Raw genomic sequence first — 67149 nt, 5'->3', positions numbered from 1 at the left:
TCAAATTGATCGGAAAACCCCACTTGAGCACATCTATGGGGTTATATTTTGGAAACCTTGCATATATAGTATTAAATATTACATGTATTTTATGAGAGTGATATATAAGCCCAAGTTAATACTTATTTACAGTAATTTAAACTTCTGTAGAAACATGTCCATAAATATATTGTTATTAATACTATAAAAACACTTGAAAGATATTGCCATATGATATAAATGTGTTCAATAAGTAATTATTTATGTATAATATTATTATGTTGAGAGTGATTATGAGGGACGTTTCTTAAATGAATTATTTTTCAATACTTTTTTAAGGTAATAACAAGGGTACAAAGGGATGTCTATGAATAAGAAGATTTATGTTATGTAAAAATGAATGAGTGACTAGTTTGTATATTTTTATGATAAAGGGATCTAGTTCTAATGAAAATAAAAGTGTAAAAACCATGTTTCCTAAAGAAATACTATTTTTAAAATCTCTTGAAAAACACGCTCGTATAAACTTGCTCATAGGTTTTTGCTCGTAAAATTGACGCATCCAAGAGATGGTAGACCAATAGATGCAACTCGGATGCCACATCATCCTATCTTACCTTTGGGTCCATTCCAAAAATGAGCCGCTAGCACATCTAATTTTATTTATCACAAAATCATAATAGGATCATAACCAGGTTTGGTTGTCCAATAGAGATAGTTTCTAATCAAGAGGTTCATTTCATGAATAAAGTTATGAAGAAATTAACACAAACACATATGATTGTGCATAAGAAGTCAGCTACCTACTATCTATAGGCTAATGGTGGTTAGGCTAATAATTTAAATAAAACATTCAAGAAAATTATGAGAAGAACAATCTCTAAAAATTGGACTGATTGGTATTAGAAATTACATTCAACATTATGGGCGCATTGTACAGCCTATAAGGTAACTACTGGCATGACAACATTTCACCTTGTATATGGATGTGAAGCTATAGTACTAATGGAGTTTATTGTACCTAGTATCCAAATAGAAGTTGAGCATAGATTGTCTCTAAAGGAATCACTTAATCATAGAATTCAGTAGTTGTTGAAGCTGGAAGAAGATAGGATGGTGACTTCCTATATTTCAGAAGTAATTCAAAAGAGAAGACAAGCCTAGATAAATAGAAACATTAATTTTAAAGTATTTTGAAAAGGAGATCTAGTGTTGATGTTTGATTCTAATTTAGGTCCTTGTCCAGGAAAACTTAAGTTGAGATATGATTGTCCTTATAAAATTATGGAGGTGTTGGGAGAGGAAACATTAAGATTGGAGGATATGTATTGCAAAGCAGTTTTGAAACCATTGAATGGTTATAGATTGATGCCATATCATGCGCCCACATTATCCATAAATATGCTAGAATAGTAATGGTATATGCAGTGGCTACTTACCAAATCGGAAGGGAGTTTTTCGATTTTCTGACATTCAACATATCCACAAAGTTTGAGTGCAGAATACTAGAGAATGTTCCAATCATCCAAAATTCTGAGGTTCAAAGTTTGTAGGTCCATACTGTAAGGTATATCTCACACATGCGAGGGGTACGGCACTTTATGTGGTGAATGCAATTGTTTATGCCGAGGTTGGGAGTGTTCTATTCCAGTTGATTCCATCATTTTCCCTGACGTACTCACTACCTCTGACAACATGTGCATATAATGGATTAGTTCAATGGGCAGTGTGCATGTTTGACATCACTTTTTTCTAGCTATTTCCACTTCTAGCTCATTGAAGTATTTCTACATGCTTTTATTTGCACTTTTCTATGGTGGAGAATGTCCTTGGCTGTGTAGTCTCAACTGTGACTCGTGCATTGTGGGGATCTTGAACGAATGCCGATGGAGCCTCCACTCCAAGCTACTCCTTGTGAGAGCAATGCAAAGCACAAGCCGTACGCATGTGTCACTCAAGCGGCTCCCAGATTGTTGCAATGTGTTTCCCCAAGAGAAAGAGGGAAGGGGGAGAAGGGAGATGAGAGGGAGAAGGGGAGAAGAGAGGGGAGAGGGAAGGGAAAAGGAGGAAAGGAGGAGAGAGTGAAGGGGGATGGAGTGGCAAACACAAAGGCACTACAAGGGAAACAAGAGAACACCCAAAGACACTCTTGAAGAGAAGAGGGAGCCCATATTCCAAACTTGTGCATACAACAATGAAGACCAAATTCAACCATTTGGCCTTTTATACAAGTTACCTTTTGAAGGGAGGCCAACCCTTTTCCTTTTCACATGCTCCCTCTCTTTACATTCACAAGGCTCTTGGCCCCATTGGGTGCCAAGGCATCTTCTCTATCCTTTCCTACCCTCTTTCTATTGCAGCTCCTGTTGTTACGCTTCTTTGTATGTCAAAAATAGCACTTGTGTTAACCATATAAGAGTGCTTGGGATAAACCTGGCATTAGGAGGCGCTCCTTCCCAGGTCCCAAATAGTGCTTGTGTTAACCTCGCCCATCCGATTCCTAAGCTATTTGAGGCTCAAAACCCAAATGTGAGGCTCAAAACCTGGAGTGGCGAGGTCGATCTTGAGCCATTTGTGGCTCAAAACCCATAAAGCCTATAACTTTACTCCCTCCATGGGTGTAGCCATTAAAGTAAATCATGAAGCCTAATCACCTTTAATCACTAATTTAAAGACTTCCCATCTATGATGTCATGGAATTGCATAGAGCTTGGGATGGTTTTTGAGACGTGGAGGTGCACGCACTCTTTCAACAAGATTACATCAAAGAGCTTGGGTGGTGCCAATCCGGTTGGGGATCCAACTTGCTTACCCAATCTTCACTAACTTGACACTAACGAGGGTTGGTAGGGAAGTTGTCCAAGGTCCATCCACCTCGAGTTTTCATATCAGGATATTTGCTCCAAAAATCCTTGATGGGTTACTGGGAAGTGGTATCACACCAAAATCATACCCATCATTGGAATTTGGCATGGGAGTATGAATTGGATTCTCCGGATCCTGATATTCAAAATCAAATATTGGGTCATTTTTTGCTGATGGTAGCACAAGTAGTGTTAGAGGTGATGATGGGATAGGGAGAGAATCTGGGGACATGGGGGAGAAATATGGAAGAGTGTTAGTTGTGGAAGGAGAAGCAAAGGGAGGGGGGGAAGAACTAGGAAAATGGTTTGCGCAGCTTGGTAATCCTTGAGGGTCCACCGATTGTTTTGAACTTTCCTATAGTCAACATGCAGAACCCTAGATTTTGCTCTACTTAAATTCAGTGGCAACATTGGGCAATTTGAGACGTGATGTGGGTAGCGAGAGTGGTTTCAAAGGATAGCTTGATGATGCCGTGAAGAATCTCTTCTCCATCCCTCTGACCTTCAGACCCTTGCTCTGCCACCCCATACTGCTCAACTTCCAAGCATGGTGTCTAGTCATCCATTAAGTCCACTAATTACCCTTAGGATGATGACATGATGCAACTAGCCAAGCCTGATGAACTCAGCCCTTGGGTCTGCACTCCTGCAGGCCTCCAAGCCGATATCAACTGGATCCAGACCTATGAACAGGCCTCCATGGTCCAAATGCAAGGGCATCTTGTGGCATACCACTCCACCACCTACCATCCCCTCAACATAATTATTATGTACAATCGGGTGCTACAAGCTCTCCAAGACTCAGTCGAGTCCTTGGTCAACAATTTTGAGACAATTTACATAGCATATCCCAAAGAAGTCGCCAAGGAGGAGTGGAAAGAAGCCATACCAATTTTTAACTCTACCACCCCACCCATAGAAATCCCACAGTCACCTCCTGTTGATCATGCCCAACCCCCCCAGCAAGCCACCCAGCCTACCTCACCCCCACTCCCTTGCACAAACCTCCCCGAGTATTCCTCCAATGTCTCCAACACTAGCTCTGTACAGCACAGGACCTCTAGTCCATCTCTTCCAATGCCCCGATTGACCTCTTGGACGAAGCCCTCAACATGCTCCTCAAGTCAAAAAATTTTGTACATACACCTGTCAACATATCACCCATAGGGATTGTTGAAGAGGACCTATGCCTATGAAAAACAACGATGTACCTCTAGCACCCCCCTTCTCCCCATCGAAAGATGTTCAACCTTCCAAGAACTACTGGACAGTGCACTAATGCATCACTAGAAGAAGCATCTTGAAGGCTCTCGCCTCCACCTCTATGAAATCATGGAGGTTTGCCCCCCCCTTACACAGTTTATTACCTAGTCCTTCAACAACTGGCAGTGGACCCATCCAAAGCACACAAGTGGTGGCTACCACCTCTCCCCCGATGCTCCAGTCCCCCTCACCGACATTGATGCCAGCCTTCAGCCTCACTGGAGCATTCCTTTTTTGAAGAAGGAGAAGTTTTGGCGTTACTATTGCAGTGCCTATGTCGATTGGTGGATACATTCCCTGTACATGCCCATGGAACACTGCTGGACCTTGGCCCAATTCTGCGAGCTCCAACAGAAGGACCCCAATATCTTCTACAACTTTGCGAAGTACAATTTTCCAAAGAAAATGACACTAGAGGGATTTTGCTTCTGCCTCCAATCATTCAGCAACACCTACAACTCTATCCCCAATCCCACAGTTGTTGTAGCAGTCCACTTCAACCGCCTCATCCTATTACTCTTCCATGATCTCCCCATCCATAGTCGGTTGATTGATGACAAGCTCCATAATCTCAACAAATAGATTGTCTTCAACCCCGACCTCAGCCCCTCTCAATTCTAGGATCTCTGCCTCTACCTTTGAGTCCGCAATCTCCATGGTCATCACATCTGCATGTATAAGGACATGCATGCCGTCCACTTTGGGAAGTTCCGCTCATACTTCACTCGGATAACCCCCGCTAATTAGACTGCTCCAAACAGTCCTCTCACCCATCTCCTCCAGTGCGACTAAGGGCTCAACAATAGGAAGGGGGGCATGTTAACAACCACAGCCCCAGAATGCACACTATAGTCTCGCAAAATGCATGTCAAGGGGTGGCAACCCCTTGTGGCTTCCCTGCCTTTATTTCAATGCAATTTGCATGCAAATTTCACATTTTGTCTAAGTTTACAGCTGCTCAATTGCCAGTTTTTGGTCGCTAAAGCAATAATTAATAAAGTAGCAACGAGACTGATAAAGCAACGACAACTATTAAAGTAGCAACTGATAAAGTAGCGACTCAAGGAACCACTACTTTATTATAGCAGAGCGACTTGAGGACCTATTGCTTTTATTATAGCAATGACTGGATGACCTGCTACTGCTTTATTATAGTAACGATTTGAAGACCTGTTGCTTTATTATAGCAGTGACTAGAGCATTCATTGCTTTATTATAGTAGTGACTGGATGACCTATTGCTTTATTATAGCAATGATGACTGGATGACTCGCTGCTTTATTACAACAACGACTTGATGACCTGCTACTTTATTTAGCGGGTGACTAGAGCACCCATCGCTTTATTATAGCAGCTATGATAGGATGACCCAATGCTTTGTTATAGCAAAGTTTTATCGCGATTGGTTTTTTGGCATTTCCTCGATTTTTGGAGTTTCTTTTCAATATTTTTTGTGTGCAGGGGTACTATAGTACCCGACCTACCTACTCAATGCAAAAAACAACAAGAAAATACAACTTTTGAAGGACAAAGGAGTGTCTTGCAAAAAGTGACAGTTTTACCTTTTCAAACCACTTCAAAAACCACTCTTAGCATCATTTCTTAGTGTTTTTGTTGGGATTAGTTGTCATACACACCTCAATTACCTGATCTACCTTTTTACAGACTTTAAACACTAAAAGACACAAAAATCACTCCAAATTACTTTCAACACCTCTCTTTCACTCACAACTTCCTATACACCAAAACCAATAGCTTTTCTCTATAATACTCAGCATTGGGCAATGGGTGGGTAACGAGAGAAGAAAATGCAATGCAAAAGCACACCTAGAACTCCCTAGAAATGGTGTCAAAAATGTGGTCTCCAACAGTGACTCACGTGTCATGGGGATCATGCAAGGACACTGATGGATTAGTCCTCCAAGCTACTCTGGGTTGAGAGTAATTCATGCAAATGCCATCCCCACTAGTGTCACTCTAGCGACTCATGGCTTGTTGCAATCATGAATCCATAAGGAGAAGAAGAGGGAGAGGAGAGGGGAGTGAAAAATGGAGAGGAGGAGGAGGAGAAGAAGAAGAAGGGAAGAGGAGAGGAGAAGACAACATGGCATTCATGAAAGGCACTATGAGGGAACAAGGGACAACTTCAAAGAGGAGAAGGAGAGATAAGTTGTATTCCAATGTGTGCAACCAACAAATGAAGACCAAAGTCAACCATTTGGCCTTTTATATATGTCACATTTTGAAAGGAGGGACAACCCTGATCTCTTTATACCACTCTCTTTCCTCATTCTTTACAATCAATTTGGGCCTATTTGGCTCCAAGGCACAATCCTAGCTCTACAGACTTGCCACTATCCATCAACTGGCATCACTAAATGATGTGGTTAACACCAATCTTTGCTAGTGGTTTTGCAAGCTCCCAAGTCTAAGATTAGAAGCAATTCACCAAATCCAACTAGTCTATAGTCATAGGATATTTAAGTCTTGAGTCCAAGCTAGAATGGGCTTTCTCCCCTTGCTTTGTCACTTGTTTAAGTGGAGTAGGCTAGACAAGGTTGAGTCTTGATACTCTTAGTCAATGTCATGCCTCATGCTAAGGTGAGAGAGAGTGAGTGAGACTAAGTCACACACTAGTTGTTGCATGAGCACATTGCAGCTATGACTGTTTGTATTAGATCATACCTATGTTAACACAAGTATTAGGTTTGGTATCTTGGATTGCATTGATGTCTTGCAATGCTCATATTTTGTTGTGCATGCTCATCTATCCATCTCCACACAGTTTTGTCCACATAGCACAAATACCCATAGTAGAGAGGATGTCTAAATCTTACATCCAAGTACCAAGGAGGTCTTACATACCAAGCATACCTTGAAGTGCAAGAGAGGTAATATTCTACCCAAGTTCTACTTCTGACCAAGAACCTAGAACCTCGAACCTACACTAACTGCCAAGTGCACTAGGTACACTAGTCAACCGAGGGTGAGGAGAAAATATTATCAACATTTGGTGATCCTATTGTGGGATTGACATGCTGAAAGAACAAGTGGAGAACTAAGTGGATTGATCATAGCAATCCATAGAATTTATTGCACAAGACTTGAGGGTAGCAATTCATGTTAACATGCAATGAACTACAAGGTTGGCTAAATTAACATGTTACTATACAAGATACATCCACGTGTTTGAGGATGATTTGTGGTGTTTGAAGACCTATCTAATGGTTAGTGTTTTTATATACAAGTATTCCTAGGCAAAACATAGTATTCTTCAGCATTTGACCGATGTTTAAAACTTGCTCAGACAGGCACCACCAACAATATATGACCAAGAGAGAAGAAAACATGTGTCAAGGGAAAAGGTGTTAGCAAAATTTGGCTATGGAAACTAAAATGGAATCAAAACCAAGAATAGACAATCAATCGTGCTGAGTGGAAGTAGCAGAGGCCGCCCAGTAGTGAGAGCTCAAGGATGGAAAAGGCTTGGCCATGCACACAACAAGGTGGCATATAACTACTACACAGACACCAGGAGTGAGCCAACCCTCATCCGAGACAAACCAAGGGGCTTGTGATGGGAGAGTCCTTGAGGTAGTGGCATATCAAGATTTCAAGAATTTGTCCACAAAAAGCCAAGATTTTAACTCATTTGAGAAGTTCATTTGTGATTCAAGCCGTGAGCATGGCTATGAACTTGTGGAGCATGCATCAAGTCCTAAGTCAACCTGAGCCTTAAAACTAAAACTAAGATGAACGATACTAGACCATGCAATGGAGGTGGACTAGGAACCAAGCTATGGATGGATGCCAACTAGGCTAGGTGTACCAACAAGACTAGCACTGATGGGTAGATGAGTCCAATTGGAAGACATATAGATATATTGGAACTAAGAAAGCACTTGTGAGTGTTTGTTGACACAATGGTTGAGTACTAGCTCACATGGACCAAGTGGATAGTGGACACCCAGCTGCAATACATCACTGCAATACGTCATTGAGCTGATATAACTCAAATACTGAGTCCTAGTGGTATAACCACGTCCAAAATGTCCCATACTTGGTCTTAGAGTTGGAGCAAGACAACCACAACCAAAAAGTCCCACACCTATTGGCCCTAGGGTTGGGGGGGGGCAACCAAGACCATGACCTCTCAACCTAGTGGATCTTAACAAAGTTGACTGGCACTAGTGAAACCAAAAAATTTTGAGCCAATTCCCATCAAATTGAAGGCTACACAACCTATGAAAGTGACAATCACAGCCAAAAAGTCCCACACCTATTGGTTCTAGGTGTCACGACACGATTTTGTAGCCTAGAATGTATTTAGTCTAGCATGATCAAATGTAATAATTAGAAGGTAGGCTAGGTAGGTTTAAATGGCTAAATGCCATATGGATAATGTATTGGATATGTTAATTGATATGGAATAAATGGTGCACTCATGCATGTAGGTCCTAGGATAGGAATGGGTAGGAATGCATGGGTGTGCATTAATAAATGATAGGCAAAGTGTCATGGGCTAAGGGTAGAATAATGGGGTATGCCCAAGGGATGGATCCCAAGAGGCATGAGAGGTTGTGACCTCTCATATGTATGGAATGTTTGCATGAGGCATTATGCATTCATATATGTGGTTTGTGGATTGCATGAGCATTCTAGTAGTTGTTAATAGCAAAAGTACACTCATGTGGGCACTCCTTCCACCCCATTTGGAAGGCCAATGCTTCTCAATTTTTGCATCATTCTCCACACATGTGCATCCTCCAACCGGTATGTGATAAGTGGTATTAGAGCAATGATCCTCTGACTGTGTGGACTTGCCATGAGGAAGCTATAGTAGACATTGTCATCATCATGATGTCATCGAATCTTGAAGAACTTACCCAGGGGGCTTCTTGATCATCTTATTCTCTGCAGTTAATTTTGGATTCCTGTGAAAAATAAAATGAGAGAAGAAACTAAGCAGGAAATGAGCCGTAGAAATTGGTGGGGAATCGTCTTTTCATGAATCATGAATTCAAAGTCAGGCTGCCTCACTTTGCACAAAATTAATGGAAAGTGTGTGCCAACAAAGCGAGCCGCCATTCAAATTACTAGTCCCTATCCCAACCACCGCATTGAATCTGAGTCTCTGACTCATGTGTAATAAGGCCTAAGTAAGACCTTGTATAGGCCTTTTGGAAGGCCTCAAGTAAGGCCTTGGCACAGGCCGTGTGTTGCGTGGTGCACGATGCCCCAAATCACGTGTGAGCCATGCTGTAAATCGTGGCCACCTGTCATTGCCATGTGGCTTAGCCTCTGTCGCTGCCTGCCAGCCTACCTCTCTCTTGAAGCCGCCACGTGTCGATGTGGCCAGCCACCTCTGCCACTTTCGCCTCCTCATCCGCCATCGACTTCCACCTCTGCCCATCGCATCTGACCCCTCTACCCCTCTGTTGCCTCCTATAACCACCACCCACTAGTTGCCTCTGCAGTCCCGCATGCCACCATGTGTCGCCCCACCGCCAGCACTGCATCCTCTATAGCCAACTAGTTCTGCAACCCCCCCCCTTGCCGCCGTCAGCATTAACTCCCCCCCCCTTCATCATTACATGTATTTTGAAGACCCCCCCCCCTCTCCCCTTTCTCTAAGTACCCTTGCATTTTTCTCCCCCCTTGCATTTTCAAAAAAAAAAGAAGATTTCCCCTTACTTTCTCTAAGTCCCCCTTTCTTTCCCCCTTAGTTCTCTCTAATTCTCCTTTGTCCCCTTCTTCCCCTTAACTTGCCTTTTTTTTTTTTAAAATCTAATGAGAGAGAAACAAAAGGGAGGACATTAATTAGGGCGTAACAAGAAAGAAGTGTGGTCGCTTCATATTTAGTAAGAAGAAGAAAAAGAATAGTTACATTATTCGAGATACAAAATAAAGGAAATATCAAAGAAAATAAAAAGAATTGGGATTTGAAAAATAATAATAATAAGAGAAATAGAAAGAAAAAGACCATTTAAAAAGGGCAATGAAGTGGTGATAAAGGAGGAGGCAACATTGGACAATGAGGTAGTGGTGACGATATAGGAAGGGCAAAGAAGTAATTTGTAGGATGTACAACTTAGGAAAGATTATGAGAACATAAAATCAAGGGGTAAAATAAATGAAGCATGGTTGCTTCACAATTAGCAAGGAGGGGACTACTACAAAACACTATTAAAAGTTGGAGGAAACTCGAATGAAGGCTACAAAAGTGACTCGTCATCTAGAAAAGAATGGAATACACAATTGCATGATGATGACAAGGGTCAAAGGATTGATCTATTTAAACTTAAGATGAGCATTTAGGATAATGAATTAATAATGCATTTGCATGTAGGATAATGAAGTAATAAATGCATCTGCATGTAAGATCATACAGTAGAAATTTTAAAAAAACTCAAGAATTGAGCACATGCACAACTATTACCTTGGAAATGTACACAATGGTATCGTACAAATACGTTGGGCAAGCTGAGCTTTGGAAGGCATCTATGGTGCTAAGAGTCTTGAAGTTAAAGTACTAGAGATGGTTAAGTCATTCTCTTAAGTTGGGTTGATGAGCCAAGGTAGTACTTGGGCTCTTCCCAAGCAAGAGGGTGCTATACATGGTAAGCGCTTAGTAAGGTCTAGTGACCTTAGGTTTGGTGACCTTAGAGAGATCTCAAGTAATTGGTAAGTCATGGACGCATGACTATGGGTGGATCCATAATTAGACCTGGTGGTCTAGAATGAGTACTCAAGTAAGATCTGGTGATCTTGATCTTGTAAGTTAGGCCTATCTTGTAAGTTTTGGGTCTAATCAACCTAAAACTAATGGTTCCAAGCTGGTCACTTAGAACTTGGACCAATGCATGCATATGAGAGAGATAAATTAGGAAATGGTATCTTATTGGAAAGGAAAAGTAGAACGGAAAGGGATTCCTACTAACCCTAATGGGGATAAAGTTAAATGATATCTTATTGGAAAGGAAAAGTAGAACGGAAAGGGATTCCTACTAACCCTAGGGTTGGAGGGGGGCAACCAAGGCCATGACCTCTCAACCTAGTGGATCTTAACAAAGTTGACGTGGCATTAGTGAGACCAAAGATTTTTGAGCCAGTGCCCATCAAATCGAAGGCTACACAACCTATGAAAGTGAAGATTTAGAACTTCAAGTGTGCAAAGGATGAAGATCCTTATAGTCATTTGTAGAATTTCCTACAAGTTTATCATATCAATGGCACCATGACCAAGGAGGATTATATGAACTTCTTCCCTTGTACTTTGGCAAAGATAGCTTAATAGCGGTTCAACCAATTTCCAATTGTTTACTATGTGGATTGGCAATAGCAGATATTTGATGCTTTTCTTAGAAGTTTCAGATAGGAAATTAATGAGGAGGATGTCTGTACCAAGATCAATGAATTGAAGAAATAAAACAATGAATATTTTATCTTATGAATGTGGGCACTCATCAATCATCTGAGCAACCACTAGATGACAAGTCTCTTTGCATTTAATGATGCAAAATTGTGGAGATCCTAGGTTGCACCGAGGTGGACTTGCATTCCTCTAAAATAGTCAACCCAATAAAGACTTATGAAGGTTTATATCATGCGGTAGCCATAGAGAAGATGGACCTACCAGTTCTAAATCCAAGAAGAAGGATGATGAAAGTAATGAAGAGGATGCCTTGCTTAAGAAAGATAAGCTAGAGTCCAAGCTTAAGAATTCCTTGAAGGAATTGGGTATCCTAGGAAAACTTGGTCCAAATGAGAAGTGGTGCAACAAGTGTTCTTAGCAAGGACACACAAAAGATGAACCAAGTATTGTAACACTCATACCAAGTTTGGGCATGATAATTCTGAGTGTTGGTACAACAAAAAGCACACCGTGGATGTAAATAGGTGACACAAGGTACCAAGCCCAAGGATGGGCACCCACCGAGGCCCGTGAGCAAGGCAAAGGCAAAGGTAAGAATGACAAAAGGATAAACCATGGACCACCATAGATTTGATGCTACTTCTATGGAGAACACGGTTCATACTAATGCTCATTGCAAATTATGGTTGGAGCACATCATTTTGCTCAAAAGTAGCACAGAAAGGAGGGGAATCTAACCCAAGTGCCAAACTGTTTCGGTATAAGTAGCAAACTCAGTTAAGGCCAATGTAGTTACTCAGTCCCAAGGCCCAGTGGAGGGTATCAAGAACGGTCCACCATAAACCAAAGGTTTTGACTAGAAGGATAAAAGACAAGTGGTAGCCAAGCTTGCCAAGAAGCTAAAAGGAAAGGCACTAGTAGTGGAATTGTCACCAGATCCACACTTGGTTCTACAACTGACTGAGCCAAGTAAAGCTTCATCAAGCAAGCCTTAGACCAACCCAAGTACCATCAATTACTCAAGTTTAGAGATGATCCAAGCATGGAAAACCTTCCCTAACAAGAAGATCAGCCTTACAATGGCTTCACATTGATTAGAGTTCTCTTGTCGAGCACAGAGGCTGAGTACAGGGGTGCAGCAATGGCTGCATGTGAGGTAGCTTGGTTGCATAAGCTACTTTATGATATGCATCAGTCTACAGATGGGCTAGTTCTCATTTATTGTGACAACATGAGCAGTATACACTTGGCAAATAACCCAGTCTATCATGCTAGAACAAAGCACATTGAGGTGCATTATCACTATGTGCAGGAGAAGGTTCTAGTAGGTTTTATTGATCTAGTTTATGTCAGCACAAAGGATCAGGTAGCTGACATATTCACGAAGCCATTGGGTGCAGAGAAGTTGCGCAAGTTCAGAGACCTACTTGGTGTGTAGGAATTGGGATTAAGCTCAAGGGGGAGTGTTGAAATATCGAGCTCCACTCGTGATATGCCAAGGTGACCATTGTGCATTTATGTCACTGACTTGTTAGTTGCAAATGCGGTTGGTACACCACCCATGAATAATAGCTAGATGACAGCTATATTTATGTACTCTAGTTAGTGGCTCAGTTAGTATGCCACCTTAGTTAGCTAAGTTTGGTTTGAGACCCACATATAGGGTTCACCTATGTGGGGGTTAAAGGTCACTGTGCCTTTACGCCAGTTATGTACAATACTCAAACACATATATAAATGAATGAAAAAGAAGATTAGGGTGGTTCTGCACCCACCAAAACTTGTGTGGCTCTTTGTCTCCCTCTCTCTCTCTCTCTCCTTCTTCCGTTCTTGCTTCCGTTGAGAGCACTCTCAACTAGTATCAGAGCTCGGGTGATTTAGCTGAGCATGCGTGAATGCTTGAAGCTCAGCAGCTCTGTGGGAGGAAGGAGAAGCTCTGTGGGAAGCTTTGTGAGTGACTTTACTTGCATCCGAGTGTGCAGAGACCTTGGAGAAACCTTTGGAAAAGTCACTTTGGCTTTGCAAAGTGGTTTTGAGAGCCTGTTAAGTGGTTTCAAAGAAAAAGTCGTTTTTTGAGCTTTTCCCTGTTCCGTTCGATGACAGAGACTCCATATTGACTTGTAGAGGCAACTATTGCTTGCTTTTGGTGTCCACTTCACTTCAGGAGCTTGGAAACACCTTCATTCTTGAATCTGGGATCATTTCATTGGATTTCTGACTCACTGTGTCAGTTCCTGCGTTTTTTGCCCGAGTGTTGGAACTCAAGTTTGGAGCAACCATTTGCAGATCTGTCAGTTCCGGTGGACTCAGGAGGTCCTAAAACTTCTATGTTGCTCATCATTTGCACTCCGGTGGAGTTTACAGATAGCTCTGTTTCAAAAAACGTTTTTCAGTCCGTGTGTTGGACCCAGTGATTGAGACCACGGTTTCCAAAACTGTCTGTCCCATTGCGTTCCAGACGCTCAAAAACCCCTACCTATCAGTTCTTGTGTGATTCGGTGAAGTATTTTCAGAGTTATGAATCTCTGTGTATTCGATTTCGTCTCTCTGTTATGCATTTTTCATTCTAAGGTTTTGAAAACTTAGATTTATGCCACATGGCAGTGGATAAGTGTTGACTCCCATTTCTCACTCATCGGTTGGGTTTTTGGAGTTTTGGCAGAAGAGAGATATTTGCAAATTTTCTTACTGAGTCCGATTATGCAATGGCGCCCATGTTTTGAAGCATCTCAGGTTCTATTTTCAGTAGCGCTCATTACCGTGGGACTATGATTTCTTGAGCATACCTTATGCAGATCACTCTAGTTGCAGTTTGAGCAGTGTGCGCTCATTCGTGGTATGCATTGGGTTGCAATGGATGATTTATAGGCCATTTGGATGCATTGCGGTCCTTGTTGGATGCGCTGATAGGCCCAAATTGCCTTGTGGGATGCTATTTTTTTATGGACGCTTTGCACATGGATGCTATTTTATGCTGAGGGACAGCTTTGACACATTGTTGGTGATGCACTGATAGTGCTATGCTCTCTTGGATGAGATATAATTGATGCATATGCTAGTGGACGGTGTTTATGCTTGAGTCATTTGGAACTTATTGGCATTTTCTTTTGGGCCAGATTTGCTCATATGGATGCATAGTATATGCACATGAGTCAGATGCATCTTTTGATGCTTTGAGCTTTGAGTTTTTTGTGATATTTCAGTCTATTGTGGCATACACATTGGGTGCACCTGGTATTTGGTGTGATTCTCTCTTGCAAGGACTAGCATTTGGGATTTTGTTTCATTTGCATCATGGCATCCTCTTCCATGCCTGAAAAGGAGATTTTCAGCATTAAAAAGTTTGATGGGACAAACTTTTCTTTGTGGAAAGAACAAATAAGGGATGTGCTTATTCAAAAGAAGCAGATTAAACCCTTGGCAGGGATTGAAGCTAAGCCTGCAAATATGTCTGAGGATGATTGGAATGAGTTGGATGCATTAGCAAAGTCTACTATTAGACTTCATCTTGCAGAGTCAGTTTATTTCACAGTAGTAAATGAGCAGACTACGGAAGGTTTGTGGAAGAAACTGTGTGCCACTTATGAGAAGGAAACTGCCTCTAATAAAGTTGACCTCATGAAGAGGTTGTTTGAGCTACAGATGAAGGAAGGGGTCTCCATTGCTTCTCACTTGAATGAATTCAATATTATTTTCAGCCAACTTCAGGCTCAAAAAATGAATTTTGATGCGGAGACTAAGGCAATATTTCTCTTATGTTCATTGCCATCCTCATGGGATACCTTCCGTACAGCTGTCAGTAACTCTACACCTGGTGGAGTACTGAAATTTGATGATGTTGTGGGTAGCTTGTTGGCCGAGGAGATTAGACGGAAGTCTATGGATGGCAACAAGCAGGATGCAGCCTTAAATGTGGAAAGGGGCAGATCACAGTTCAGGGGGAAGTCCCAAGAAAGAGGAAAGTCTCTTAGCAAATCCAAGGCATGGAACATTGAGTGTTACCATTGTGGCAAGAAGGGCCATATGAAAAAGGATTGCTACAAGCTGAAAAGAGGGCAAAAGGATAAGAAAAAAAATGCAAATTGGGGTGCAAATCAAAAGGAAGAGAGTCCAAGGGAGGACAAAGGAAAAGTGAAGATCGAGGAGATCAATGCAGTCACACATGATAGTGACAATGATGTTCTCTTCATGTCTAGTTTATCTACAGAGTTGCTTACCACTTCAGATGATGCATATTTCCAGGATTGGATTTTGGATTCTGGTGCTTCATTCCATGTTACTCCCCATAGGGAATGGTTCTCTACTTATGATAGTGGAAAGACAGGTTGTGTGCATCTTGGAAATGACTATGCATGTGACATAGTGGGAGCAGGTGACATAAAGTTTTCTTTTGCATTCATTGATGATGCAACTAGGAAAGTGTGGGCTTATGCTATAGCTCGGAAGAGTGATGTGTTCCAGGTATTTCAGAAATGGCTGGCCTTGGTTGAGAATCAGTTAGGTAGAACGCTTAAATGCCTACGGACTGACAATGGTGGAGAGTATCTCTCTCATGACTTTCAGCATTTCTGTGATACACGTGGGATTAAGAGGGAGCTCACATCCCCTCGTACTCCAGAGCAAAATCCAGTTGCAAAAAAGATGAACCGTACCATTCAAGAAAGGTTGCAATGCATGCTTTCCAATGCGAGTCTTTCTGGTGGTTTTTGGGCTGAGGCAATGAAGACTGCAGTGCATGTGATCAATAGATCACCTAGTAAGAGTTTGGATGGTGGTATTCCTGAAGAGGCATGGAGTGGCAAGAAGCCCTCTTACTCTCATTTGCGTATATTTGGGTGTGAGGCATATGCACATGTGCCAAAAGAACTTCGAAAGAAGCTAGATCCTAAGTCTAGGAAATGCATCTTTCTCGATTATGGTGAAAGTGGAGAGATGGGCTATCGTCTCTGGGATCCAGAAGCAAAGAAGATCATACGCAGCCGTGATGTGGTCTTCAATGAGAAGAAGATGCATAAGGCACCCATGAGGGATGTGGAAATGAGGAGAATCACTTTCTAGGATGTGAATCCACCTGCATATGTTGATAGACAGCAAGCTGTCCATGCACCAAATATGCAAGAAATGGTACAACCAAGTACTCCCATAGGTATACAATCAAGGGTAGATGATGGAGCATCTATTGGTGGAAATGATGAGCCAAATGTGGCTGATATGCAAGTGGGACAGCAAGCTGAAATGCCCTTGAGAAGATCATCTAGATTGTCTAGACCGCCTGATAGGTTTGTTCCAGGGGTAGACTATGTGATGCTTACTGATTGCGGGGAGCCTTCTTGCTATAGAGAGGCTATGATGCGTGAGGATCAACGCAAGTGGGAGTATGCTATGCAATCAGAGATGAGTTCAATTATGAAGAATAAGACTTGGGACTTGGTTTCTTTGCCACATGGAAAGAAAGCATTGCCATGTAAATGGGCCTACAAAATGAAGGTCATAGGTGATGATGTGCCTAGGTACAAGGCCCGTTTGGTTGCTAAAGGGTTCAAGCAAGAGAAGGGTGTGGACTTTGATGAGATATTCTCTCCAGTTGTGAAGATGACCACACTTAGATGCATGCTTGGACTAGTGGCAGCAGAGGATATGGAGCTTATGCAGATGGATGTCAAGACAGCTTTCTTGCATGGGGATTTGCATGAGGAAATTTACATGGTGCAGCCGGAAGGCTTTGAAGAAAAGGGAAAAGAGCATTTAGTTTGCAAGCTGAAGAAGAGTCTCTATGGTCTTAAGCAAGCACCTAGAGAATGGTATCAGAAGTTTGATGCTTTCATTCGGTCCCAGGGTTTTAGAAGGAGTGAAATTGATCACTGCCTCTACACTAAAAGGGCTAAGGATAATAGCCTGATAATCCTGGCACTATATGTGGATGATATGCTATTGACTAGCAAGAATACTTATGAGCTAGATGCATTAAAGGCCAAGTTGCATGAGGCCTTTGATATGAAGGATTTGGGACTTGCAGGTCATATTCTTGGTATGCGCATCACGCGTGATCGGAGTAGGAAACTCCTTTGGCTTTTACAAAAAGAGTATGTTACAAAAGTATTGCAGCGTCTCAATATGGAGGGGGGGAAGGCAGTGAGTAATCCATTGCCTCCATATGTGAAACTGAGTCATACAGATAGTCCCAAATCAGAAGAGGAGAGGGCCATGATGGCTAAGGTTCCTTATGCATCAGCGGTTGGGAGTCTTATGTATGCTATGATAGCTACTAAACCAGACATTGCATTTGCAGTGGGAGTTGTTAGCAGGTATATGGCTAATCCAGGAAAGAGGCATTGGGAGGCAGTTAAGTGCATCATGAGGTACATGAAGGGTACCAAGGAGATGTGCATTTGCTTTGGTAAAGGAGACATGCGTGTACTTGGGTACACAGATTCAGACTATGCAGGGCATGTGGATAGTAGGAGATCCACTTCTGGTTATGTGTTCACCTTTGCAGTTGGTGCAGTGTCGTGGATGTCTCGTGCACAAAAGTGCATTGCTTTGTCTACCACAGAGGCTGAGTATGTTGCAGCCACAGAGGGTTGCAAGGAGGCTATATGGCTTGATCGGCTAGTGGGAGATTTGGGGATTCATACAAGTGTACCGACATTGCATAGTGATTCCATGAGTGCTATTCAGCTAGCACGGAATCCGGTCTTTCATGCAAAGACCAAACACATTGAGGTCAGGTACTATTTCATCAGGGAGGTACTTGAGGACAAGCGCATAGAGCTTGTCAAGGTTTATACAGATGATAACCCTGCAGATATGCTGACGAAGAGTCTACCTAGTCAGCGGTTTGAGTATTGTCGTGTATTGATGGGCATTGGATAGTATGCTCACTGGTTGTTCTCCCTTAAAGGCACATTGTCCTTTAAGTGGGAGGTTGTGGGGGTTAAAGGTCACTGTGCCTTTACCCCAGTTATGTACAATACTCAAACACATATATAAATGAATGAAAAAGAAGATTAGGGTGGTTCTGCACCCACCAAAACTTGTGTGGCTCTCTGTCTCCCTCTCTCTCTCTCTCTCCTTCTTCCGTTCTTGCTTCTGTTGAGAGCACTCTCAACCTATTATTTTATACTTAGAGTTCTTTTGGCTTTCACAACTAAGAAGAGGAAAACTATTTTCAGCCTCCACCTTTGTGTATATTCCCCCATTGTGTATGTGAGAAAGCTGCAAGTGAGACTCCTTCCTTCTCTCCCACTCTCTTCACACCTGAGATGTGGGATCTAAGGGTTGTCGTAATTAAGAGTGAGATTGTCACATTTCCTTTGGCGTGCCTAGTAAAATTTTCACTTGTTAGAATACTATTCAAGTTCTTAATATAGATGGTAGGGTCATTGCTTAGGGCCGGGAAGACAACCCTACTATTGTCATGGAGTCCATCTCACATGAATGCACTATTTGATTATAGGCAAGAAGATGGGCAAGGATTGGAGTGGCTACATGTTGGGATGGATGTTTATATTCGGTGGTACCACCTTTGTGAAACTATGCAACCATTGATGCACTTCGTTGTTCACATAATTTTTTCTCATCATGTGATGGAGGCCAAGAGGATTGCAAGCCAAGTGTAACCCACCCTCCACCAATTGGGGTGTGCCTCAATAGTGAAGCTCACATGGGAACATGCTTTTGAACTCATTGTGTAGCCACATGGCATGAGTCTTTATCCTAGTATCATCTTAAGGTTAGGTCAAAAGCATGTTCTAAAGGGGTAATGATTATGGTGGGAAATTGGAAACATGGGAAAAAGTAATATTTCCGACCATTTCTAGACTTTCCTATGATGTGGACATCTTTGCATGTCCTGAGGAGGAGGCTCTCACTCTTTTCCCACAAATACTTGGAGGAAAGGTGGGAAATTACAAGCTGTCACCAAATTCCAAAAAAACAAGGTGAATGATATATCTATCATTCATTAGGCCTACTTATGCCTAAATGAAATGCCTGGAGAGCGCACGAGGGTGAAAAGGAAAGAGTGTGTAAAGGGCCTTATGTCATGGAGGGAAAAAAGAGGGGAAATAGCGATTTTTATATATAATTTATTTATTTATTTGTCTATTTCCATAAATAAATAAATATATGCAAACAAAAAAAGTAAAATTTTAATATTTAATTATAAATAAATATATAAATATATAATATATAAGAAGGATGAGAGAGAGAGAGAGAGAGAGAGAGAGAGTCTATATATATATATATATATCAATATTAAATTTTTACTATTTTCTTCTTCTCCCTTTCTCTCACACACTCTCTCTGACCTCTCGTTTCTCTCTCTAATATAATATATATAATTTAATTGTGTATATATAAGTAGGGAGGAGAAGAGAGAGAGAGAGAAACGAGAGGTCAGAGAGAGTGTGTGAGAGAGAGGGAGAGTGTGTGAGAGAGAGGGGGAAGAAGAAAATAGTAAAAATTTAATATTGAATGTTGAAACCTTAAAACCTACTCTTCTTTTACAAAATCCTCTTGAACTCCCTCAGGCTTCTCAGTCTCCTTCCCTTTTAATGTTTCTTATCCTCCTTTTCTTTTGAACACTTCTTTCCTCCTTATGAGTGGATGACAAACATCCAAGAATATCAATTCTAGAAAACTTCCCTCTATCAATGCTTCCTCCACCCTCAACCTTACTGGGTATGTACTTACAATATCCAAGAATATCAATTCTAGAAAGCTTCCCTCTATCAATGCTTCCTCCACCCTCTATCAAACTTTCATTAATGAAGTATAGGAAAAGACATCTCCCAAGGTGTTCCCATAGAACCTAAATTTTCCTTCTCAGTTTCTTCCTTTACCTCACAACAATATGCTCCCTACTTCAACTTGCTACAAAAACTTTCTAATTGAATAGATGTTCTACAAACTCGCTTTGTAACAATATGCTTCTTACTTAAACTTGCTACAAACCTACAAAACCTGTTCCTAACAATAGAATCATAATTGAATAGATTTTGTACAAATTTGCAAGGGAGGCCCCTTGGGGAGAATCTTTGAATGCCACTACATATGGTGCTAACACGAAGGCCATGTAATCCACAATGGATTCAAAAAACATCCCTATACAGTGTGGAGATTTCCATGAACCTTCTTGCAAATGTCCCTAAACAACACTTCTTATCTCTCCACAAAGGACTTTTGAGAGAGAAAGAAAAAATACAATCATCAACTCAACTTCACCCATGCCCTAGCCAAAGGGATGTTGACAAAGTCAAATTGTCTTGCCTTTCTCCCAGTCGCACTGCAATATAATTTGAGCTATATATCATGCATAAATGTGGAGATTGTAATGGCCATTTCACCAAAATTTTGAAGTAGTGTGTGATAGGCATGGCAACTCTATTCATCCCTCAACTCATCTCAGTGATGGAGATTTAGAGGCATTTCAAGCTGTGGCACTAGAGATTTTCTTTTCTGAAGGCAATCTTGGGCAAGGAGCAAGGGAAGGCTCAATCGATGGCAATGGTGGAGGTTGTTCCTGAATGGCAAGGGCTGATGAAGTCTTGAACATCAGGTTTCATGAGAGACCAAGTAGTGTGGTACTGAGCACCTGGTAGTGACAATAAACTAGGGGAAGAATTTGAAGTAGATGATGGGAAATATTGATGCATTTTGCAAGCTGATGTGGTGAGAAGCATTCTTGGCAAGGAAACCATGATGATATCTAAACCTTTTTGCTTCTTTTTCCTTTGCTCAATCAAAAATTCTCCTCACACTTTGCAATTCATGCGCGATTTGTAACGAGATGTTGCTAATGGCAACCAATAAAGCACCCTTTTTTGTTGGGTGAAAGGTGGGCTACCTAGTCTACTCTCAATCTTCGGGCAAATTTACAAAAAATAGTATGAGGCTTTATGCTATTCATGTTTGGGCATACTTTAGCTTTTACAATTTGTGTTATGGGAGCTTGAACAATTGGCCGCCTATGTTGTCAAAGGTGGGAATATATGGCTCCACATTCTACACATGAGCATCAAAAGGGGGCAATCAAGATAAGTAGAGGAGAAGTCTGGCAAGGCTAGATGAGGCAATTTGGTTGAGGAGGAGCCTAGGTGTTATGGTCTATGAGATGCTGGGATGATGAGTGGTCCAAAGGAGAGGCAATGCCATAGCTCAGTGCAGGGCAAAATCTTTGTTACAAAGGTTAGATTTTTCATTTTGGAGGTAAAAATAGGGGTACATAATCAATTGAGGTTGTTTGAAATGGCTCGGTTTTTCCATGTGTCACTTGATTGGAGATGTGAAGAACGTATTGAAGTAGATCAATACACACACACACACACACAAGATATAAGGTATATATTATATATATAATATAACTTTTTATGTAATTTTCATTTCTTTTTGTAGGCCAGAGAGAGAGAGAGAGAGAGAGAGAGAAGCGATATATATATATATATATATATATATATATGTATGTATGTATGTATGTATGTATGTATGTATGTATGTGTGGAAGTGAGGAGGTTAATCTTAAGAGAGAGAGTTTTGTATGTTTGTGTGCGTGTTGGTATGTATTTATATGTTTTTCATAAATTTTATTAAAAACGTTTGACATTTATAAATGAAGCCTTAAATTTTAGTAAACGCAATCTATGATTGCAACCTTGAGACCCAGCGGAGTGGGTCTCTAGCCCATCGTAAACAGGTCAGGTTACTCGTAATTTGAAATCTGCACACACACACACACAGAGGGTGTTTAGCAAATAGCAGCTTGCATTTATAGTATATGCACTCTACTAATCTACTAAATTAAGAGAAAGACCAATAGGGAAGAAAAATTTACCTTTGAGCAATCAAGAATTTGGAGGTCTCAAGATGAGGATTGCAATTCAATTGTCTATGCTGGACTTTACCTTTGAGCAATCTAGAATGTCAAGGTCTCAAGATGAGGATTGTAATTCAATCGTTTGCATAGCAAAAAACAATTAGTTAGAACTCATGTAGCTTCTCTAGATCTTTCACTCTACAAGCCTAGCTAGGGATGATTTGACCTCACAACTTCTAAACATGAAAGAGTGCACACCCTAGTTTAATGCATGCAAGCTATTCAACAATTCAAGCTCTACCACATTTAGTTGACTTTTTTTTTTTAAAAACCCATACAATAAAATAAGTCAAACCAATAATAGTTTTAGTATACATGAAAATACTAAATACGCAATTACTTTGTCACAACTCAAAACTAGAATACCATTTTTGCATGCAAAGAGTCCAACAATTCAAGCCAAATAATTCAAACTTGGGACATGACGTTACCTTGTCACCTCCATAGCAATGACATTGTGATTGTTGGAGTTGGGTCAAGATTTTAAGTGCTTTCTCTTTGAGCTTGTCAAGTTGAGCCACAAGAGGTTCCGCTAGCTTCTATTGTCCCTCTCCTAATTGCTTCTACCACCCCCTAGACTTACTCCTATGTTTCCTCTAGAGCTTTCTTTCACCTTGCAGTCCCTTCTAATGCATTGTTCATGGCTACATTCTCCTCTTGAGCCACATTTTGTAGGCTCTTTATTTTATCCTCCCGCTCATAAATGGCTTGCGATGTATTCTGGATGCCTTTTAGTTCTTATCTCTTCTAACCTTTGTTGGAGCTTCTATGACTACTAAAAAGCATGGTTTAGATGTATCCTGGATGCCTTTTAGTTTCTATCTCTTCTTGGTTGAGATGTACCATAGATGGCTTTGGTCTCTATCTCTTCTAACCTTTGTTGGAGCTGCTTGTATGAATACTAGAAAGCGTGGTTGAGAATTTCACCTAATTGCACATCTATGTTGTAGAGTTTCTCTGCCATCCCAATGCGCTAAGACCTTGTTAAGACCTTTAGCTCGTTGATAGCATGCTCGTCTCTAGCTTGAAGGCTTCAATTTGCAATGTAACAAAGACATCTTAATGTTAAGACGTGGGCTGATCTTGTCGATTTTCTAGTTCAAAGTGACATTGGGAATCAGGCAATATTATTCCAGGACGGATCTCAACTAAAGTTGATGGCACATTGATACTACATCAATGGAAAACTCAAGGTATGGTTGTCGAACTTCTACGTCCAGGAGGATCTCATCAACATATTCTTAGGATAGTTCATGCATGTTGCGCATCCACCTCATTATTCCTCAAAAGAAATTACATTTTGATCGGTTGCAGCTTTGGACTGTGGCGTGCAATTCAAAAGCTCTTCACAATCAACAACCTAACAATTCTACAAATGTCAAAGGAATTTCAAATGTAGTTTCCAATTGGCACGTGCCTCCCTATTGGGGGGGTTGATGACATTTTAAAGGCACCACACCAACCACAAATTAACAAGTAGAGAGCGTAAACAGTAACAATAATTTTATTTTTCCACCCATGGCATGGCAGGCCAAAAACCCTGGCAAATACAAAATCACTCATCATATTCATGATATGATCTGATCGTAAGACGATGCAGCTACAGTGGACAAATCCATTGATGTGATGAGAAATTAGAGCTTGGAAGGGAGCTGGGCGGCAAGGTGTTGCAACGAAAAGCTGGAAACAAACGTAAGTTGGGCAGAGGTGATGAGAATGTGGCACAGAGGCAGAGGTAGGGCAAACGTGGTGATTGCTATGGAGGATTGAAATGTGGGAGCTCATTCATGTGCTGATGATGATGAGAACCGTGCAGAAAGTGTAGGGCAGTAGTAGAAAGCTGGAAGAAGATTGATGATTGATGAATTGGGAAGTATGACAGGGAGAGATGGTCAAAGGTGGCAGCTATGGCGGATGGAAGGCTCGAGGGCGATGGATTCACGAAAACAGCAACAGCTTCAAGATCTGTGGACACCCATTTTATCTGCAACCGGATGATTTGCTTCTGGGTCCCCAATCGCATCGCCTTCCCGCCAGCTTGATTCCTCCATAGCTCATGGCGTAGTCTTTGCCACCACTGATTCTCGTCAGCCCTTGCCTCCATCCCTCACTTCGACCCTTCCCTCCTCCTCGTCGCCATGAGCTTCAGCGATCGTAGCCGAAGCTCCAGCCCCCTTCCTTGGAAGGAGATGTTCCAATCCGCTTCCAGCCCTTCTCGCCCCTCCGTCCCGCCCAGATTGAATGCCTCTCGCTCTTCCCCAGCTTTCAGCTTTGCTTCTAACACGGACCATGATCGCCCTTCGGCGCCCAGGAAACCTCCTCGCGCTGCTGGAGAAGAAGCACCGCAAAATGTTAAGTCGCGCGCTGCACTCTCGCATTTGTTTTCTGACGGGGGTAAGTCATTGGATCCCTCTTCTTCGACCATGACTTCGGAAAAGGTTGTACCAGCCGCGCGGGAGAATTATATAAAGGTCGTAGATTCTGACAATGTCACCGAGCAAGCGTCCACCCATTCAAGTCGTAATGAGCTCGCTGAAGAGTCGAGTAACTATAACCAACAAAATTTTCAGCTCGCAGTGTACATAGCCATGGCGCATGCGGTCCTTATCTTTTTGGTCATGGTATTATACGGGATCTGGAAGCTCCTAGAATGCTTTTGGAAACCCATTCAGTGGGCAGTGCTCTGCTCGATGCCCTTGAGGGCGATCCATGGGGAGCTTGTGACGTTCTGGGAGCGATCCCTCAACCAGGGTCTGATCGGGACGGTGTTGGCAATTCCCTTTGCGATCTGTAGAGCATTGATAGGAACTGCATTGGATGCTCGGCTGGCTTTTCTGCATGCCATTGGAAAAGCAGGATCGAAACAGGGCAGGAACGTTCAGTTCTCCACGCTGTTGGAGTGGCTGGCCTCCTTTGCAGTCATCGCGCTTGCGAATGAACACCTGGGTCTCTCTTTCTTAGCTTTTGTACCTTTTGTGGTAATGATCTTGTACGCTGTTGGCACCAGTCTGGGTCTTGTGCCAGTGATCGAGGATCTGGAAATGCAAAATCACCGTTCCATACTGTCTGCTGAGCCTAGCCAACGATGGAAGCATGCCAGAAGCTGGCTTGGATGGGTTTTCTCACCACTGACAGAGACGTACAGAGTCTTAGGGAAACGACTGTCCAGTGTTTTTCTCAACAATTTACACCATTTGGTTGCTATTTTTCTTATGTTCATGATGATTGTTGGGTCTTTGTCTGGGCTGATCCTATTCTCTTACAAGATAGGTCTGGAAGGTAAGGGTGCCGTTGTTTCTCTAAAATCCCATGTCCAGAGGAGCAATTATGTTGAGAGGGTGGGGTTGAAACAGTGGATCGAGGACAACAAGGTACCTGAGCTGATTGATACCTATGCAAGCAAGGCATATGAGACTGTATCTAGCCAAATTGATGTTTATGCAGCAAAGTACCAGATGACTGAGTTGGCAGATGTAGGCAAACAGTACCTGATTGGATTTGCACAAGGACAGAGGAATAGAAATATGGCAAATAACTCTGAAATCTCCGCACCTACACATCCAGTCTTAGAGAAAGTGCATAACCTTACACAGAGATTTCGGGAGTACGATATAAGAGGCGTGTATACAGAGCTCCAAGAGGGTATGTATCTTGTACTTGAGCATTTCAACATTCCTAAGGAAGAATTGTTTGATAAGGCAAAGCAGGCAGGAGAAAGGTTCCTAGATGTGGGAAAGCACGTATTTGGGAATGGCTCAAAATTTCTTTCTGGAATCATGCAACTGCTCATGTCATCTGCCAGATCTGTTCTTTCTGGGGCTCCTGAATTCTTTAATTTTTGTGCCAATGCTTTTGTGTTCTTCTCTGTACTTCATTATCTAATTGCCTCCAAGTCTGGGGGTGTAATGGAGCAGGTGTTAGGCATGCTTCCCTTGTCTGAGTCTACAAGGACCAGGTGTGCAATTGTGTTGGATCATGCTGTAAGTAGTGTGTTGCTGGCCACTGTCAAGGCAGCCTTTTTCCAGGCCATTTTTACGTGGCTACTGTTCTATGTTTTAAAAATTCACTTTCTGTATATGTCAACCTTGCTAGCGTTCTTCAGTGCCCTTCTGCCGATCATCCCAATGTGGTGGTCATCTCTTCCAGCTGGGGTTCAGTTGGCAATTGAAGGCCGTTACATTGAAGCAGTCCTCCTTGTGGCTGCACACATAGGACTCATGGACTACGGAGTTTCTGCCATTCAGAGCGGTATTCCTGGTCACAATGCCTACATGACAGGGCTGAGCATTGCGGGAGGCATGGCTCTCTTCTCATCCGCCATTGAGGTCATCCCTTACTCTTTTTGCGCTTTAAAGCATAAAATGTTGTGTGGTAAAGCTATGGTGAGTTTAGTTGATTGGAGTTGCACTAACTATCAAATGCATTTACAAGCTTTTTATTTAGAGATGATTCTGTTGAATGTTGTCCCTTTGATTTCTGAAATCCTTCCTTCTCAATATAAGATTCAGGAGAACTAGGGCTGCTATCTTTCACACATACGTGAAGCTAACTAGACTATGCAGCAGAAGACTTGTTGAAACTAAGTAAATGAAGACAGAGGAGAATAAAGAGCCACACACAAAACGACATGAAGGTGGTTGATGTGGATTAGTGTGTGCCCCGATTGAGCCCACAATTCCGGAATCCAGAGTCCATGTGTCCCTTGTTTCTAACCAGGGCTCTGTTTCTAGAACTGACTGGTGCACTGTTCTTCCAACGGTGAGAGCTATATGAGGGTGTGGACAGTTTAAAATTCTGCTTAGAGTGAATATTGCAGTCTGTTTAGACGTTGTACCCTAGTGCAGAATGGAGAATCAACGAAGAATCTTGAACCAAAGAAGTCACTGATGCAGATCCAACTTCATAAAACAAGTGTGCATAAGAATAAATTGACCGACACTCGGGTCAGGTGGAAAGACAGCATTAGAAAACCCAAAATGTTATGCCAAGATAGGCCAAAAACTCTACACAAGTTTCTCAGAGTGCCAGTCACATGCAGACAAGTTGCTGCCCTGGAAGCTCAGTGGTGAGCTCAAGATTTACTGCTGATTCTCTACCCTCCACTCACACTGGCTGCGCAATGCTTATGAGCTTTAGTGGCCTTCACAAGTTCTTGGACAAAGGTCTAGTGTCATAGTGCCCTCTATATGCAGGGGAGGGGGCCCTCAGTCTGCTTCTTTTTGCTGGCCGACAACTGTGCACCATCCTTGAACTCTTGGAACAAGCAGGTAAACCAGTACAGTTGTAGAACTGTCCCCTCTGAAGCTGAGAACAAACCAGACCTTGCACAGTACAAATATCATGGGTCTGCAACCAGCTCGCTTGATATACTCTGGAACTGCTCCAAGCGATCTCCAAAAGCTTAGAATGAGTTCCACTTAGGTTCAATTTTCTGAGCCTACCAAGGCACCAAGCAACCACTTCACATCACATCGCTCTAGAGTCTTGGACACAGTCTCTTCAACCAGGCCACCAAGCATGTCCAACATCACGGCCCTTGGCCCTCCTTGAGAAGCCTTCAGTGCCAGCTTCACCTTTACCATTAACTCAGTAGAGCTTTCCATGCCAACAAGGTGTACCGGCCACCAAAAGGCTCCGACTGCATTTGCCAAGAAAACTACTCCTATTCCTTAGCAAACATCAAATTCCAAGTGTGCTATTGTATTCAACATTCAAACATAGAGAGATTACATACTCTTGGTCATCAGTTTGTTGCTTATTGTCAAACAAAAATGTAAACTACTCCCCTTAGCATACTCGTGAGTCTTGGAGCCAATGCTCCAGTCAGGGTGAGTTGCTGACTCATATTCCATCTTAGAGTGGCTATTCCAGCCTCATCCCCCATGATGAACATGCCCTTGTCCTCAGCATGTTCTAAGCAACCTGTGCTAGCTTTATCTTAACAAAGGGTTTTGCTCAATATCAGACATGAACACTACTACCTCCTGATTTGCATATCTAATCTTAGGGTTACTTGGGGTAACAACCAAGCACAACTCTTTGACCACAACATTTCTAGGTTTATCTTCTTTGGGCCATTTCTCCTCCTTTTTCTTTTGATCAGCCTTTTTCGTCTGGTAATCTATCATTTAGATAGCCAAGCATGTCAAGAGTTCCCCCCCCCCTTGCTCTTCTCCTTAGAAGAGTCATGGTCCTAAGAAGCCTCATTAACTTTCTTCTTAGGCTTGCCTTTCTCTTGCTTGCCCACATGTTTACCTTTACCATTGGTGGTAGCAATAAATGCCTTCTCCTCACCAATATCTGAAGGACAGATTGATGTAATGGGGTGTACCAAGGGGTACAAGGTTTGTGTGAGGTTGATTGTTGGTTAGTTGTGACCAGGTTAGGTGGTAGAAGGTTCTATTAGGTGTAATTGAGAGATTCATGGGCTTGATTGAGAGATCAGTGGAGTGATTTGTGGATCTGGAGGTGCTCTCCTTTGGGGCACATGCATTGTATCAGTTGCCCTTATAAGGGCCTCTCTACTCTTGAATAAACTACTCTATTTACTTCCTTGTTGTTCCATCATATGGTATTAGAGCTTGGTTCACCCTCCTTGAGCCCTCTCTGAGTGCCATGTTATCATCTTCCCCAAATGAAGGTTTTCTTCATTCTCTTCCCACAGAATTTGCTTAGGCTTGTTCTCCTCATTCTCTGAGACACTTTCCACGCCCTTTGAGCCGAAGCATCCTCATGTTGGGGCTAATCCTTGGCTAGGAGGAATTAGGGAATAGTTGCTTCCTCTACCTGTGCCGACACGTATTCCAGTCGCTGAAGTTTCGTGCAATTCTCCCCGTAGGAACCACCAGTCATAACATGTCTCTAGTTGTTGATGGGCAACGCTATAAGGAGTATTCTAATGAAGGGTGAGCAACAATGCTCTAGTACATGAGAAATGGCAGAAAAGCCAGTCGAAAATGGTGCTATTCTCTCTGACGTTCTGACGTGGCATTGCGCAATTCTTCTCTAGGGGGTCCTTTCTGGTAAAAGAGCTTCCATTACATTGCAAAAGCCCCTTGAATGCTTGATTCTATAGCTCGAATTTCAGCCTCCAATCTCAAAGGTTCACGGTTTGTACAATGGTATGGAGATTGCAAATGGCCCTCACCGTTCCCCACTCACTTTCCCGTGCCCTCAACCCGTCCCACGTTTTGCTTTCCCGTGCGTGGTGCGCTTCAACGTGCACCACAAGATCACAACCCACAAGATGGCATGATGACGTTACTGGCAAGACGGAGGCTGAAATTCGAGCTATAGAATCAAGCATTCAAGGGGCTTTTGCAATGTAATGGAAGCTCTTTTACCAGAAAGGACCCCCTAGAGGAGAATCGCGCAATGCCGCGTCAGAACGTTAGAGAGAATAGCGCCATTTTCGACTGGCTTTTCTGCCATTTCTCATGTACTGGAGCATTGTTGCTCACCCTTCATTAGAATACTCCTTATAGCGTCGCCCATCAACAGCTAGAGACATTTTATGACTGGTGGTTCCTACGGGGAGAATTGCACGAAACTTCAAATTCTGGTAGTTTTGTGGATTTGAGGGTTGACCAAGTCAACTAAGATTTGGGGCTTCTTATTTTGACTGCAAGAATTTTTTAGTACAGATAATGTTGGAGTGCTAAAGTTCAGTCATTGGACTTGTGGGAGTCTCATTCACCTAGAAATATTCTACTTGGTGTATTGACAATCTTTCCTTCATAGCTTTGTATTCATGGAAGGTTGTTATTGAAAATGCCGCCTTCTTGTGGTTCTAGCAATACTCCATGTGTTAGGAAGATAAGAAGGAGAAAGCTCCAAAATACACCAATAGGAAGGTCACTAGGCTTCAAGACAAGAAACAAGTACCTCACTATTATTAGTATGCAAAGGACCTTGGCTTTTCAGATTTTATTGCTTGCAATATGCATCTATATGGTGATGGTTCATTTTGAAGAATTGTAAAGGGATTAGACACTGCCAGTATTGGTAAGACCTTCCCTATGGCCTCCAAAACAAAGATAGATAAGTTTTGAGGGGGAGGGGTTTCACACATGGCAGACCAAACTTAAATTATTCTCATGAAGAAAGGGATCTGGAATATTGCTAATGGGAAAGAGAAGAAACCAACTGTTGGAATGGTCACCTCCCCATCTGTGAGCTAGGGCCCTAAATGAGGAGTGCATCGGGGGGGTGAACCATAGGTGGAGTGGCCTGCCACATGGACAGCATCTTGGCTGTCATGTGGGCAGGAGACTCATGTTGGAGAATGGGCTGCCACATGGACAGCATCTTGGCTGTCATGTGGAATGGCCTGCCACATGGCAGCACCTCACAAGGAAAGGGCTAAAGGGGCTGGCACATGGGCAGCACATGGGCTGCCATGTGGGCAGCACAACAGCCTGGCAGCGGCGCAGCAAAGCGTGTGTGTACGGGCTGGAGCAGGCCCCTAAAAGAGGCGCACAGGTGGCGGGACAGAAGCCGTATGTGGCGCAGCAAAAGGTGCCTGCAAAGAGCAGCGCATGGGGCTGGCAAAGGCGCACAGGTGACAGAAGGAGCAGGGCCAATAGGCGCCTGCATGGGAGACCTGGAGCAGCAGCACATGGGCCTGCAATAGGCGCAGAAAGGGACAAAGCCAGCAGCCCAAAAGGGCCTGGCAAAGGTCCTTATATAGGGCTGGTTGGACCAGCCAACCAAGTCGGCCAGCAAGCAGACTGGTCGGCCAGGATGGGGCTGGCTGGTTGGTTTTATGACAGCCCCCTGGGGGCGTATAAAAGGAGGGCCTCCAGGCCCTCATTGATCATCTTCTGGAGCAGCTTTTCATAAGCAGTTTGGAGCAGTGGAGCAGCTGTCTTGGGGCCTACATTCAGGAGGACCAAGAGGACCTGTGGGCTGCAGACAAAGCTTGACAGGGGCTGCCCACCTAAGTTTAAGAAGTTTCTGATTTGCTCAATTATAAGCACGAGAACCTCTGTGCTGGACCAATTCCTACAAAGAGAATCAATCTCCACATTTAAATCCTACAAAGCTTGACCAATTCGTACCTATGCTATGCACATAAGTTTAAGAAGTTTCTGATTCCACACCCCACACCACACCGGTGAGCTCTTGGGCAATTCTATCAGTCTTCCGTTGTGCGTACCCTCTGTTGGGTGATTTCTAACACCAATTACTAGGGAAGGAGAGGCTTATGGGTACCTAGGTATGAAAAGGCACTAGCTATCATTGCACTTGGATTGAGTGATTCCTATATTCACCACATCGATGATTGTGACACTGCACATGTTGCATGGAGTCATCTTGAGATTGTTTTTGGAGCACAGTGGAAGTGTTTCAAGTATAGTTTACTCATCAAGTTCTTTGAATTGAAGTTGGATAGAGGAGAATCAATCTCTTCATATTTAAACTCCATGAAAAGCATACTAACTCAGCTAGCTAGCATCGAGTTTAATCTTGATAATGATATTGTAATTGCCATCTTGCTTAAAAGTCTACCTGAGGAATATGGCACTATTGTAACTACCCTCACCAATCTACCAAAGGTTAGTTTGGTGGAAATAAAGGCATCTCTCTTGGAAGAGGAAATGAAGATTAAATAGAGGAATGACCATAAAGAAAATGGGGCATATTTGATCAAAAGCAACTTCAAGGGATCCACCAGCAAGAGCAAGATGAAGTGCAATTTTTGTGGAAAGCTTGGACATTTAGAGAAATAGTGCTATGCAAAGAAATTTTCAGCAAACCTTGTAGAATAAGCAGAGAAAGAAGAAGAAGAAGAACTAGAACCAGAGGATGTTAAAGCTTTCACTGCTTTCACCACCCAAGTCAATCTTGACAAGGGTGATGACCCATATATTTGCTAAGTTGTTTTGTGTGTGTGGTCAATGTTGGGGTAAGTATGATCAAGGGCTTGCTCTATGGTGCATGTGTGCATCTAGGGGAGTCACATGTGTGTTTGTGTGTGTTGTAAAGGCACATCAAGTGCTATGATGTGTCTAGTGTGTGACCTAAGTGATGATGTAAGACAAAGGCAATCCCACTGATGTAGGGATTGATTCCCACTGATGTAGGGGCTGATTGCCACTATGTAGGGAAGGTATTACCTTCTCCCCTTTTCTATAAGAGAGAGTCCTCTCTCTCACAATCATAATAGAGATCTACCATCTTTCTTTCATTGTGCTCTCACACCTCTTGCAAGATGCATCTATTCTATCCTACGGGATCCTACAGATGGTATCAGAGCTTTAGGTTCTAGATCTAGCCTAGCCTAGCATTAGATGCTATCTCTAGCATAAACTACAAGTTTCTTCATCTTCTCCATTTTCCTCCTCCTTCCCAAAATCTTTGAGAGCTCTGTTCTCGGCCTACAAATGACCATTGCTCAAACCCTCGGAGCTGCAAACTCCTCTTGTATGGGCGAACTTCCAGCTGCAAGCTTTTGGTGAAATTTCGACTGTACGTGAAACGCCAACACTCACACTCTCTGACGAAATTTCGCGCAATGCCGCCTCTGTGCTTATCCTTCTGTCAATTCCTCTGAGCTCGAGCTGCACGACACTGAAGGGAACCTGCTGTTGAAATCTGAGCTCATTTTGACTAGGAATGGAGGCGCAACAAACGAAAAACCAGTCGGTCTTCTCAAGCTTGGCTATGGGGACCTGACGCAACATTGCACCTCTCCTTGCTGGTAGCCCTTCTTTGGTATAAGGCCCTTCTTCCTGCATAAAAATCCCCTTGAATAGAGCTATGAGCTGTGAGAATTGCACCCTCCAAGTTCAGGTCTCTGTTCTGGACAGTTTTGACAATGTTGTGAGTTTGATGCTACATTAGATGCTACTTTAGTATTTCTGATGTTTTAAAGTATTGAATAGCTTCAGTACAACTATGGCTACAGCTTTGCTTTAAGTTGCTACACCTGGATTTGCTTGGAATGCTTTCATTTGGCCACCTCTATGAAGCATGCAAGTGAAAACATTATTTCCATTATGTTTTGTAGTATGGAATTTGGTTACAAGCCTTTGCTACTCTAAATGCTTGTATTTTGAAGCTCTTCAACTCTTTCTAGCCTTGTAAGAGAGTAGACACTGCCCATTTTGGGTTAGACCCTCTCATGGCTACCATCTTGAATATGGATAAGTTCAATGGTAAAGGCTTTCACACATGGCAGATGAAGATTAAGTTTGCATTGATGAGGGAAAACCTCTGGGGGCTTGTCAAACCCGCTTCAACTACTTCTTCAACAGCCTCTAATGCTAGAGAATCCTCAGCTCCGACACATTCGGCAAGAGATCCTGCTAGAGAGGAGAAAGCCTATGGCATCATTGCTCTTGGCTTAGGAGCTGACTATATTCATCACATTTCTGATTTAGAGTCTCCTTCTGAAACTTGGCAGAAGCTTGACATTATTTTTTGTGCTAGCTCTCACATCTCAAAATTGTCACTTAAGATTGCTTTCTTTGAATTGAAGATGGCCAGTGGCACTCCTTTGGCTGCCCATGTCAATTATATGCGGAGTCTCATGACTCAACTTGCTTCTATCAACTCTCCAATCACTACAGATGATGCAATGGCAGTATTGCTCAAAAGTACGCCTGAAGATTATGATTATGTTGTTACCACTCTGAAAAATCTTCCTAATCCTACTCTTGAAGGTCTTATTACTGCTCTTCAAGAAGAAGAAAGGCACATGGAACTCTGGAGAGGCAATGACACAGCCTACCAGAGAGGCAATGACAGAGCCTATGTCATAAAAATTCAGAAGGGCAAGTTTTCACCTTGCAAACATTGTGGGAAGACTAATCACCTCTCAAAAGATTGCTTCAAGATCAATCCATGCAAACATTGTGGCAAAAACAATCACCATGAAAAGTATTGTAAAGCCAAAAAGGAAGAAACTACAAAGTCAGAAACTGCCAATCTACTTTCATTTGATGAGTCTCCACATGATGAAGACTATGCTTTTTAGGCACTTTGTCTTTTTGTTTATCATCACTTGGTCAAATTTTGAGGTTCTTTGCCTGGAGTAGTACTCCAAAAAGAATATGTAAATCACCTCTGGTCACCATATGATGTAGACCATGTGATATGTGTTTTGACTATCCCATTTCTGTAAATCTCATACCCTTGGGAACCCTTGCTAGCATGAGATCCTAGCCATAGATTAATCCTTGACCACCATGAGCTGGCATGAGAAACTATGAGACTAGATGTATCCTTGACACTGCAAGAGGCAATGCCTTGAGGGGGTTTTGTTGGGGTAAGTATGATCAAGGGCTTGCTCTATGGTGCATGTGTGCATCTAGGGGAGTCACATGTGTGTTTGTGTGTGTTGTAAAGGCACATCAAGTGCTATGATGTGTCTAGTGTGTGACCTAAGTGATGATGTAAGACAAAGGCAATCCCACTGATGTAGGGATTGATTCCCACTGATGTAAGGGATGATTGCCACTATGTAGGGAAAGTATTACCTTCTCCTCTTTTCTATAAGAGAGTCCTCTCTCTCACAATCATAATAGAGATCTACCATCTTTCTTTCATTGTGCTCTCACACCTCTTGCAAGATGCATCTGTTCTATCCTACGAGATCCTACAGTCAATAAGGGTTCTCTGCCGTGGGATGTCCCCCTTAAATGATTGTTAGTATGATGTTGGAGGTTTTACCTTGTTAGACCCATGGGGATTTCCATGCATAGTCATTAACCAATCTCTCAGTTGTAAACCAAGAGCCATTGCCAGAGTGAGTCACAGGTTAGGGTCATGAGTGTTGTTACTAGGTCTGAACAAACCATGAAGCTTCCCATGTACAGTACTGGGGCGAGGTCATCAATTTGTGGGGGGATATGAAGGACAAATTGATGTAATGGGGTGTACCAAGGGATACAAGGTTTGTGTGAGATTGTGTGTTGGTTAGTGTGACCAGGTTAGGTGGTAGAAGGTTCTATTAGGTGTAATTGAGAGATTCATGGGCCTCTCTACTCTTGAATAAAAAACTCTATTCACTTCCTTACTGTTCCATCAACATCCTCATATAGTCATAAGGGTCATGACCAATCCATTGTAGCTCCTAGGCAATTTATTAAACATCAGGTTGGTCAATTGATTGCTGTCCACTTTTTGGGGCTATAAATGCCCCAACCCCTCCAATCATTGGTGCTTGGTTGGGCTCAATTCTGCCCTAGCCAAAGATTCCAACTCCAAAATATAAAATTTTAAACATGACACCCTTATTAAAAATTGTAGCATCATATTCAGTGCTGACGCTATGGGAAAATACGAATGAATAAACTGTTACATAACATCTACTGAAAGAATACAGAGAACACGATAAGATGATCACACAATACTGCGTAACTGTGTATATCTCGGAGCAAGAGCTCATATATCATGTAAAGAACAGAGACAGAATGCTAGTGATAGCATGCGTACAAGAACCGACTATCGGTTAGAGACCGTTGAAGACCCGAACCACTTGAAGGCCTGAACCTCTAACCATTGCGGACTAACCTACCCGCGCAGACCCCTCGCAGTCACTGCTGCTAACCCGCATGGTTATGCAATAACACATGGCACTTACGGTGGACTATGCGAATCCAAAATAGATACCCATCCCCTATGACAGACATCAATATGTACGGGGGTGTGGATTTGTATGGGTGTAAGCATATTTTTATTCTATGGTCTACACCCACTATTAGGCGCTGATGATGTCAGTGGAGATGTCATAGTAGCTAGTCCCTGCTATGCGTGATGGGGTTTATGGTTTTCAATCTTATGATTGACTATCGTGAGATTGAAACTGCACTATGTTGTGTTTTTAGAGGATGAGTTTGGGAATGTACCTGGATTCATCTAGGTATATGCTTCTGTCGAATTAGCGGACATGCAAATTTCACCTTGTTAAGTTTTTGTCCAAGTTACGGCCTGCTGGTACTGCGATAATTCTTTCTATTTTAAATGGTGCGTTGCCCTATCATCTAGATTTAGATGCTGGTTTGGGAGAGACTAAAATGAAATCATTTAGTCTTCACCAGCAATCGTAGCTTGAATGAAGAGATTTGGACTAATTTTTTATTAGCCTTCTCCTTTAGTGCTAGCCTTTGTCATGGCTGAGTTTGCCTTCACCTCCGGAGTGGCGACAAAAACTCAGTACAAAGACTTTGTATAAATGGATGCTCAAGTATGTGTGGGAGTGTGGATTTGTATGTGTGTGAGCATATTTTTATACTATGGTCTATACCCACTGTTGGGAGTTGATGAAGTCAGTGGGGATGTCATAGTAGCTAGTCCCTGCTATGCGTGATGGAGTTTATGGTTTTCAATCTTATGAGTGACTATCGTGAGATTGAAACTGCACTATGTAGTGTTTTTAGAGGATGAGTTTGGGAATGTTCCTGGATTCATCTAGGTATATGTGCGTGTGCATCAGTGCAACAATCATTTTGGGCATAGCCTCGGCAGAGAACCAAGTGCAAATGAGGTCATCACAATCATTCACTAAGTACACATGAAAAGAAGTATTTCTTATTGAATCTATATGAAATTAAAGAAATAAACATTGGGCTGTCATCGCCTGCTTGTACAATAGCACACAGCGCTCCGAGTGCTCTGTGAACTGTGAGGCTACCCAAAAGCCACCGCTGTTAACTCTTTCTCTTCATCCGAACTTGAAATGCACTGCACAGGTGCACCAATTACCCCAATGTTGCTTGGTCGAACATCACTGCGTTCATTCAACTCCGTTCTCAACTGCTTTGCAGGCTCAGCTCCACTCGAACTTTCAGCAAGCTCCTGCTGCCTCTTCCGCAACGAGAGCTTCAGTCGATGATCCTTCTCCATATCCATCAACCACTGCAAAGGATGCGGCTTTGACCAATCCACCGGTTGATGCTTAGGCGACTGCTCAGTAGGAAGAAGCTCCTCAATCCACGCACCCTGTGGCAATTGCTGTTGCCAGCGTTGTTCTTGTGTAGCTGGCCGTTGGATTACCATAGGCTCATACGAGGGGGGATCAGGCAACCCAGGAAAAGAAGTGTGCCTCTTATAATTTTTTTTCAAAAACTGATTTGCTTCATTCCACCAAGGAGGGCGAGGAGGCAAAGACATATTGAAGGAATGGGCACACAGTTCTAACAAAAAACAAAGAGAACGCCTTTGCCGTTTCAAAATTTGAACTCTTCTGCCTGAGCGAGCAATAGCTTCTACAATGTCCTGAGCCAACTCATATTTTGTGTGCCAATCTTCCCTAGCAAGTGCTGACTCCGCAACCACTCCTTTATCCTTATCTGCACTACCACTCCCATTTGCGGAAGCATTGGATCCCATCGGCCTAGAAACCATGTGTGCCTGAGGACCACTTTGCCGCCCTGTCCTCGCACCAGCACCCGCATCACCATCGGTCTTAGGTTGGCGTTGATGCGGAACCACAACCTGACACGTTTGCGGAACCATTGCTTCGCGTCAGCGTGCAAATTGCCTAACCCACTCCGCACGCACATCCTCTTGGAGAGCATCAAGGAGCGAACCCATTTGCTCCATGTTGACACTGACCGTGCCAGGAAAAGTTTGCAAGTACTGAGCTAGCCCATCGGTAGTACGCCGGCGTAACAATTTCTCCTGAATGCTGGAAACATACTCCGAATGCAACTGCTGTGGATAGCCTTTGAGTGTGCTTTAGCCACCTGAACTTGTGCTTCTAGGACCGCAACCTGCTCTTCCAGTTGTTGCATCCGTGCATTCTGATTCCACAGGGCTTCATTCTCGCTTCGCAATTGAAGCACTTCAGACTCTAAGCCCACAACTCTAGAGGGATCGGTCCCCAGAGAACACTGTGTCGCGCAACAGCAGCTGTGCACAGATTTGAAGCTGAACATGCATTGGTTGCAATAGTGATGAGAATCCAGCCAAGGGTGTCGGAGAGACCACCCCAAGCTTAGAGACCACCGCAAGAACTTCCTCTGCTGTTGTCACCCGAAATGCCTCCGTCACTGCTACTAGAACCTCTAGAGTCAGATAGTAGCTTTCCAACCGCATATCATCCAACTGAGCAAGGACATCCAACCGAAAAACCATGGATTCTTGCGGAAGAAGCTTGTCCTCCACCACAATACGCAAACTAGGCACGATATGCTTGATCGGTGTAATCGCTTCTATCCCAAATGCCAACTTGAAAGGAGTCAATCCCGTGGCCACCTTGAAGCATGTGCAGTAAGCCCATAATGTTGCCAACAACTTTTCATCCCAATCCATGCGGTGCTCATTCACTAATAGCGAAATAATCCGCTTGAATGTATGATTGGTCGATTCAGCCAACCCATTAGCCTGTGGATAGTAGGGAGAACACTTCTTGTGAATCACCATACAGAACGAATTCATTCGCTTAATGACTTTGTTGACAAAGTGGGTACCCCTGTCGCTGACCAGCTCGATTGGGCAACCAAACCGGGTGAACACATCTCGGTAGAGGTACAACAATTCCATGTGCAGGCAGCAGTTGGTCTGAATGGACCCATGAAGTCCAGACCCCATTTTTGAAATGGCTCTAGTGGTAAGATGGGGTTGAGAGGCATCCGATCACGATATGTGGGTTGACTCAACCGTTGACAGAGATCACAACCCTTTGCAAACCACCTAGCATCCTTCTGCATGGTTGGCCACCAAAGGCCTGCTTGTGGAATTTTCTTTGCCGTTATTTCCCCTGCAAAATGACCACCCGAAACCCCGCAATGGGCCTCCATCAGCATTGCCTCCTGCTCATGAGGCTGGACACACCGTAGCAAGATCTCCGTCAAATGTAGGTACTTCGGCATTACTCCAATAGTCAGGAACGAGAGCATCTCATCATACCATGACCACGGGCCTTCCGGAACCACCTCGATCGGATCTGCTCAGAAGATAGCCGCCAGCTTTGCATCAAGAAACCCATCTTCCACTCCCATTGGCAGCTCCCCAGACTCCAATTGAGATAAATAGTCCGCTACCGCATGCTGCAAGCCAGGACGATGAATGACATCAAAGTCATGTTCCTGCAGCAGCAACACCCAACGTGCCAATCGACCCGTAAGATTTTGCTATTTAATTAAGTACAGCAACACGGAATGGTCAACATGAAACACGAAAGGTCGGCCCAACAAGTAATGCCAAAATTTTTTGATCAAATAAATCATTCCTAGTCCTTCTCTTTCTGTGACGGAATAATTCTTTTCAGCTGTCGAAAGTCGGCGGCTTGCATAGAAGATTGGGCGATTCCATTTGTCCGCATCTTCCTGCATTAAGACACTGCCAATAGCCCTATCCGAAGCATCAACAAACACATGAAAATTCTTCTCCCAATCGGGAGACATCAACATCGGTGCTCATGAGAGTTGGATTTTGAGTTGCCGGTATGCTTTGTCGCACTCCTCGGTCCACAAAAATGCCTTCGGTTCCATATGAGCGAGTGTGTTTAAAGGAAATCTATATGAGCGATTCCGGAGACGGATCGGTTGTCAAAGGTTTGAAAGGCTTATGGTGCACTCACTGCCGGAATTCAGGTCATTCAGCAATGGAGTGCACCCTCAATGACAAATGGTGTGCGATTTGCTTGACCAACACCCACAACACAACGGGCTGCCACTATAACGATCGCACCGCTTGTCAGCGAGTCTCATTTGTCGATCCACTGTAGCCAAAGCCGTCCGCAAATCCTGGGACAACCCCGAAATGAAGTAGTCGTTCAGCACCTCTTGAGTAGGCCAATTCACCGCAGGGACACGTTGCAGAAGTAAATGGAATTGGGCCGCATAATCCTCCACATCTTGATCTCCCTAATCCAACTGCTGCAGTCTTTCTAGAGTTTGCAATATTGTTTTCTCTTTACGAAACCCTCTCAAGAATACTTTGTGGACGAGATCATATGAGGTGAAGTGGTCCACCGCATACTCTGCAAGCTACCTTGATGCCTTGCCTACCAAGGTTGATTCTAACACTGCCTCTTGTCGGAGTGGTACCACGGGTGGCGTGTTGTTGACTCCATACACCTTTTCAAATTGTCGGACATGAGCATCCGGGTCATCGGATTTCCCCTCGAAAACTTGGCTTACTTGACTTGACCCGCAATCGCTTCGACTCCAACGGGTGGAATGTTCGGTTCTCCTCCTCTTGATGGCCCTCCTTGACCGAAGAGGTTGGGCGAAGCAGTCGAAACCGCTGTCGGAGACGAGGATGCACTCAACACCCTACGTCCATCCAACGAAACCCGTACCCGCAACTCTGAGCGGAGCTGAGGCAGTGAGTGTGAATGTGAAGGCGTTCCTTGATGACGGCCAACTCCGTCCGGGGAACCTTGAGACATACCGTCTCCATGCTCGGGGTCACTCCTCCTTTGTCGTAACCGTGTCGTTGCTGTCAAAGGATCAGGAGGACCCTGCGACGTGTTCGCATGCATGCCTACTGTGAAGATAGCAAGTGTAAAATGCACTCCCAAGACCACCGGATGAGGTTCTTCACCGGGATTTCCTCGCTTGCCTGACCGTAAGCAAGGTGTTGTCGCTTTATCTGCATCCGATGGAGCTCATCTTGAAAGTTGCGAATGTGAAGCCTTACCGCTGCAATCTCCTCCTACACCTTTGCCCGAGTGCGTGTCGATGTGCGTAACCTTCCATGTGACGTGCCTCCGCAATTGCAATAGGGAGAGATCGCAAACACCCTACCAAAAACAGGTTACTCGCTAGATATCGAATTCCTTTTGTGCATAGTAAGAATGCGCATCATGATCGCCATTGTGTAGTGTCATAATACAACGCAGACGCTACGGGGAAATACGAATGAATAAACAACGCAACATCCACTAAAAGAATATAGAGAACACAATAAGATGATCACACAATATTGTGTAACTCTGTATATCTCGGAGCAAGAGCTCATATATCATGGAAAGAACAGAGACGGAATGCTAGTAATAGCATGCGTACAAGAACCGACTATCGGTTAGAGACTGTTGAAGACCCGAACCGCTTGAAGGCCTAAACCGCCAACCGTTGCGACTAACCTACTTGCGCATACCCCCCGCAGTCACTGTTGCTAACCCGCATGGCTATACAATAACAAAAACATGACGATTATCAAATGACTTTCTCTGACTTCCAAGTTTGAACTTTTTAGTTTAGAACTGGAAATGTGTAGCTTATAATATAAAAGAAAAAACAATAGCATGAAAGATTTAGGATGTTGAATCTTGAACCTTGGAATTTTTGATTGAGATTCCAAACATGGCATTCCAGCAAAAAATGATTGAAGAACATTAAAAAACTGCAATACAAAATACCAAGCTCTAAATTTAAAAAGTGAAGGCAAAAGCATGAAGGTGGATCCGAGAAGTCATCACTCATTGAGTGGCCGGTGCTTATTGATGTTCAAGTATAGCATGGTCTTCACATCTTCACTCACCATTGTTTTTGTAGGTGAGTTCTTCTTTCATGAAGAGGAGTGGTTCACTGCTTGGCTCCCATATGCATCTTGGTTTTGTCTTTGGCAAGTGGACAAGAGGACTCCATCTCATTCTTGTATATTGTTAGATTATGAGTAGTGTGATGTGAACACACCTTGGGGCATTTTGCCCTTTAGTTAGGAGGTTTCCCCCTTTAGGATTAGTATTAGGACTATATTCTTTTGTAGAGAAATATTCCTAGTTTTTTTCATTCTTTGTAACACAACGCTTGCTTTCTCAATGCATCTCCACATTTTGGTGTTCTCCTCTCATTTCCATTCCCAACATTTGGGATCAAAGCCATGTTTTCTACTAGTTGAAGCAAGTTGTTCCTCATGGTATGCTCAAGCCAAGATAACACGACCTCGGAAGGATCAATTGTCATTAACTTCTAATTGGCCGACATTTGTATTGTATTTGGATTGGTCAAGAAGTTCAATGTCAAGGTCATCGGTGAGTGTAATTACACGGCTAGGTGAGTCTAAAGGCAAAAGGCCTAGGTGCTCCTACTTGTGAATTATGCTTCGGGGCAACAGATTTAATGGTATCCCAAGAAGGGGTAAAGAGAACATCTAAGGAAGCTTTAGAAATTGGACATATGGCAATCTAGACTCATCTAGGCAATTGGGGTTGGTTGTAGAAGTAACCACATGAACGTGAACTTGTGACTTGTGCACCTTCCTGCTGCACATTTGATGGCTCCTCTATTGCCTTTTACTTCTGGAGCCCTCGTCCTGCAGCCTGCACCTGTCTGTCTGAATGATGGTGTGCCCCCTAATGGGGCCTTTTATAGGGATGAAGGCCTTCTGAATCTGGCCAACGGCCCTGAACCCCAGCTGGCCCAGTTAGGGTTGTCCGACCTGGTCTTTGGACTGGCTGACCTGTGCAGGCCAGCCCCTTAGCTTCCCTATATAAGGGCCTTTACCAAGCCCATCTTCGCAGGGCCTTGCACCAGCCTTGGCCCATACTGTGGGCTGTATGCCTGTCTAGATGTGGCCACTGTGCAGCACGAATGTCCCTTCATATGGCTTATGTGCAGCTCCATCAGTGGGCAGTGCCATGACAGTACCATTGTAGACTGATCTACGCTGTAGGGTGGGTCACACTGTTGGAATGGTCACCTCCCCATCTGTAAGCCCCCATATGAGGTGAGCATGGGGGAGGGAGACCTAGGGCAGTACCCCACAGAAAAAGAGAGGAAGGGGCTGCCACATGGACAGCATCATGGCTGTCAAGAGGGCAGCACACCTAGAGGAGACCCGGGACAGGTGGTGCAACTGTACGAAGCAGTACGGAGGGTGTGCAGACCCGGGACAGGTGGCGTGCAACTGTATGGAGCAGTACGGAGGGTGTGCAGACCCAGGACAGGTGGCACACAGCTGTACGGAGAAGTACAGGGCTGGATGAGGCCTAGTGGAGCAGCAAAAGAGGTTGCCATGAGGCAGGGACCTGCCTTTATATAGGCTGGGCCCTTGCCTTGATAAGAGGACCAAGGCCCTAGAAGTGTGGGCCCAAAAGGCCCCGGGTTGTGAGCCCTTATAGGGCTGGACCAGCCACAGACTGGTCGGCCAGTTTGCTGCAGGCTGGTCGGTTTTTTTGTCAGCCCCCTTGGGGCCTATAAAAGGAGGGCCTCCAGCCCTCATTTGATCATCATCTGGAGCAGCAGAGCCTTAGCAGACTGGAGCAGCAGATCAGTACCTATAGGGCCTACATCCAGGAGGTGTATAGGAGGCTGAAGAGCTGCAGACAAGCTGAGTTAGGGCTGTACACCTAGGCTGACATCCAGGGCAGCAAGGTGTAGAGATCAAGTCTGGACAGAAAGTCTACAGACGCTTGACAAGGAGCATGCAGGCTCGAGTCTAGAGAGAGCCAGCAGATAGGAGAAGTACCTTGTGGTAAGATCAGAGGACCACACCATTGGTGGGACTCTGGATCTATCTCTTTTGTATTGTGTCCATAGCTTTGGATGGAAATACATTATTTTGGTGGTTTCTCTATCTGGTTGGTTCATTGTCTATTGATGAGTCTACACATCTATTCTATGCACATAAGTTGAAGAAGTTTGTGATTCCACACCCCACACCACACTGTGTGAGCTCCTGGGCATTACTATCAGTCTTCCGCTGTGTGTACCATCTGTTAGGCCCTTTCTAACACACACATGGAACTAAGAAGCATAATCATCTGCCATCCATGCTGCAGCCTCTCCATCCCCGTCCACGCGGCCTAATTCTCTCGAGGTCATTCACCCATGCTCTCATTTGGGGGCTTACAAGCAGGGACTTGACCCATATTTTCTGACACCCACAACTATGAAAATGCTGATGGTTTGAAGCTATTTGTGTGGAGATCATTGAGTGCATGCCACGTGCCTTTTGTTTATGTTCATGAAGCTATGTATTGTATCTATGAATATGTGAGCACGTACATTCTGCATAGATTACAATTGGGGAACACAATTGAGTCTTGCAGCCATCTATGAGACCAGCGAAGATTTCATTCCACCCATTTGACAATAAGAAGTGCATATAAGTATTGTAGCCATGCTGAGTCATGTTTAGTTTGATTGTGCCATATTAAGTGTCTGAAGGTTTGCTATCTCTCCATATAATCAAAACTCATTGCCTTTTCAAGTTGTGCTGTTGTGAAAGAGTTTAAAGGACCGTAGGAAGATGAAACTAATTTCAATGGCAATTAATTTTTGAAAGCTTCTTAGCATAATTCGGCTATGTGCACAGGCTGGGGTTTGTTTTTTAGCGTGTTTGTACTCTTGAATATTCATTATGCTGTCCTTTTTCCTCTGAAGTTCACTGCTGAAGCATGAGTCTTCATGGTGTTGATGGATTCAGAATTTGTGTAAAAGGTGGTCCCTAGCAAAGTCTAGCAGTGCTCTCATTAATGCTCTGTTTGAACTTTCTTAATCATTATTACAGGGAGCCATCATGGGGCCGTTGCTTATGACTGTGGCGATCTCACTGAAGAATTTATACTCAGAGTTTGTCTTGACCGCTGCAAAAAAGAGAGATTGAAAACAGGAGCAAGCTGCAGTATGCGACTCTACTAAGTCATTCTTTAGAGGTGCCCCTCATGGTGTTTTTCTTACCAGGCACATGAGAATATGAAAGCATTCTTTATATTGATTGTGTAAGATGTTGTTTATAAGTCAAACTTAGCGATCGGATGGAACAGGTCTTTCGGCAGTTGTGAATAAAAGTTTGTTTATAATTGTAATGAGTGGGTATTTGGATTTATTTTTTAGAACTGCTGATTTGGCTTTAACTCAGGCAGTGTAGACTTGCAGTTGTAAAATGCTGATTGCTAACTATTTGCGAAATTCTACTTATGTTGGAAACTTGTTAATGATCGCAAGTATCCTGGGGCGTCGGGTGACCTTCACTTTGAATGCATACTAAATGACATGGCTTCTTTTTTTGGATACCTCGTGTATCGCTGTTGGCAACCTTTGTGGATCGTCCTTGAATGAGACAGTTAGATCTGGTCCTTGAATGAGACAGTTAGATCTGGTAAATGACATGTCCATCAATTAATATTTTGAACTCAGCAGGCCCTGAAATACTGAACTCGATATAGACAATTTTATGGAGGGTTCTTGGCATTTTGTGAGGACTTTGTTATGTTAACAGGCCCTCTGTGAAGATCCAATTATGAGGTTGTTGCCACTTACCTTGTGTGGGGGTGTTCTTGAGAAGTCCTTGTTGTTGAGGAGGAGCTTCTGAGGCTTGGATCTTCGAGCCACAATTGACAATGAGCTTCCCAAGCATGGGTCTGCATTGGTTCTTTTTATGTTAGGATACTAAAGTTGGGAATAAACTTGGGCCACACTATATACATCAAAACTGTGCAGAATTGTTTATTTTATGCATGGAGCATAATGAAAGTCCAAAGTAAAGCACTCATTGTCTATTATAAAAGACACTACCATAGGGACACCAAAAAATAAAGTGAGGTCTCTTCACATGCAGCTTGTGTATGTTATGTTTCAAGTGTTAACATGAATTTGGGCTTCATATAGACTTGATCAATATGTCTATCATACCACCATTAGCATACCAATCCTCTTTTTTATATGTCCTAATCTTGTATCCTTGGTGAGTTAAGACTTCTTTACTAGCTAACCTAGGCTAGAGGAAACTGTTTTTCCTATAGCTTGAATTAATTGTGTGAGGCTATCTACATGTTTAGAACTCCATATGTACAAGTGGAACCACTGTCTCACCCCATGGATCTGAAGTTTGGAACTTGCTGGAAGTTCGTATGCTAGTAGGCCGTAACAATTTTTGATGATTAATTAAGTGAATGAATAGCTTGTTCATGTTATGAACTAGGTTCGATGGCATGTTAAGATCAAAGATTTGGATATCTATAGGGGGAGGCTCCATACATGAGGGATTGTTGGTTCTTCATACACATACAAGGATCGCTGCTTCGCTGCCCTATGTTTCACCAAAGCCCTTGCTTGAAGATGAACACTATACATGGGATTATACTTTGCACATCCCTTTAGCCTTTGTTTGAATGTGCCTTTTAAGTACACTGATAGAGCAAGGCCTTTTCCTATATGAACCAAGGCGCATTTGGTAATATGCTACCTGTGACATAGTGACAATGTTAAATTCAGCTTAACTACATTTATTTAGAACATATTTATACACACAACATATGTATATATAGGCTAACAAATGGATTGTCAAGTCTAATCATAGATATATTCCAACAATGGCCACAATATTTGATTTAAAGTTTCCCCTTTGATGTAGCTAAAACTTGGGCTAATTGAAATCGACTCAAAAGAACACTAGAATTAGCAGAAATGTTCATTGGGCTTAATTGGAAACATTGTTGATGTGGGGATCATACAAGACCCAATGATATGCAATATCTTGCCATCCAACTGATGTGAGCCACTGGTGATTGAATTGACTCATGCTATTACACAAACTAAAGTGTTAAATATATGTTGAATTTAGTCATGACCATCCATGATGGTGGTGTGGCAATTGCAAAGCAATGTGGAAGTGCTACCAATGATGTCACACATACTCTCATCATTGATGGCATGTTGGATGGGACTTTGAGCAGTGTACCCTTGTCAATTCCCGACTTGAAGCCACATTAGCGACATTTCAATAAGAAAACATGTAAGCTATTTTAAAACTTAATTTGCATAGTTTCTCTAGGATTTGGCAAGATTTCACATACACTTGGAAGCACTATCCAGAAGGTTGTCAAATTTTTATGGAACACTGGCTTCCTTTGAGGATGGATCACTCTTGTCACTCTCTCTCCTAATTCTAGATAGTGAGGGTGTTGGTCACCTATAGTCATGTCATTGCTTGTTGTAGCATAGGTGTTCACACATGTTGCATAGGTCCTCGGGTTGTATTCTAGTGAGAGGTATAGGTTGAAGCATGGAAAGAAGCTCGCATACTCGCGTAGGTGAGAACGAGGGTTGGATCACAACAATGGATGGAGGCCGTTGCCTCCATGGGAGTTCAAGGGTTTAGAAGGGGGTTGTAGGGTTCAGAAGGGGGGTAGGTTGGTGGGGGAGGAGGAGGAGGAGGAGGAGGAGGGAGGGAGACGAGGAGAAGGGGGGAGGATTGGAGATTGCAAGGTTAGAGCATGCTATCATACTAGTGTTGAGGGAGGCTGGAGCATGGACTCAAGGAGAACACCCACATGAACACCAATAGTGAACTTGAACACTCAACTCCAAAGAGTGGGAGCTTCATTCCATTGAGAGATATTTATACATGTTGGTGTGTACACAATTCGTAGGTGCCTCCAAGGTGGGACCTCTTTTTTAGGAGACCTATTAGACAAGATTCTCTCCACTTTTTGGGGGGACCTCTTGGATCTCTACAAAAAGTGGGGGAATCTCATGAGTCCCTCCTTAAAGTGGGGGGACCTTTTAAGTCTCTACACAAAGTGGGGGAGCCTCATGAGTCTCTCCACAAAGTGGGGGGCCCTTTTGAGTCTCGATCCAAATTGGGGAAACCTCATGAGTCCCCTCCACAAAGTGGGGGGGACTTCAAAAAGTTTAGGTTTTCTCTCACTAGTTATAATCTTTCTCTCTCTCAATCTTGACTTAGCAAATATGATTGGATATTTTCTAGAGAGGATTTTGGCTATCCTCATCCTTCCATATTCATCATACCATCTTTTAGGAGGTCAAGATATTACAAGCAGAACTTTGCCGCTACTCTACACACATAGTGATCTCATCTTTGTTGCTCTAGACTATGTTTCTGTCTCTTGTTACCGCAGAGTGAACATTTCCCTAGATCGATTTGATTACCCGCCCTCAGGTATCCAATTCTTTGACTGGAAAGATTTTTGGACTTTGTTCCTTCCATGGAGTTGTTTGGTTGTTGGGGTGTCTATGGACCTAACGTATGTATCTAGGTGCTAACTTACAAGTTGTAGGATTCGAGAGAATCATATCTGGAAATTTTATTGAATGACGCCATGGTTGAGAAACCATGTTTTTATTCATGGTTCGGTTGCTAAGGGAGTTTTACGGAATGCCACTCCTTTATTTGTTTTTATCCTTCTTTCTTTTAAAGACCAAAATCATCAATGGGAACATGTTTCATGGAGAAACTTCTGTCATGTTGGCCTTTGAATTTTGTTGAAGCTTTTCTATTCTTCTATTATAGGGAGTTGACACTTGAGTTCAAATCTGGATATGTTTTGGCAAAAGTACCAACCTCTTCATTTTGTAAGGTGAATGGTTGGGTTGTGTTCCATCCTTCAATGATGCATGCCTCCGCTGATTTGTCTATCTCTGGTGATGCATGTAGATCTGTATCTACTCTGCTTTCAATCTCTTGGGTTTGATTCTTTTCATGTGTTGAAAGCATTCCATTTATAGCTAGGATGGGCTAGAGATCTTCATGTTGAGGAATAGTTGCAAATGTTGACTCCATGCCTTGTGTGTGTCCCATTTTTGTGGGTATAGGTTCACTCTTTGTAGGCTCTGCACATTGTCGTCGAGGTACCAATACTTACTTTAGCACATTGCATGGTCTATCAATATTTGCAATTGTTGTTGGGACAGGGGAATACCCCACGTTCTTGATACATATTTTGGTAATCCATGCCCACCTTAATCTTTTATGCAAGTGTTGATGTCTATTGGGTACAAAATGGTGCACATCTTTCTTTTGTTTCCAAATAGTTTTTTTCCTTGGTTGTTTGGATTGCATATGATTGTAGAAATATTCATTGTTGTGCTGAAGGACAAGTGCCTTTTGTGGTTGATGGTTCCATGCTAACATTCTGTTGGGTAGCCATTTGATTGAATGATTTGCTTTGGGGTCGTCTTTGATCTTTATTGTTGAAAAATCCCTGATTGGAGCATCTTTGTGTCATCTTGGTATTGTTGACTCTCACTTTTGAATTCTATTAAACTATGTAGATTTTGATATGGGCCGGTGTCAATTCCTAGAGAAGGGGGGATGGGGAGAGAGAGAGAGGTAGGAGAGGGGAAGGAAAGGAGAGAAGGAGAGAAATGTATGCAAGGATTGAAGGAATAGAAGCTCGCTTTTTTCCAGGAGTGTGTCTTGCTTCTCTCTTGCCCTTTCCTCTTGTGAATGCCACACTCCTCCCCTCTCTACCTCCTCTTGCTCATTGTCTCCCCTTGCCTCTTCTTCCTTCTTAGCTCCCCCTCCCTTTCCCTTGTATTCATGATTGCAATAGCCTTCGGAGCCACTTGCATGACACTTGTGGGCCGCTCATGCTTGCATTGCTCTCACAAGGAGTAGCTTGGAGTAGAGGACTTCATCGGCATTCCTCCAAGGTCTGCATCAGAGAATACACATCAACAGATTGGGTAACCAAACATTCAGTTGGACTTATTGTTGGACTCATTGTCTCCACGCTTACTAGATGCCAAATTGTTTTGTAATTTTCTTTGGCCTATATTCTTTGTATCTCTTTTAGTGTTGTTGTATGGACCTTTTATTTATCCTTTTAGCATAGTTTCTTATCCTTTGATTCTTTCTTTTACAAATCTTTTTCTTCTATGGTCCCTTGGACCAAGTAACTAGCAAAACATTCAAATTTTTTGAGTGTTTTGGTGCATCCTCTATCTGAATGCATATCAAACAATCACAATAGTATGTGTCATGGTACCTATTATTGGTGCAACAGACACCGGTATAGTGGGAGCAAACCAAGGTGCTATCAACGTAAATGTAGCAAAAGAGGCACAACAAAAACAACAATAGAAACAAAGGAACTAGGGCCAACAAAGGAACGGGAATCAACACAGAAATTGGAATCAATTGTAGTGAAACACTTGGGGGCCGAATTCAAAAGATTGCAACTATTTCCTAAGAGTAGATGTCATTGTGACCTAGACCAAATTGCCCACTATGGGTAAAGCATTGATTGGAGGAGAGAGGCATTCCGTTATGTAGTATGCCAACAATTAGAAAAGACCAGACTAGCCGTCACATGAACAACAACCCCTGTAGGCCAATGCAGTAATAATATAGGAACAACAACCCTTGTAGGCCAATCCGGGTGAAGGTCGGCATATCACCAAAATCGTACTTGACTCATGCCTGCATTAGAGTTGTACCAGCATAGCATACTTCCATCGACTAGCTCTTTTGGAAGATTCCACACTACAAGTGTGGCCAGCTCTTTGTCACTCCCAAGTTTTGTAACTTCTTCTCCATGAGCTTCTCAACCTCGGATGATGTAAAATCTTTTTTTGACTTCTATTTTTCATTTTTTCCCTTCTTAGCCTCTTTTTTGGACTTACACTTCAAGCTCTCTACTTGTGGATGTACCACCATGACTGGTGGTGTTCCTAGTGGAGTTTGTAGTAGCATCCAATTCAGTGTTGATTGTGACATTAGATTTGGTGTTTGTTCCGATGTACGATTTGGTGTTTGTTGTGGCATCAAATTAGGTGTATTCATTCAGTGAATGCCTCATGCAATGCACCAGACCTCTCCAACTCTTGGACAATCACTTCTCTCTGTCTATTTGGCAAAGTTTGATAAGCTTCTTCTTCTTCACATGGACTTTATGCATCTTATGGTCACAATTTGTAGGGCTTAGGCATGGTTTCTTCACTTTCCCCCTTCTCTTGTTCATTGAGTAGATTTTCTTTTTGCCCCGGCCATCCAGTTTGGACAGGGTCAAATTGTAATCTATGGTTGGCTTGCCACTAGGCCAAGGCAACGGCTCTAACAAATGCCTTGAGACCTAGATCCACTTCCAATTTGGATCCTAGACCCAGTCATAAATCTTTTATGTTGGGCATTTGGGGTAGCTATTTCAATTAATTTTTTCCACCACTAGTGGGACTCTGGACTAGATTTTGGCATTTACTCATTGGTCAACATCGCTTTGCTACAAAGATGCTCCAGTTTGAGCCATGCTTGAAGTCTTGTGTCGTAGGTTTGTCGACTTTGGGCACATCTATTTGACGTGTAGCCTTATGTATTTGAATTTCCATAGCCACAATCTTGGCTAAATCAATTCCAAGCCATATGATCTAGAATAGTACCTGATTCCAAAAGTGTCCAAAATTGTCGAAACCCCCTTTTATCCAAAAACATTGGATTGGGGCAATCTAAACTTCAAACCAAAATTGGTTTGAAACACCATCTTATTAGCACAGTGTTGATCAGAAAAGATGACAAAAGAGAGTCAGCGTGAGAGAGTGGAAAATACTCATGCACCTTTTACAGCTCACTTGCATTGGTTCAGCATGTACACTCTTGCATCATGTCTATGATCACTGATGTTGATTTGAGCCTTCAAACCTGCAATATTGCATGTGTTTATGGATTAAATGAATTTGGGATAAATAGGAAGGCTTTACTGTTTAGACTAAGTTCATCCTACTTATTGCTAGAACATATTGGGTTGCTTGGCAAAAAATAACTATTCATTTTCTCTCTCTAAATTTTCAAAAATGTATTCAACTAAGAATTGCAGAAGAAATCTCTCTCAAAATGAAACATCAATTCTCATAGTCACTTAAAAATAGAAAACTGATTATGCAAAACATAAATTGAACATGGCATTCCATAATGAGCCATCATCTATATTTTGAGATACAAATTGTATCAAGATACGACCTATATCGCATCAACTGTGGATTCAAACTAAAGGGTACATTTAAAAAGATACAATGTTTTGTTGAAAAAATTTTAGATCTCAGACTCTATTTAATTTAGCTACATATTCGGATATAAGTTGGGGTCATTTTATGTTCGTTCAACAAAGAGACTCAAATGGAGATATGTATATTCATTGCTGATATTTCTTTTCAAAATTTTAAACCAAACTAGTTGCTATTTTCTTTTTCTAAAGTCGTGGTATTCATCCTCTACTGTTCCATGTTCCTGTACTATTCCATGTCTCTTTATACTTTTTTACAAATCAGTCACTATCTTCTTTTTATTATCATCACCATTTTCAAACGATCTATATCATCTCTTTTTCCTTGTTTTGAGTCATGGGATTCTTCTTGTGGATCCTCTTCCTTCTTAGTATTCATGATTGTTTGTTTTGAGTGCCAACTTTTCCTTGTATTCACTTACACTCCTCTCTTAAATAGTAGTTACCGTCTTGTTGAATCTTAGTGTCTACATCTTCAACTCATGTCCATCTCCATCCACTCAAGAGATTCACCCTCTTTTGATGCTTTTATCGATGGAATTTACATATTTTATTTCAAAATTGGAACTGTGAATATACTCATCATTATTAGCATCATCTAAACAAGAACATTGATATTTATTGTGCAATATTGATTTCATGGAAAAGTGTTGCAAAATCCATCAAATAACCAGAGTAAGTTTTGACATTAATTGCGGTGCTCATTACGATGTTGGTAGTTGGCACATCTTTACTGATGATTTTTTCGATGGTAGTTTTTATGCTGGTAAAATTTCTAGGGTGCGTTTCAATGGAGATATCAATGTTGGTTTTTTTCTTTTAAATGTTTATTTTTTGGGTACATTAGGGCTTCCCTTGCATTGATCTACCGGATGTATATGTATTTGGATTACATTGCTAGAATCCATTTGTTCGTGTATTGCATTGCTTGTGTTACATATTTTATGAGACCAAAATTGTTTGTATCATACAAAATTGATCGTATCTATACAAAAGTATCCTAAGCTAGTTACTAGCCCTGTACACATCATCCTCATGATCGCATCTTAGTCCTTGTTCTCTCCATATCCACTGCCATCCTCCTCATCGTCATTGCCCCCTCCTTGTGTGGCTTCTCCACTTACTCCCCTAGCCTATTGTGCATTGTTCAATGCTTTATCCATACGTCTAAGCTATTAAAGAATCACATGTATTAGAGGTTAGTACACCATGTAGTTGTTAGATTTAAGCATTTAATAAAAAATAAAAAACATTTATTTGAAGATCTTACATCAACAAAGGGAGTGGACTAACCCCATCTTCAATCCCCTTGAACAACACCTCTATAACATGTTGGTGTGCATACATATATTCCTTGTCTGTACAGGACCTTCCTATTTTGATAAACTAAATTTTATAAGAATAGACCATTAGTATCAAATGATTTGGATGCTATGACAAACATACCACAAGAAAGTAAATAGTAGTGAACTTACAAAGTAAGGTATACCTTCCGCCCAAGCCTAAGCAGGATTGACCCACTTTAGCCTTCCTGGCTACTGCAGCTGCCCCACGTTATTGGTCGAATTTTTTGGGCTTGACCTTCAGATCCTTTTTGGATTTCTTCCAATCATTCATTATGAGCCCAAGCCAGCTTGCCAGCACCATCTATCAAGGCCTTTCAACTTTGACCTTTCCTAGCTTTAAGTATTGCATTCATTTTTGTTACCATCCATCGATAATCAAACCCTACTCATTGGGCACAGGGTATTCAGCCCAAAAAGGAGTTGGTAACCCAATCTCTTTTTTTATCCAGCTGGTGACAAAAGTCCAACATGAATTTCTTGAATGCCAAATTGCATAAATGGGGATGCATGAATTTTACGAGCAAAAACCTATGAGCAAGTTTATCTGAGCATGTTTTTCAAGAGATTTAACAAATTGTATTTCTTTAGATTTTCAAAATGTCTTCTAGGTGGGTTAATTTGTGCGTGTTGTGTGTCTCTCAATCTATATAGAGGGTGGTGTAGTCTTTCCAAAAAAAAAAAGTATGCTTCCAAACATAGAGCATAATGGGCACATAAGACATTTATTGAAGAGAGGGATTGGAAGACATAAAAGTGAAGAGACAAAAGATGGTTGGCTCAGTCTATGAGGAGATAGAATCAAGGAAAGAAAAAAGGGGGATTAGGGGATGAATTGGTTTTAAGGGATGTATAGAAAGAAGGGGGATGGGGGATGGAGGGCTGGATTGGTTTTCAAGGATACAGGGGGAATGGAGGGGATGATGAATGCATGGATGCAGATTTAGAGACAAGTAAACTGAGAGGGAAAAATTGAGGGATGAAGGGGATAGAGGGGAAATTAAGGGATTTTCATGAAAGTGCCTGAAAGAGCAGTTTATAGGAGAGGGGTTGAAAGAAGTAAGAAGAGATAAGAAATAAATGCAAAGAGGGATGAAGGGGACGAGGGGGGGATGAAAACGCTCACAAGAGAGGGGCTGAAATATTGTTTTGCAAGACAGGGACGGAAACAAGGCAGAAAAGAGGAAAAGCAAATGTAGTAGAGAAACGTTCCAAAATAAAATAAGCGAGATGGCGGATGGAGGGTTGGATTAGAAGAAGGGGATGGAAGGGATGGAGGGCTAAATTGGTTTTAGGGGATGGAGGGATGAATTTGTGAAGGAAAGGATAGGAAATGAAGGGGATGGAGGGCTAAGTTTATGGAGGCACCAAGGGGATAAAAGAACTAGAAAAGACGAGAGAAAGAAGAGGAAAATTTAGAGGCAAGGAGATTTAGAGGAAAGAAAGAGAAGGGATAGGACAAGGAGGGGTCAACTGATAGAAGGGGATTGAGGGATGGATGATTGAATTGTAGAAGGGGATGGAGGATTGAATGGGTAGAAGGGAAAGGATGGAATTTAAGAATGGAAGGATAAGGGATATAGAGATGGAGGGGGGATCAGGGGTTTGCATGAGAGGGGCTAAAAGACCGGTTTGCAGGAAAGAGTCTAAAAGAAGGAAGAAGAAAGAAGAAAGAAGAAAGAAGAAGCAAATGTAGGGAGGGATGAAGGGGGGGATGAAGGGGTTTGTAGGAAAGGGGCTAAAAGGAGGAAGAAGAGAGGAGAAGTAAATGTAGAGAGGGATGAAGGGGATGAGGGGGGTGAACCTACTCGCAGGAGAGGGACTAAAAGACCGTTTTATAGGAGAGGCGCTGAAAGACGGCAAAAAAGATGAGAATTAGATATAGAAGAGACGTGTTCCAAAATAAAAGAAGCAGGGGATGGAGGGCTACATTGGTAGAAGGGGATGGAAAGAATAGAGGGCTAAATTGACTTTAGGGGATGGAGGGATATATTCATGAAGGGAAGCATTGGTGATGAAGGGCTGACTTTATGAAGGCACCGAGGGGATGAAGGAAGGCATAAAAGAGAGAAAGAAGAGGAAAAGTAAGAGACAAGGAAATTTAGAGGAAAGAAAGACGAGGGATGAGACAAGGAAGGTTGAATTGGTAGAAGGGGGTGGAGGGATGGAGGGCTCAATTGGTAGAAGGGGGGGATGGATGGAATTTAAGAATGGAAGGATAGGGGATGAATGGGATGGAAGGGGGATGAATGGATTTGCATGAGAGGGGTTGAAAGAAGGCAGATTAGAGAGGATAATGTTAGAGACAATGAAATGTAGAGCATGATCTACTCATTGCAAAAAAGTCAAGGAAATAAAAAATGGGAGATAAAGAGAGGGGAAAAGGGAGAGAAATGGAGAAGGAAAGGGAGAGAAAGGGAGAAATGCAAAATGCTTGACAAAAACTCACCTATGAAGCTTTTTGAAGAGTGAGAGCCCTCCCTCCTTGTCTTGTGGATGCCCGAAGTGTGTAGGAGGCAAGTGAAAGCTTTGGGCACGGAAGTTTGACATAAGGGAGGTGAGAGATTTGGAGCTTGAAAACAAAGAAATGAAAGCGACGCATTGTCACAGGATGCTTTTTGTATCCATAGCATCAATATTTTATAATTATTTCCATCACAACTTTTATCGATATCCAATTGTATGGGCTTTGTCTCTACCATGTGATGATAGAGTTACAGTACTGATGACATCTATTGGGGTGTGGAATTTTGGCACATGGGAAGCATGAAGTGCCGATTATCATTTGAATAGCACGTTTGCGTCTGATGACATGCTTTGGGCGAAAGTTTGACACAAGGGAGGTGAGAGATTTGGAGCTTGAAAACAAGGAAATGAAAGCGATGCATCATTCACAGGATGCTTTTTGTATCCATAGCATCAATATTTTATAGTTATTTCCATCATAACTTTTATCGGTATCCAATTGTATGGGCTCTGTCTCTACCATGTGATGATAGAGTTACAGTATTGATGACATGTATTGGGGTGTGGAATTTCGGCACATGGGAAGCATGACGAGCCGATTATCATTTGAATAGCATGCTTGCTTCCGATGACATTGCTACTACATAGGAAAGTGCAACAATGGTGGTCGTAATGCAACCAAAATTGCTAGACTTGCAATTCACAATGGGACAAGGATTCATGATATTTTTGGTTCCATTTGGAGTAGTGTGAGGCCTTTTCTTTAGTGCGCATGCTTCTTTTTCCCACCCAAATCAATGATGGATTTGCACTAGGATAAGGCCATTTGTAGTGCTTTGTGTCTTGTAATAGGACAAGGTTTGGTGTGTCTCTAGGTCACTGTGGGGTTAGGCACTGTGCCAAATCTTATTCTATAAATAGACCTGCACAAGCGCCTTTTTATTGTGTCCCTTTTGGCATGCAATGTGACACGTAAGGGGTCTACCAATGAGGGTATTGCACGGGGAAGTAGGGTATTGGTGGTCATTATGGGACCAAAATTGGTAGGCCTACAATTCATGATGGGGCAATCATTCATGCTAGGTCTTTTTGCATTTGGAGTAGTGAGAGGCCATTTTTAGGGTGTGCATGCTTCTTTTTAGCACCTTCATCAATGATAGATTTTCATTAGGGTAAGGTCATTTACAGTGCTCCCTGTCTTGTAATGGAACAAGACTTGGTGTGTCTCTAGGTCACTATTACTATGCCCCTTTGGGCATGCAACCTGACATATAGGGGTCCACCAATGAGGGTACTTATGGGGAAGCGGGGCATTGGTGTCAGAATGGGATCAAATTTGGTAGGACTACGAATCAAGATGGGATAATGATTCATGCTAGGTCTTTTTGCATTTGGAGTAGCTCGAGATCTTTTTTTATCTGCACATCTTTTTTCAATACACACACACAGCACTCATGGAGTTTCGGTAGGGTGAGCAAAAATTGGAGGCTCCATGTCTTGTAATGGGACACGATTTGTGTGACTCTAGGATGCTAAGGGATAAAGCACTATGCTAAATCTTGAGGCATAAAGAGATATGCACACACACTTTTTAAAGGGAAACCCTACTAGCATGCATTAAGACATGCGTATGTTGATGACAAGGAAACATGCATTCGCACCATGCAATTAATGGAGCCTTATGGGTATGACACTTTGCACATGTCTTTAACTAAGTAGGTTTAAGGCATGTGTAAAGTATCATGCCCATGGAAGCCAAACACATATGCTAGAGGCACACTAATGCATATTTTTCAACACTCATGCATGATGCGTGGTTGAAAACAAGGAAATATGCATTCCTAACCATGCAAATAAAGCCCAATGGGTATGATACTTTAGACATGCTTTGGAGCCACGCACATATGCCACAAGCACACCGATGCATTTTTTTGAACATTCATGCATGATTTGTGGTTGAAAACAAGGAAGTATGCATTCCCAACCATGCAAATGAAGCTCGATGGGTATGATACTTTGCATAGTCCTTAAACTAAGTAGTTTTAAGGCCTATGTAAAGTACCATGCCCATCAAAGCCACCCACATACGCCAGAGGCAAACCAATGTATATTTTTGGATACTCATGCATGATGCATAGTTGAAAACAAGGAAATATGCATTCCCGACCATGCAAATGATTCTCAATGGGTATGATACATTCCTATGCAAAGTATCACACCCATGATGCAAAGTATCATGCATGATGTGTGGTTAAAAACAAGGAAATATGCATTCTCAACTACGAAAATGAAGCCCTATGGGTATGATACTTTGCACAGGCCTTAATTTAAGTAGGTTTAAGGCCTATGGAAAGTATCATGCCAATCACAACCACACACATACACCAAACACCGGTGCATATTTTTCAACACTCATGCATGATGCGTGCGTTAAAACAAGGAAATATGCATTCCCAACCATGCAAATGAGGCCCGATGGGTGTGATACTATGCACAAGCCTTAAACTAAGTAGGTTTAAGGCCTATGCAAGTATCATGCCCATCATAGCCACACACGTATGTCAAAAGCACACCGATGCATATTTTCAACACTCATGCATGATTGTGGTTGATGACAAGGAAATATGCATTGCCAACCATGCAAATGAAGCTCGATGGATATGAATCTGGTTAAGTTATCTAGCTAGAAGAGGGCCACTTGGTGTTTGCATGACCATGAGAAGATGAAAAGATTTTAGAGGGGTCATGCACCATGATTAGTGATTCAAGGCTGGCTAGATTGAGTCTAATACATGACTAACAACCCCATGAATTGGGGTTAAGTTATCGAGCTAGAAGGGGGCAAGTTGATGTTTGCACAAGCTTGAGAAGATGAAAAGCTTTTAGAGGAGTTATGTAACATGATTACTGATTCAAGGTTGGTTAGGTTGAGTCTAGTGCATGACATGTTGACCACCAGACCAATAATTTATGATTAAGTTGTTTAGCTAGAAGGGAGTGAGCTAATGTTTGCGCGACCATAAAAAAATGAAAAGCTTTCAGAGGAGTTATGTAACATGATCTCCCAAGATTAGTGATTCAAGGTTGAGTCCAATACATGACATGTTGAGCAACTGCCCCATTAGCCATGGTTAAGTTGTCTAGGGACGAGTTGACGACCTTTAGAAGATGAAAAAGTTTATGTAACACAATCTCGTAAGGTTGGATTCACATCTTTGCCCGCCATCTTCCGAAAGGTGGTGTGGGTTGCCGTCCTAGTTAGCTTGGGTATATGAACAACGTGCCATCACTTGGTAGTAAACTTACACATTCAAAGCTCAATCTAAACCTATTGCTAGTTTTACATCGCTCATGGTTGTAAGCCTATTTTTAAAACCATGGGGATGGGCTCGAACACTGACACAAAATATTTGTGTTCGATCTGTGAAGGCCGCCCAGTCCATGGCAAGCTCCTCCAACTACCATTTCAGAGTAGTTATATGACTGGCCCTTTGAGGTGCGGGAAGTACCTTCCAAACTCCCAAAACACAAAATTTTAAAATTTCAATGCCTACTCGAGGCTTGCGATTGACCATTTCCGAGTCGGAGAATGGCTCGAGGCTGCTGACCGCACGCGAGTGGGTGGCTAGGAAAGGCCTGCCCTAGACATGATCACTCTTAGACATGATCACTCACTTTGGAGAAGACAAAGGGCATTGCAAAATGTGGAAGTTGCCACGTCTATTAGGGTTGAAAGTTGTGAGAAAAAATGAGGGTGCAAAAGGAAGCAAAATGTTTTAAAGGTGCAAAGATTTGTGTGTTTTGAAGCAAGGATGGCTTGGTTAATCCGACGAGGTGCAAGAAGCACGACTGTGCATGATGCCCATCTCTGGCGTTGTTGGAGTGGTGAATCACAGAGGCATTCAACAGGTTTGGTACCCATCGTCATCGAACACTCTGCCCGTGGTGAACGCGCTTTTGATATCTTCTCCCGCCTTCTCAAAGAACGCATCATTTGCCTCAATGGTTCCATCTGTGATGACACCGCTTCTCTCGTTGTCGCTCAACTTCTTTATCTCGAGTCTGAGAATCCTCAGAAACCCATCCACCTCTATCTGAATTCCCCTGGTGGTCACGTCACCGCTGGCCTTGCCATTTATGACACCATGCAGTACATCCGCAGCCCTGTTACCACCCTCTGTGTCGGTCAGGCAGCTTCCATGGCCTCTCTTCTCCTTGCAGCTGGAGCTCCTGGGGAACGAAGATCTTTGCCCAACGCTCGAGTGATGATCCATCAACCATCCGGGGGGGCTAGTGGCCAGGCTAGTGACATTGCTATTCATGCACGGGAAATTCTCGACATGAGATCAAGGTTAAACAAGCTCTATGTGAAACACACAAACAATACTTTGCAGAAGATTGAACAAAGCATGGAAAGAGACAATTTCATGACGCCCGCAGAAGCCAAGGAATTCGGTCTCATTGATGAAGTAATTGAGAGCAGGCCGTTGTCTCTCACTAGTGATGCAGATCTTTCTTCAAAAAAATAGGAGTTGCACCAATTTTGTTTGGCTATCCACATATGGAGCTCATTCGTACAATGCACATTTTGATGTTTCAAGGCTTTCCACGCAGCTTTGAATATTTTTTGGGCTATCAATCTGCAATACTGAAATTGGACTTTGGCAATATATCCAACTCTTCGTTGCTATTCCCGGCCTGCTAAATGGTTGTGGCACTCAGACGCCGATCTTTGTTTTTGAACTTCCTGATTTCTGCAGGTGAGTCTTAGAGCGTTCTAGTAAACATGGTATTGTTATGACCCCAGGGCTTTCTTCTCTAAGCAGTTGAGTAGAGAATATCCTTAGTACGCAAGTGATAATGTGCCATTATAACAAGAGGGCCCATTTTACACGTGCAATGGCAGTTCTTGCAAGCATGTATCTACGGGATGTGATAAAGAGAGAGCTGCTTGTATGTAGTGTTGAGCTTTTGCTAAATGGAATAAGTAACCGGGTCAATCTTTTGTTTTTGTCTTTCCAGTTTGGGATTGATACAACGAGGAGAATGTATTCAAAGAAATGGTATGGACGAGGACAATTGTCTAGGTGCATCTATTTAGTTTTGCAGAGTGAACATATGCTCACAAATTAACAGCTCTTTCATAGAAATGTAGATGTCGCTCTGGGAGGTGTTTTTTTATCCGTAAAGATGCAGAAAAAGGTTGGCTTGATTTGCTGTTTCAGAGGTGATGTATGAAACTATATGTTTAAGAAACATTCGGAAGTTCCAGGTTCTGTTTGAATATTTACAGGGAGGAAGTTCTATGGATAATTCATATGAAAGCACGAGATCTCACATCCATACTTGGCATGTGTATGCTGAGCGGGAGCCAGAAATGGATTGAAGTGCTACTGAATTAATGCCCTTCGGAGAACTCTATGGGACAAACCAGATAAAGCTCGGCCATATGATCTCTTGTGGCAGCTCTGAATTGGTGTGCCTTATAAACTCTACAAAATCGAATATACTTTGTTCCCTAGGTACAACTTTTTTACAATTACTTTTTGGACTTCCAGATCTCAATAATAAAGGTATAATTTGCTTGGGAGCCAATTCAAAAATGTTGTAGAGAGTAAACGGCTACAAGCTGAGAATGTCTAACGAAAGAGAGAGAGAGAGAGAGAGAGAGAGAGAGAGAGAGAGAGAGAGAGATCATTGCTTCATGGACCAGTGCGCATGCTTTCTTTTTGTTATTCTCAATTGTGGACTGTCATAGTCACATGATATTCAATTGATTGATAGCACATTTTGTAAGATTTTGTTCAGAGGGGAAAGAGGCTGGCCTAGGGTAAGGGCACTGTAGGACAGTTTTATGAAGTGTGCACGCATTGTGTGACACATGCATGGATCACTTCATCACACACTCGCACATAATCCACTGATCTTTGGTTGTGGAAGCATAAACAGCTGAAAGTGCGAGAGAGCAGCAGTAACTCTGCATATTGTCCATTGTCCCCCTTTTACTAGGAGAGTTTGTGCTGAATAACTGTAGTGCAATATTTTTATGTAGTATCTCCTCCATGTGAGGACTGAATATGAGATCTTAGCATCTGATTAGTGCATATGGCTGCTACTTGGCTGGAAGGGCTGTGCAAAGTTGGGCTTTTATTTTGTATAGCATCTCCTCTATGCGGGGGGTGTCTCTTGGGTGAAAGGGAATCTCCCTTTAGTGAAGAGGTGTGTCTCTTCAGGAAGGAAGGTGTCCCTGGGTGAAGCGGCGTGTCCATAATTGAAGAGGTTTGTCTGAGATCTCTGCTCTATGACAGCGCCTGGTTGCATGCTCTCCCCCTTGCCACTTGAATGCATATTGTTACCTCTGCTACAAGAGGGGCTTGCAAGCTCTACTTGGTCTGCCCTCCAAGTGCCTGAACTGAGATTTTATAGGGATAGCCGCTCCGCATCCAAACATCCTGGCAACTCGACTGCTAGGTCTTCCAACCAGGATATCTGGGTGAACGTACCAGACAAAATTGCTTGTCAGGTCTGCCTGGCCTATCAGACCTGGTTGCTAATGTCAGGTATTTAGGCAGGTAGCATTGTGACATGAAAGGGAAATCTGGCCTCTCATGAAGCCACGTGTCATTTCATGAAACGATGTATTATTTATTTTATAGATTGGCAAGAAATTCTTCCAACTTCCAACGTAACTCCAATCTAACTTCCTCGTTCTCCTCTTCTCTTCCACTTGTCTTTCCTCATTGCAGATTAGTCCTTTCAATCTGCGTGCCCTTTCTTTTGATATTTTTATCATCAATTGCTTTCTCTTAGTCCCCTCATCGATTCAAATATGAGTGCCTTTTTGTTCTAGATTTCCTCATCGAGTCCGGTCTCTTCGTCCCCTCATCGATTCTTTGAGATAAAAAATCTTCGACACATCTGAAGTTCTTTGCAGACCTCCGTGCAATCATTGAAAGAGTGCTTTAACAGGAACTCCTACCACTGCTTGTGAAAATCTTTGCAGACCACCGTGCAATCATTTTGTAAGGACGAGATTTGGCAGTTTGCGAACAACAAATTCTGGTGCAAATCTTTACAGGTACTGAATTGCTGTAAGCTCATCTCTTCCCATTCCCCATTGTTTCGGGTACAGCTGTAGTCTTCTTCTTGTTCCACGAATCCCGATTGCCCAGTCCTGATAATGTATGGATAATGGAACTTGTCAGTGAATGAGTGAAGCAAGGAGTTCGTGGGGTTTTGAGATGACGACTCTCGGATTAAAAAGCGTGTGGGCATGGCAGTAAGGAAATGAATTAAGGCCTAAATAAGAGAGAGAATTTGAATCCCCCTAATTATTTTTTTTCCCTGGTTCAACCCACTAGTGCGCAAATTGCGAAGGCAGCGATGGCAGAACATCCACATCCATCTGATCTAGAGGAAATGGAGACTGTGGTGGTAGAGATTGAGTAGTCCAGTGTGGTTCACAGTGGAGACGATGGCGTACCCTCATACCCCTCGGGAATCCCCAGTTCCGCTGAAACCGGCCTCTAATCACTGAGAGGGCAATGGAACTAAACCTTTAATCACTTCAGCACTTATTATATATCACAACCATTAACCATTGCATGATCACCATTTGGCATTTACCCATTTGTTCACAAACAAAACCACTGAAAAAGGGATGGAGGCTAGAATGTCCCTGCTCAACAAACATAGACGAGTGCACTCGATTGGCCCCAAACACCGTGGCGCCCCTTTCGGTATTTCTTTATATTTCACAGTGAAATGATTACAAGTTGCATCTGGGAGACCTTTCCTACAAATGAGCACGCAGCCCCAATTCACTGAGCCTTCGCAAGGCTTTCAAGCATAGAACACCATCACATAAGTGCACTTAACCCATAGGCTCAACCCAAAGGCATTCTCTTTTCTGAGTGTAATTCCATTGGTTGTCCAGATGCAATCACATTGCACCCTAGCTGCACTCTCTTTGAGTGGTTTCCAGATGGCATTCATAAATCTTTTCAAAGCTCCAAAATAAAATCAGCAAAGTACCTAATCAAAGAATGACTCATGTAGCACTGCCTGGGCACCTGTGAACCAAGAAAGAGGCAGCACATGAGGCCAATCAATAGCTTATGGCAGAAAGAAATCGCAGCAGCAAAATCACAACTCACCAAGTCCTGAAAACTTGAACCAAGTCCTCAATCGCCAAGAGGACGTAGTAGCCAATGCCCAATTGCATTCTCAGCCAATGAGAAGTGCAAAGGCATGAAGAACGAGCATTTACAAGAGCCGACCAGCAAGAATTCCACTGAAAAATGCAAAAAGAAGCACTTCTGTCGCGAAGAAGTGGGAGTTCTTGGGCTCAAAAGAAGCATGCTTCAGAGAGAAATGCATTGAGAAGGTTTTGGAGAAGTTTCATCGCCGGAAAGTCCTACAAAACTGAGAAAAACCAGTCAACCAGCGTGTGGGACCACTCGAAATTCAATAGAAAGTTGTAGCTTTGCAAGAGGAGAGGCTCAGGAGGTTGTAGAAGCAAAAAGGTCCAGAAAAAACCACTTTTGCATATTCGACCAGCAAAAGAAGTGCTCAGCTCTGCCCGTTCTACCAAACGGACGGAGGGAAAAGCATATCACTGGGAGGCAGAGGGGAAGACATCGGGCCAAACGGAAGTCGAGGAATCCAAACAGGTGAGGAGTCATGAAGAAAAATGGAATTTAGCTGAAGAAGTTGAAAAACCAGTCTAAAATCTCAACAAAGGGAGAATATGAGAGAGAAAACCACACATGTGAACTTTAGAACGCCCAGGAAGGTCCAGGAATGGCAAAGGAGCATGTAGAAGGTACTAGAGCCACCTCGAACTCTAGGGGGACCACTGAAGGTACATGGCTCTCTAGGGGGCCCATTAAAAATGCCTCATCATCATTTCCTAACAACCACTCTTTTAATTCCTTGGAATGCCTTTGGGCCTAGGGATTAATTACGCTTATGTGCTAGGCACCATGCCGCGTTTAATTACACATTATTAAGCCCACGCTTGGACTTTGAAAACCAAAGTTGTCATGGTCTTGTAGTACATTAAAGTATTTAGAATTTCAAGCCCCCATGACATCCGACCACCATCGTGGTGCCGTTGGTCATGCCTTGCAGCTGAATGGTGCTGCTCAAGACTCCATCGTCATAGGAAAGCGTCTCCACCTCCACACCTACTTCGTGTTCTAGTATTTCTGTGTTGTCTGAGCCTTTGGAATAGCGAGCCTTTGGATCAGCGTTCCCTTGTGCCAGAATGGGTCACACGTACTACAGGGACGCAACAATTTTTATTTAGCTGAAAAAACAAGTTTGCAGGCCAGCGGCTAGAAACATTAGCTTGAGGCATTAGAAAAGATATAAGCAATTTAGCTGATGTAGCAAGTTTGCAGGCTAGTGGCTAGAAACAACAGCTTGAGGCATCAGAAAAGATCTAAGCAAGTGTTATAGGATCTTAACGGGAGAGGAGTTTTTAGTTTCCTTATCACTGAAAATGCAGGCAGAAGTAGAAACAAAGTTAAATTGTGGCGCTATATAGGCATTAGGGGGATTCAGTGTTGGGAGACTAATCAATACCTAGATATGATTTCTACTTGAGGCATGGAAGTAACTGATGAGCTAGGTCGATGCATCCCTCATGGATGAGCCTGCTGTGGTTTGGGACATAGATTTCTACCAGCCTATGATCAGGTCGTGTGTCTTTCCTATGGCCTCCGATGCTATGGAGTGGGCAGATTGCTCTATATTTGGATGGTGAGTTCCAAATGAAGCACTCTACGGTTTAGTTCCTAGAATGTGGTTTGGTGGAGATGATCTTGGTAGCTGAATGAAATCAAATCACCTTTGTCTATGCTCTTGAAGCATGTGCCAGTTTGGCTGCTTAACAAAGGGGCAGGCAATTCATGCTGCCATATTAGCTCATGGATGTCTCCAACACATGGCTTTGGGAACTGCACTTGTCAAGATGGATGGGATGTGTGGGAGCGTGTGCAAAGCAAGGAGATTGTTCACCATAATGCCTTATCACGATGGTCTCTTGGACTGCCATAATTGTGGCTTTTGACCACAATGGGCATTTCCAGAAGGCATTGGATTTCTTCTATCAAATGCTGAATGAAGCATAGGTGCCATGGACAAGGGCCGAGAATTACACGCTGAGGTTTCCAGAAATGGAATGGAAAAACAGATAGTTGTTGGTAGCACCTTGGTGGATATGTATGCCAAATGTGGCTTGCTTGCAGAACCATAGAAAGCATTTGACAAGATCATAGTTTGAAACGAAGTCTCGTGGACTGCATGGCAGGAAATGCTGAACAGCGGCTTGCTGATGAAGAACTGAATGTCTGGAGTAGAAGAAACTTGCGTATTTATCTTCATCTAGCAGCTACATATTTGTGGCCCTTCTAAAGGTTTGTGCTAGGCTGAAAGAAGCAAAAAGAGGTCACAAATACACGCTGAAATTGCCAGACAGTTATCTGAAAACATACTTTTCTTGGCAGCACCTTGGTTGACATGTATGCCAGATGCGGCTTGCTTGGAAAAGCACTAGAAGTGTTTCACAAGCTTTGAGTTCAAGATATAGTCTCTTGGACCATACTAGTTGGAGGGTATGCTGCTCATAGGCTTGGCAAGGAAGCACTGAACTATTCCAAACGGATGCAAGTGGAGGGCATACCTCCGACTGCTGTCACATGTGTTTACATCTTGAAAGCTTGTGGTAGCAGCCGATCCATAGTAAAGGTCCAAGAAATACACCTTGAGAATAATAGACTGAAATTGGAAAGAGGTTGTTTTGTAAGCAGCACCTCTGGTGTGTATGCCAAATTTTGATTCCTTGTGAAATCAAGCGATGTATTTGACTGGCTTATGCTCACGATGTATTTGACAGGCTAGCCTTCGTCATGGCTGAGTTTGCCCTTCACCTCTGGAGTGCCGATAGAAACTCAGTATTGTATGAATGGATGCTCAAGTATGTGTGGGTGTGTGGATTTGTATGTGTGAGAGCATATTTTTGTACTTTGGTCTACACCCACTGTTAGGCACTGATGACGTCAGTGGGGATGTCATAGTAGCTAGTCCCTGCTATGCGTGATGGAGTTTTTGGTTTTCAATCTTATGAATGACTATCATGAGATTGAAACTGCACTATGTTGTGTTTTTATAGGATGAGTTTGGGAATGTTCCTAAATTCATCTAGGTTTATGCTCACGATGTAGTCTCATGGACTGCAATAATTGGAGGATATGTTGAAGTTGGGCTTTGTGAGGAAGTACTAAACTGTTTTACAAAGATGCAACTAGATAGTGTGTCTCCAAATTTTGTTTATGGCTTGAA

General features: G+C 42.7%; 1 protein-coding gene and 1 pseudogene across 3 annotated transcripts; both read left to right on the top strand.

The window, feature by feature from the left end:
• Positions 1–23920: 23920 nt before the first annotated feature.
• Positions 23921–45193, top strand: LOC147898156 (transmembrane protein C9orf5 protein). Its single transcript, XM_087379402.1, has 2 exons — positions 23921–26678; positions 44764–45193. The coding sequence occupies exons 1-2, from the start codon at positions 24492–24494 to the stop codon at positions 44857–44859; spliced, it is 2283 nt and encodes a 760-aa protein (XP_087235528.1). The 5' UTR covers positions 23921–24491; the 3' UTR covers positions 44860–45193.
• Positions 45194–59337: 14144 nt separating this feature from the next.
• Positions 59338–61344, top strand: LOC147898155 (uncharacterized; annotated as a pseudogene). 2 transcript variants are annotated; one of them, XR_015541557.1, is made up of 3 exons: positions 59338–60563; positions 60826–60866; positions 61097–61343. The product of XR_015541557.1 is annotated as an uncharacterized LOC147898155, transcript variant X2 (transcript). The 2 variants fall into 2 exon arrangements; XR_015541556.1 differs by having other exon boundaries at positions 60826–61344.
• Positions 61345–67149: the final 5805 nt, after the last annotated feature.

The sequence above is a fragment of the Dipteris shenzhenensis genome, chromosome 9 (genome assembly GCF_047967505.1).
Source record: "Dipteris shenzhenensis isolate YYH24624 ecotype China chromosome 9, Dip_SZ_1.0, whole genome shotgun sequence".
Taxonomy (NCBI): Eukaryota; Viridiplantae; Streptophyta; class Polypodiopsida; order Gleicheniales; family Dipteridaceae; genus Dipteris; species Dipteris shenzhenensis.
The sequence above is the reverse complement of the archived record's forward strand: the minus strand, read 5'-3'. Positions and strand labels throughout refer to the sequence as shown.

Excerpts from the sequence above, each read along its gene's own strand:
- LOC147898156 (XM_087379402.1), top strand. The coding sequence starts at position 24,492 with ATGAGCTTCAGCGATCGTAGCCGAAGCTCCAGCCCCCTTCCTTGGAAG. Across the intron at positions 26,679-44,763 it reads TCTTCTCATCCGCCATTGAG|GGAGCCATCATGGGGCCGTT; the intron begins GTCATCCCTTAC and ends TCATTATTACAG.